Here is a 70,799-nt window from a genome sequence, read left to right as displayed (position 1 = left end):
CTCTATCTAAAACATGTGAGGAGCTAATGAGACAAGGTGCAGCCGGACAGAATCAGGTGATTTACTGATGAGGAAGAAGTTACTGCACAAGTTGGAAAAGATCCGAACATGAACTTGTAGCTTTGTGATTTTTTTCTTTTCACTTTCCGGCACATTTTGGGGACAATTTGTGCAATTTGGTGCAGATCCCCCACAAAAAAATCTTGTGAATTTAAATGTGGTTTCAAGGAGAACGTCTATAGCCAGTGACTTACGGTAAAATCTATAATAATGAGGCATCACACACACACACACACACACACACACACACACACACACACACACACACACACTGCATGATAATGATAATGATAATCTCTCCTCATTGGACTGTGCAGCTCTTTCTACACCTCCCATCCTTCCCCTGGTCACTGACTGCTACTGTGTGGTCATAAATATTTAACACAACTCTGCTGCAGTCACAGGTTTAAACTCTCGGACTTTTACACACACACACACACACACACACACACACACACACACACACACACACACACACACACACACACACACACTCACACACACTCACACACTCTCACACACACAGAGAGAGAGAGACAATGAACAAGAAGCAGCAACTGCTCCGGCCTCTATGTAAAACCTGTAAGGAGCTTATGAGTGACAGGAGTAGCATATTCTATATAAATCTTTCTACATAGTTAATATATCAGTGCATGTGCAGATATTATGACCCTATATTACGTGGGCCATTGTTGTGTAGATGCATTTTCCTCCTGAGACAATACAAATCAACCTGGTAATTAAAAACATGTTGCTGCTGACAAACTGGATTCACGATCTAAAATAAATACATAACAGAGTAAACGGCTCTTTTTCTCCTGTTGTCTGCACACTTCTCCTCTCCCATTTTATCGTTGAGCCAGAAGCACCAAACCAAAACCAAGCTGCCTTATCGCCAGCGCCGGTGGCAGCAGGCTCCTCTTGCTCCACAAGGTTAATTCACTGTAGGGAAGAATTCAGGACACGTGGAGCAGCTTAAACCGAAGGGAAAGGGCAGCGGCTCTTATTTAAAGGCTCGTGTTTGAGGCCATTTTCCTCATTAAGTCAAGATAAACTCATGTTATCCTTCCTGTCGACCGATAAATAGACGTTTTTCCCTTTGCAGCAACACAGGACATGGTTCTTCTCGGGTGTAATTTGAGCTTGTTTCCTGGATGTAAAGTGGAGCAGGATGCACACGTCGTATCACAGAAAGTGTGTCTCTCTCATTAGCAGCTTGGTGTGGGACTAGTAAAGCATCTGAGACTCTGGCTTTAGGCTTGTCGTAAAAAACAAGTGAGGAATCCTTTCTACGCCTGCATCAAGAGGAAAGAGGGAAAGTGTAGACAACAGGATATGCAATCGATTTCCATAAAGACACCACCCGGAGTTATAGATGATCAAATAATACGATGCCAAACCTCTCTTCCTCTGCCAGAGGGTTTCCTGACCAGGACATGTGCTGCATGATAATCTCTTCTCAATGGACTGTGCAGCTCTTTCTACACTTCCCATCCTTCCCCTGGTCACTGACTGCCACTGTGTGGTCATAAATATTTAACACAACTCTGCTGCAGTCACAGGATTAAAACTCTTGGACTTCATAAGCATTAAGAAAATGTGATGATTATTTTGAAGCTTATATTTATATTATAAACGGTAGGAGCAACTTAAAGATAGAGTGGGAAACGTGGGAAAAGAACAGGTTTCTTTCTACCTCTGAAAAACTAATCTTTTCTCATGGGTTATAAAAAAAAATGTAATCTGCGCTTGCAAAAACAATTGTGTTCTACCAACACTCCAGCCTCCGACATCCATCATCATTAAAGAGAAGAGAAGGGGGTGGAGAAAGCAACTCCTGGTATTGAACTGCCGGTGTTTCTGAGCCCATTCTGTTTTTGTGATGCACTTTCTTCTATTCACGTCAGGTCACTTCAGGACGGCTCGGCTGACACAACATCAGCCTGTGACATTTAGAGTGCGGCTAAAGTGACGTGTTTAATCTTTTCTAAAACAACAACAGAGAATGTCTGGATGTTGGCGTTTTTCTTGCACATCCAAAGAAATCGAGGTATGAAGATTTCTGTTAGATTTGTCACATGCAATCTGCACCAATAGTGGCCTCAGAAGACAGATGTGAATAACAGAGTGCAGGTTGTACAAAAAGTTCAGTATCTGTATTCAAATGGTCACAATGCAGCGGTGGATTAAAAGTAACTGAACACTTAAATGTGTTTTATGAGCTGCCAACTAAATTATTTGACAGTTTTTTAATGAGACACATTATTGCTGTTTTTAATTTCACATTTATTCCCACATTTACAAAACCATGTCATACATAGATGGCTCACAACGCCCCCCAGTGTTTACAAACCATATCAGACCTTGCAGGCATTACACATAGAAAGCTCTACATCATGACATCTATATTTTAAAGATGGAAGTCCCTCGGCACCAGCGTCCGTTCCAGACACATCTCATTTTCAAATTAAATTAAATCTGAACAGAAACTAAAGGCCTAAACCAACATTGTCTTCCAGTCAGAGACGTCCCCCAAGACCACAACCAATACCTCGGACATTGCTTTAACCTTGGCAGCCCCAAACGGTTCAATGAAACTCTGGAGGTGAGTAACTTTTTTATGACATTTCTTTTGCAAAAGCGTGTTTGCTGCAGCTGGAGTCGTCTTTCGTAGCCGGTCAAACTCTGGCGAGATGACAGGAGGAAGGTCTGCGTCCCAGCTCTGAGTTCTAAAGACATTTTCTTGTATTTCCAGTGAGAGAAACTTTTAGGGATGAAGTTGCACTTAAGCACAAAGTCCAGTGTTTGGAGCAGTAAGTAAACAAGTATTAAGTCAGGTGAAATATTTCAGTCATACATGTCCCGGTGAGGTGACACCGGCAGCACACTTCGCCGGTACGTCAACCCGTGGACGGGGCTCAAACCCGCGTGGCGGAGGCTCTCCACTTTGCCAAACTGCCGCAGATGGAAGAGGACGGTGAGCTTTCGGGTCATGGTCCTGAGCGCCAGGAAGGAGGCCAGGATCTGGGCGAGGAGGAAGAGGAGGTACAGGGAGTGGACGGCTCTCTCCAGGGGCAGGATGAGAATCCCTTCATCGGTCAGGAAGAACAGCAGCACGGGCAGCTGGAACATGAAAGACAGGAGCCAGAAGGCGGCCAACTCTGGCACCTGATGACAGGCGGGGGGGGGGGGAGAGAACTCGGGTTGGTGGACGGAGGCGATACAGAGATAAAGCAGTGGAGGGCTTGAGTTGTATCAACATGAAAAAACACACACACTCACAGAGAGAAACTCAATAGAATAAGGTGGTTGTAGCCTCGAGCTGATTGTTTGCTCACACAGGAGGAAAACTCAAGCAGCCACTTGCTCAGCTGTGTCATCCAGGAGTCGATTTCACAGAAGAGCTCTGTGTTGTGTGTCTGTGTTGTGTGTCAGGGAGCATGTCGGCTGTTTGAATTACCTTTTCTTTAAGGTTGCCGATGTAGCCCAGATAAAGTCGCACCACTTCGATGACTGTGAGGAGGATCATGCCGGTGATGAGCAGAGCCTGGTAGTATCCCGGCAGATGGTAGAACTGCAAATGAAGCAAAGCTGTTATGTCAATAAGTTGAATTTAAAAATAAAAAGCTGCGTACCCCATTAAAAAACACATATAAAAGTGTAATTCTTTAGGAAATCTCAAATACAACTTTCAGAATGTGGATTTGATAAAGTCTGATGATCTAACACGGTGAGTTTTAATGTTTTACATGACATGCCTTTATGTTAATCGTTGGGTTTAATGTCAATGACCCTATGTGCCATCTTTGATATTTAAAAAGTGATGAAAATGAGTGTAATCTTATTCATGGTGCTTTACAGAATGGGTTTGGTATTCTGTTCTGTTTATCAATTTAAATATTCACATTTCCACTTGCATCCATATTTCTGTTCTGTTCTTTTTCCCCTTTCCCCACCAGCTGAGATCAGACCTGTACAGCTGTTACTGCTTTTAATTCCCTTCTTCAAACGTGTTTTTAAAGCTTTTCATCTCTGTTTGAATTTAATTAACTTGTTATTTAATATAATTGTTTTTTATTTGATTTCATTTGTTTTGTTTTATTGTTGTTTTGTCCTTCTGTGAAGCACTTTTTGACCTTGTTAAGAAAAGTGCAACGCAAACAAAGATTATTATAATATTATTGTTTATATTATATTTGTTGTAATACATTTATTATTTATTAATCTCAGTGTTTCTTGATGCGACCAATGGATGGCGCCAAAGTCACAAGTTTTCCAATTTGACATATATTGAATTTAAGTGGATTTAAATTCTACTGAATGAGTCATCGTATTCATCTCCTCTTTCCCTTATAGTTAAAGCTTTTTCCTCAGTTGATTAACTTTTATAAGTAATCTAAGTTTATTCTAATTTGGATTTGTGTCGTGAAAAATCTTCAACCAACCTTCACCTCCAGCATGAACACAGCCGAGAACCACCAGCAAGGAAAATAAAACATGTTGAAGTACAGCAGCATCTGCAGAGGGAGGTGAGAGACCAGCTCGTTCACCACTGCAACACAATATACATCACATTACATAAGGTTGTTGCTGATGCCAAATATGTAAGCTTCTGAAATCAGAAATTTGGACTTTTCAAAGCTTCAAAAGATAACATATTATATATGTCAAGAGAAAGAGCTCTAAAAGTGCATATACAGAAACCTCAATAAGATTAAATAATCCTGTATTAGTCCTAGATATCAGCAAGTAATAAAATACTTGCAATACTTAAGTGTCAGGGATATAAAAAAAATCATTCGTCAAATGTATAGAAAAATAATAATGTAATTAAACTAAGTATAAAGTGTAAAGACAGGAAATATATGGGATTGTGTGCAGTGAATGGATTAGACATGAACCTTTGATATTGCACAGTTGAGACTTAAAGTGTGGTTGAAGATAGAGTTAAGTTATAAGTTTCCATGTAGTATCCACAAAGATGACAAAGTATTTACCTCAATTATGAGATCAGAAGTAATGTCAGTTACTCATAAACACATATTTTCAAATATTTCATCCTAATATATTCTAAAATGGTATTTTACTTTGGACAACTACTACACTACACCACAGTTGTAGTTCTGTGGGACAAGCTACCGACCCAATGCGTCCTCCTGCTCCCTGGTGAAGTCGCTGTCTGCCGTCCGGTTGTTGGTGAACACCGAGCCGCCCATGTAGGCCAGACCCATCTGCAGGTTCTCGGGCACAGGTGAGTAAAACACAGGCATCGTGAGAAGAGCTGCTCACCATAACCGAGCCAGAAGAGTCAGGAAATTTCCCTGTCTGGATACTGTGTTTGTGTTTTCAGTGACTACTGCTAATCCCTGTTGTGTTAAGTTGCTCAGAAACACAAATGGACACACACACGCAGACGCAGGCTGGCAGACACTGGTGCTAATCAGATTAAAGTGAGGGAGGCGGTCTGAGGATTAGGGTGAAACAGCATCCTGGCAGTTTGTTAGTCACTCAGCGGCTTTTTATGGTGCTCAATAAGAATTGTTTGTCTAATTAGAGAATCCAAGATCTACAGAAATAAAATATGGAGGAAAATAAGATGCATTTTCATTAAATAAAGTATAATTTAACCCTCCCTTGCAAATAAAACTCACATTTTAATTCAGTTTACGGTATGTAAGCATTTAAATGTCTTTTATTTATGCAATTGCTCTATATTATGATTATAGTGAAGAAAACAGACCCACGTGAATACACTGACACGTTCAAACATGTTTGTGTTGTTTCCATACATATTTCTTTTATTATTTAGATTCAGCTCACTAACAGAAGGACACATCCACGTCTATCCCCTGCTCCCAGCACCCGGCCAGCAAGTCCTCAGCGTGGAGCCTGGCTCCTCGTTTTCTGGCCTTTGGGCCCCACACGTCATTAAAGCGGCCGGAGTGCAGCTGCAGGGTTTGTCCACTAGATGTCGTCACAGCTCGTCCCTCGGGGCGCGCAGGGGGAAGTGCTGGAACTCCTCTGGCACCTCTTCCCCTTTCTGGGCCCTCTTGTAGAAACCCAGTGAGTCCAACAGGCTGCTGATCTCATCTGCCTTCATTTTCTTCACAGGAACAGTCTGACGTGTCGGGGAAACACACAAAGGATCACACACATGAGTACACACACGCAGTCATATGGACATAAGGCTGAAAAGGCTGTCATGTTGTGTGAAGTAGATGGATTCAGAGAAGATGGTATTTAGCTGACATATGGTTTTGTTGTGTTTCGTCTTTAAAACTGTTAATTTCACAGAAACTGGATTTTTTATTAAAACTTCCGCCTGCAGATTTATTTTCATTTATCCGCTCAGTAATTTAGTCTCTGAAATGATTCTTCATTCGAATTCAAATCACAGTCTCAAAGGGCGACCGCCCACATTATGAAGCAATAAATGAAAACAAAAAACACGGGACCTTGAAACAGACGCGTATGTATGAGAGCAGTTCACTTTTCAGTCACAGCAGGGGCTCTTTGTGCATTTAGAAGAAAATTTGTTAATGTTGGTTTCACTGGGAGAGTTTTATTGTCCCTTGGTTCAGGGGCTTTTCCACACTGATAAAAAAAAGTCTGTGGGAAACGTTGAAAATTTGAAATTTAAGGGCTCACATTTATATCAACATTCATGCCAAGTATCATGTCTCCATATAAAAATATCACTCAGCTGTCAGAAACTCTGATTTATATACTTTCTCAGCCTCCTACTTTCTTGCCATCCATTTCTTTCTCCCCGTGTGTCTCACTCTTTCAAACGCACTCTGTCTCCGTGACTCGGTATCTGACAGACGATCTCATATCAGATGCAGGAGCTTTAAAAACTTCCCCACATGAATCCGTCTCGACACTCTGCTGCTCCCCTGGAAAAAAACTGCATCACAAGGCCGGATTCAAAAGATCCCTGAACTCACGTCTCACCTTTACAACCTCGTCCGTCTCGTCGTAGAATATCAGACGGGGATTCTTCTCCTCCGATGAGTCATACTCCAGGTTGTGGCTACACGGAGAAAAAGAAGGGATCAAGGGAAACAACAGGTACACAATAGGGTTTATGATGTGTAAAGTCTATTGTCTATTTTTGGACCCTGCATGATTTGGACTTGCAAGAGTTTTTTTGGAAAGCTCCCAGAGCTTGCTGGCACGGGACCGGGCTATTTGCTGGGACCATTGTTTTGTCTGTGAGGGAGAGGTCACGGGAGGACCGGCTGCTGTGTGTGTGTGTGTGTGTGTGTGTGTGTGTGTGTGTGTGTGTTTATGTGTGTGTGTGTGTGTGTTGGGGAAAAAGGTCACGTCTCGACAAGAGGCCGCAGGAGAACGGGAAGAGCAACAAGGATACTAGAGAGCCCATCGCTCCAGGAGGAAGTGATGGAGCTCGGGCATCTTCTTTATGCCTCATCCCACCACGCTGGGAGCCTGTGAGGACGACAGCAGACGGTTGTTAAAGCAGCGTGACAAACAACCTCGTGCTCGCTTTGTTCTGCTCAAAGCTGCCAGCTGTCAAAACTCTCCACACTGACATGACAGCACACTGCGCAACCCTGATGTCAGATGTAGGATAAGAAGATATTTGATTTCAAACTTTTAAAGTAAAGCATTTAACTTAACTTAAAACTTCCTCTGTGAGTTGTTCATCATCAGGTGCGTGTACTCACCATCAGTTTCCCTCTGGCCACCACCGGCTCCTCTGTGCCGTTTTCTGACGCCCTCACACCGAGGCTAAGGGCCAGCACCAATAAAAACCACATTTTACCAAACACTGGTTTCTTCCAGTGCTGTTGCCAAAGTTTTTACCAACAATATCAAACCCTGTCACACACTTGGACACTTTCTCAGGCTGGACGGGACCATGACGTGTTCCCACAGGGGAGCAGCGTCCACCTGGGTTCGGTTCTTCCCACTGTTTCTTTGTTTCTTTCACGTGTTTCTCTGTTAAAATGCTTTTTAAACTCAGCACTTAAAGAAAAACTGTCCCACACACGCTTGATTCTTCTTCTGTTGTTATTCAAGGTGTTTGTTGAGATTTCTAAAGTCACACAGAGGCCCCCAGCTTTTACGGTTTATGGTTTCTTCCACATCAGATGTCATCAGCAAACATCTGGACTCTTATCACTTATTCCCATAGAATGAACTCACAGGTCGTTGATGGCCTATGAGAGCGAGTCCGACCCTCGCAGCTGCTGACAGACGAAACTCAGCTGAACCTGATCTGTCCACTTTCTTTAAGAAACATATCTAACCTGCGTGTGAACTAAAAACAAGTTTGATTCTCAGTAGAGTTTGTGATTGGAGAAAAATCTGTGTTATGTATGTAAACGCATGCATTTCTACTTTATTGATTTCAAACGCATGCATTTGTGATTGATAAGAAGAGAAAACAGATCAAATCAACATTTAATATCACAAATAAGTTTAGGAGTCTTGCAGGAAAATGTCATATTGACAAATGTGGAACAACGACACCAATAGACTCTCAATTTATCCTGTTTTGTTTTGGTCTCCACAAACTCTTACAGACATATTGATTACAGCTGCGAATTCAAGTGCATTTTGCTCCCAGTTTTTTATACTAAGCACAGATATGAGTTAATGATCTTCACTTGTGAAGAAAGAAAATGAGCATCCATCCTTTATCTGTTCTTTGATGGTTGGGGGCCAATCAACCTTAGCTGCATGTATTTGAACGGTGGGAAGAAGCCGGAGTACCTGGAGTACCTGGAGAAAAACACACAGATATGAGGAAAACATGCAAAAGTTCTTGCTGATTTCATAAAGAACGTTTACTCTGAACTTGTACATTTTTGAAAGCCAGAAATAAAATCTTTCGTGTCTGTTGTTTTCCATCTTTACTCCGTCCAAAAACTTCCATACTGAGACTGACACCTCTGCATAAATCTCACATATGTTTTAGATACAAATATTTCCCATATAGACCCTGTAGTTGCAGAGATATTTTCTATTTTTCTATTCATATCAGGGAGGTCATTTTAGAATGTGAGGATGCAAATCATGAAGTCTGAAGGGCTTTGGACTTTCTTCTGAAAACAACAGATTCACGGCGAGAGAGTTGGCAAGTTTCTAGCGAGCGACTGAAGCCAAAATATGTATAATACAAATATGTCAGGATGACAAAGAGGCGTCAAACTCGTCAGATGTCAACTTGGAAAGACAAGACGCAGAGAATGAATTCTGTTGGTAAATCTTGAAAATACCTCTCCTCCTTTTAAGTGTTCATCATTCAATTCTGAACAGACCAAAAAAAACTGCTTTGTTCAGATATCAATCAAACTAGTGCCTCTCTCTCTCTCCCTCTTTCTCTCTCTCTCTCTCTCTCTCTCTCTCTCTCTCTCTCTCTCTCTCATTGCTGTTGTTGCACAAGTCGAACACTTGAATTCCCTCATGTGCTCTGGTATGAAATCAGACCTTATGAGAGAGAACGCAGCACATTTGCACCGCGTTAACACACTTGAAGAGGAAAACATCTCTCCGTCTGTCCGAGTTCACCCGACTCCCTCTCTCCTGTGAGGAGGCAGACGCATAAGGTCGCCACACGAGGGCGGCGACACCCACACGCACACTTCCTGCCCGTTTGGCGGGTAAAACGTGGGCTCACACCGCTCTCGCTCTACTGTTTGAGATTATGTGTCAAACGGCTGTAAAACAGTCCCCCTGCTTTAACAGGGTTTCCTCCCCTTGGCAGCCGTCGTAAAAAAAAACAAAAACCCCGAGGGCCTTTACACTCGTCCTGCTGGAGTTTCACGCTTTGCATCTTCAAGTTTGTAACGTTCCTCTCCAGCTCCTCGCGATCTGTGTTGGACTCGGTAAAAAGGAAAAAGAAGTTAAATCTCCGAGTTGGAGAAAGGGAGAGTTGATGAGCTGAGGAGGAATCGTAACGAGCGGTGGGGGTGGGGCGGCTGTGCCTCGGCCTGTACGTGTGGATGTAAACCATATGTGTTCACCATCAGCATGTTTCAGCTTACATCACATGGTGCCGGCCCAAAAAAAAGGGGGGGGGGGTGTTGTTATTATTCTGCTGACAAAGGGGAAAAGGCTTTCATTTAGAACCCGAAGAGAGAAGCAGACGATGAAAATGTTCCAAGCAACTTTTCTTCTATTAGGAGTCTCTCTCTTTTTTATTTATTTTTTTTATCAAATTGGAACACTTGCGTTTGGCAGCAGATCAAACGCTGAAACACCTCGCTGTGATCCTGCCTCCTTCAGAGGGCTCGCTAAAAAGACACACACACTTCCTGTCGCAGCTAAACACCGGATGCTGCCCACCAGCCAGCAGGACATTAGTGTGTGTGTGTGTGTGTGTGTGTGTGTGTGTGTGTGTGTGTGTGTGTGTGTGTGTGTGAGTGTGTGTGTGTGTGCTCTCTTATGATGTGCACATTTGCAGGAGAGAAAACTTGGCTCTAATGTCGACGTCAGCTGTCACGTACACTGAACAGTTGCTTCTGCTTTAAAGGAGGAGCAGGGGGGGCGAATACAAAATGTAAAGCTTTAGTTTGAACAGTTACCTTGTGTGTGTGTGTGTGTGTGTGTGAGTGTGTGTGTGTGTGTGTGTGTGTGTGTGTGTGTATGTGTGTGTGTGTGTGTGTGTGTGTGTGTGTGTATGTGTGTGTGTTTGTGTGTGTGTGTGTTTGTGTGTGTGTGTGTGTGTGTTTATCTGTCTGGAGCCTCGGGGAACCTGGGGGGAAGCCGGCTGCCTGTCTGCCTGCTGCGCTGCAGTCTGCTCATAAAGAGAAGCAGCACTGAAGGCTTCATGCTTCATTCATTAACAATGCAATGCTAATGAGGGGGCTCCACTGTATGATGTGCAGTGTGCAGACATAACCCTCATGGAGGCTGAGGTTCAAGGTGCAAATATATATTTCCTCGACTCGGCACAAAACACAGAGAAGCTTCACATTAACGAAAGAACAAGTTTTTGTATTATTCTCACGATTAATCCTTAAACGTGGATTTATTTGTGTTGATGCAACGTCTGTCATTAAAATATCTCCAGAATCTGTTAATTATGCATTACAGAATGTGTAGTGAAATGATGCTACGTGACAGTGACTCTGAACAAATTTATAGCTCAGGCAGTAAATGACAGCGTCACTGATTTTGATTTAGCTCGTGGTTAACGTGAACCTTTGACCCACAATTAGCTCAAATCATCCCAACACTGGGGACGGGGGGGACGGGGACGGGGACGCTGACGATGACAAGCTTTTTGTTGGAGAAGGTTTATCTATTCAGATTTATGGGACAGTATTTGTGTAAGTTATGTAAAGTAACTTAAATTTCCAATGTATACCGCTGATGTATGACTTTTATTTACCTGCGCCTTGTATATTTCAGTTTTATAATATAACCTGCTACAATACTCATGAGTACTTAAAGGAAGAAGAATGTAATGCAGTATAGATAGTTTTTATTCTGTTGTACTTCTCTTACCTGAAGCAACAGTTTGACATATATTTATTGTTGATAGTTTAATGAGAAGATCAACATGAGAGAAATATGTAGATACTGTTTCAAACAAAACATGGCTGTTCTCTGGAGGGACTTTCATTTTGCGTTGCCTCATTTACCAACAGATAAACTACAGAGCATCAGTTGATGACTTCATGAAAAGATTCAGGTTGTAATTGTACTTTCTTCAGTGCTGTGGCCCTTTAATATGAACTCCCATTCGACTGTCAGCTGACTCTCATATGACCTCAACAGAGAGAATCACACAGGCGTCTTCACATCAATAACTATTAACATTAAATCTGAAATTTCTTACAAATCAATGCGTCCTCACACTTTCTGCTCGGCAGCTGACCTCTGACCTGCCTCGAGGAGGAAGGAACCAGAAGAGCCATTTCCCGTGGCGGTCACTTGGTAAGTTTTGTACGACTGATGCAACAACAGAAACCACACAACCCCAGACACACAACTGTGTTTACAGCTCAGCAGCAAAGCAGTGCAATACGTCCAGAGCAATTGATTTCAATGACGAAGATTTCCCTGTTTATATGAGGTACTGGATCAGGTGATGGGCCCGGTAGTGACGTCATGGTTGAGAGATTTTGGCGTGGAGGTGAGAAGAGTGACGGGGAGTGTATGTGTGTGTGTGTGTGTGTGTGTGGGGGGGATTTGGACCGATGGTTGTCCAGTTGCTGGCCACATCAGAGGAGCCGGGGGGGGGGGGGGGCGAGCAGACAGTAACCGCTGCTCCCCTCCCTCTAATCTGAGTCTGGGTAATCAGAAACACATGGCTCCCCATAATGACTCCAGTGTTGTCCTGCAAAGTAGAGCAGGGCTGCGAGGGTCATGTACACACCAGCACACAGCCACAGTGACGGGGGGGGGGGACACGGCCGACACTTCCCTTCACACGCCGCTGCACCGCACCCACGGACACTAAATAAGTCCTGGCATCCGAGCACGAGTAAATAACCACTTCTCTGCCCTTTTTACGTCCGGCTGTTATCGGTGTGTCTAAATAAATAAGCCCCAGATAAGAAAGGGTGCGAAGGGTCCTGACCCCCGACCTCTGAGTCACGGACATGTGATAGAAGCATGTCTGATTCAGGCTGATGGTGAAACGTTCCCACAAGCGGAAGGTGAGTAACTCTGCATCGACATGTGTTTCTGTAACTGGAAAAAAAAACAGAAGAGAGAGAAGAGAGAAGTTTACATCTCCAGCAACACGAGCTGCTGTGAGATTCAGGACTGATCTCCGGGTCCAGTGCACAGAAACATAACCCGACTGATTATTTTTCCCTGGGTTTGCCCGGACACACTCGAGTCTTGTGATCATTTTTCCGTCCCAAATTCTGGAGCAATGCAGCAGCTCTGCTTCTCTTTCTCTCCCTCTCTCTCCCCCCTTTCTCTTTCCCTCTGCTCCAGAATGGAGTGAGTGAGAAGCAGAAAGAAAAAGAAAAAACTTTCGGTTGGGTCAGCTTGTGCAATTACGTGAAAGCTGAAACCTCAGGCCGCATTATGAAGCCTGAAGTCCCACTTTACCGCACAAGATAGCGGATGGATGGGTGTGTGAGGGATGAAAGGAGGGAGGGGGGAGAGGAAGGAGGAAACTAGGCTGTGGAGGAAAAAACACAAAAGAAGGAGAGAAAGGGTTTAAAAGAACGAGAGAAACAGAAAAAGAGAGAGAAAAGGGGAAGAAAAAGAGCATCTGACTGATCTGCTTCCTATTAGCCGTCCAAATCTTCTCCCCCTAATACGCTCGTTCTGCAGAATTATGCTGACAAAGGGGGAAAATCTCAGGGCAATTTGAAGTCCCAGACAACGGTTTGCACACCCTGAAAGACACGGAGGAAAAATAAACTCTCCATCTGGAGAGAGAGAGAGAGAGAGAGAGAGAGAGAGAGAGAGAGAGAGAGAGAGAGAGAGAGAGCGATGTGGCTTCACTTCTCACTATTTGTGCTTATTTATCTCCACATTTACAGAGCGAGTGCAAATAACAACTGTGTGTGTGTGTTTGTCTTTGCAGAAGCTTAATGTCCCGACGCTGCCAGAATATTAATAACACGTCAGATGTAGCAGACTAAAGTAAATTGTACTTTTAAAATCTCTTACAATGAAGTCCATCGATCCCAAACAGCAATGTCAGGTCTGTGTTGTTGCTCTCCTATAACTTGTGCATCGAGAGCAAACTATTTTAGGTCAGTGCCTCTGCATGGGAGTTTCGTTTCTGTTATAATGACAGTCTTAAATCGCACAGCGAGTAGATGTCGCTGGGAATCTATAAACACACGTCTGATGCTGGCGTTTCTCCTCCTCTTCTGGTTGCGCGCTGACCTCAGTTCTCCGCGGTTTTGGCTCCACAGGAGCACCAGCAATCCATTTCCAGTAAATGTAATTTCATAAGTTTCCTGAATTTCCACGGGGCCGAGGAGCAACATCGAACGCGCAAGGAGGAGCGCAATTAGCCAGGGTTTTCTTGACAGGGAGAACAGATGAAAACAGCACTTTTCAAATCTCCCTTGGCTGCGTCTGATGCAACGAATCCGCCGGGGAAATTACAGCTTTTTCAGGAAATCGGGGACGAAGCCGACGCACATGTTTGTCAGACAGCAACACAGACGATGAGTGGAAAACTAGAACAAAAACCCAGAACCTCTGTGTTACAGGGAGATTTTTCAAGAATAAACGTACACTAACAACAGGCTGTCAGAACAAATCAAGAGATCTGCGGAGATGACGTGAAATCTTAAATCTGCAGCCTATATTCTTGCAGAATATCTTTGTCTGCATGAGAAGTTGCTTTACAGCTGAGAAGCAGTTGCATTAATCCCAGATCCTGAACTAACATGGGCATCGGAAAACTGCTCCCGAGTCGGTCCCCGGCAGAATTAATATTCTCGACCTCTTTTTAAGTGTAACGTGACTCCACTTTCTTTCTGCTTTGCATCGCAGAAAATATTTGTCTTCTTTCCCCCCTCACTCATAAATTTCTTTCTTCCTCTCCTCGCAGGGACTGAAATGGCTACCAGATGTGGTTCCAATCTGTTTCCGTTGCCACGGAAACGCGGGGACTGGAATAGGTTTGCAGAGTCCAGGGCTTTTTGGCTGACTCATAGGGCCTCAGTTTTTAAAAGCCTCGCTGTTGCTGTCGATTTGGCTCGACGAGGGCGCCCCGGCTCCAAGTCGTGTTTGGACTGGCAGCCGACATGTCACTGAACCCCCCCTTCCCAAACTCCTCACCCTGACTTTTTGACCGTGCCTCATGTTATTCGGTATAGTCGCTCCTTTGTGTTTCACACGTCCACCTTCAATACCAAGTGAATGAAACGAGCAAAATATTATTCTCAGCTAACTGCAGAGGGGATATGACGAGGCCAAGTTCCATAATCATACACAGACTTTGCACGTTTAAGTCCATTCAAAGGCTGCCGGCGCAGAAATCCCTCACAGGAGATGATGCACACCATCAATCACCTCAGTTTATCCTGAACACGCAGGGCGCTGGTGACACGCAAGGCTCCTTCATAAGCTGTGACTTTCCCACAACATGTCAGGGATGAAACGCCAGAGAGCATGTGTTGGTACGACTCAGCTGAGAATCTCCTCCATCTGCGGTCTGAGAGGACGAGCAGATGGAGGCAGTTGTGTCAACGTTCCTCTGGATCCTGGCAGTGAATCAGACTTCAGGACGTTGTCACATTGGACGTGCGATGACTGGAGGGGAGTGTTCAGACTCTGGTGTTGGTTTGGTTGAATATCTGGATGGCAATTAAGAGGAAGATTGATTGAACTATTAAAGTCCAACTAAGAAGTCTAGCAGCTCATGATGATGTTCTACACAGATCCCTGAAGTAAAAGCCAACATCAACACACTCCCACAGTATTACAATACCGCAATGTAAGGCGCCATCTTATGGCCTGCAAACTTCTCCTCTGCATTTGGGCCTTTTGTCGACAGAGCAAATGGCGTTTTAAGTAACTAAATTTGATTATAAATGCAAAAACTCTGGTGTCTGTTTATCTGTATGTAAAGCAGAACATCTGTGAAACAATAACATCACAGCTTAAGTCATCAATGCCAGCAGCTGCTTTGTGTGATGAGTATTGTCTCGAAACGACGACAACAATGGCAGCTACATATCGGTTAGCACTGCTAAGGTCTGACCACAAGTTTTTAGCTAAATTTTGCATCATTGCACCATATTAACAATATTCACAGGATTGTTGATGTAGACTTTATCGCCACCTACAGGCCTGTTATGCCAGTGGTCGTCCTCCAACCTGAAGGTCGGCAGGTCGATCCCCAGTCTGACCCATCTGCATTCCGAAGTGTCCTTGGATGCTGAACCCTGAATTGCCCCCCATAGAATAACAAAGTGCTGCAAATAGATGCACTGTATGAATGTGTGTGTGAATGTAAAACTGTACTGTAAAGAGCTTTGAGTGGTCATCAAGACTAGAAAAACGCTATATAGATACAAAACCATTTACCATTTATGCTCGTTTTAGTATTTGTAGTCATTTTTGTCTGGATGAAGATATTTTGTGAAACAGGGCATATGGGATATATTTAACAAAATATCCATAGAAGTGTAGACAAGGCCTTAGTATTTTGTGTTAGCTATAATTTTGTGGTCAACACTTATTAAAGTCTACATCAAAGTAGGTATGAGACTACGCTGATCAAAGTGAATCCCAATCCAGACTCAACACGTATAAAACTTTCATGCATTCATTAAACACATGTAGGACACCGGGTAGAAACGAATCCAAAACAAAGCCTCTCTCTTCTGTTTCCAATTACCCATCACATGACCCATCCTGCCATCCTTACATCAACCCATTCATCCTCCTCCACTGCCTTGTGGCCCAGTCCTGGCTGGATCCCTCTTCTCCCCGCCAAAAGAGGACACATATGCAGCGCGTGATTAGCTCCTTAGCACAGAGTTTCCAATGTTATTTTTTTTCACCAATGAAAGGAGCTCTTGTCCCTCCTCTATCCTGAAGGAGCCAAATCAACAGTCCCCTGGTTTCCTCGGGCCCTTTGAAGAGCCGCTGTGACTGAACGACTCTGTAGGACCCCTGCTTCGTCCCGGGACGCGGCTGCGGCCCAGTAGCCCGGAGTCGTCGGAGGAAAGGGTCAAATATCAATCAGCAACTGAATGAATCTCTTCAGAGAATACAACAGGCGATTTGTGTGCTGTATTACTTCATAGATCCCATTTCACCTTATTGTTGTTCCTAGCTGGAATCCGACACCAGGAGAAGAAGCCAACAAGAGGCCGTGACCCCTAGAGTACGAAGCAGGTATAACTTTATCATGGCTGTCGCTGTGAATCAATAAAATGAGATGTGATTTTTAAGTTCAGCTTTGACTAGAGCTACATGTATTGCTTTTTTTTTATTCCAAAGAAGTAAATGAGTAAACACCATGAATTTAATGACCATACACAAATGGAAATCAAAGATGCTTAAAAAAACAAATCCACAAAAGATAAAATATATCTTACAGTTGGTAACGAGTTTGCAGCTTTTCAGGCCCATCTTTAAAAAAAAATGCACTGTAAGCCTATAAAAACAGGCACGGGCCAGTCAGATTAACAAATTGCCACTTACTTCATTATTACACAATGTTAAGGTTTTAACTATATGCAATTGTTTCAACAGTGGTATCATAGTAGTATTGTACAATCCTTTCTGTATGTTTTTTTTATGTGAGGCAATAATAACGACTGAAACAAGAAACAGGACAAGAAGATAACGATTTCCTGTGCAGCTATTAATGCCATATAATTACACTCTGCGTCATGCAGTTAAGTGTTAAACAAACAATAACATCAACAGAGAACAATTACAAAGCCAATGTAAACTTTACAGGAGGGAAGTACTGATACTGTAGGTTTGATTCAGAGCCAAAAATAAGTGACATAGGAATGAAAAGCAAATGAAGCATGAAAGCCAGTTCATCGACACCAAGGAAAACAGAAGAACAAAAAAAAAGAAGTCATATAAGCACAGCTTACAAGGATAATAAAAAAGTACACAATGTATACAAGTAGAAAACATTGAAAAAATAACCAAAGAAATGTGTTTGTTGTACCTTGATAAAAACACATAAAACCAAGACATTTTCTCAAATTCGCTGTGAATGTAAAATATTCCTCAGCCCAACACATACCAACACATACTGTCTTCACCCACTGCTCATAGCTCGTGTTTTAAGTGCTACTTTTAAAAAAGCTGTCCACCAGTAACTGAAAAAAGAAGCATTGTCCTCTTGAACGAGTCCAGTTTAAATGTTCCACCCAACCACCTTGTTTGCTCGACTTATTCTGGGATAAACACTCGAAATAAAAGTTGGCACACGTTTGGCTGACATCGCTCGGACCGATCCACAGTTGAGGCACATTTTAACACTCAAGGCACAGTACCATGTGGTCTTATAGTCTTACCCTTTGAACAATCAAATGAAAGCACTATGTTATTTTCAGCATGGATCTTCTAGCTTAAAATAATATGATCCTTAAGGGACAAACATCAAGTTTTATTGTTTATACACAATGCCCCGATGGCATAAACAGATTCATGTGAGAAAATAAGTAGCTCAAACTGTGATACTGACCGAGTTACTTGACTGAAAGAGCAAATACAGATGGCAGGAGCCTCTTGACCTGTAGAGGACACTTCCAACTTTAACAAAACAATCTTTTGTGTGTGGGTTTTCTAAAATCCAGCGAAGGGAAACTGCAGATGTTATAAACCGAGTGATTTATAAGCATGACATAAAGCAAGGGGCATAGGGCAGCTCGGGTTTCATTTTTGGTTTAGTGGTTTAGCTGACTGAGTAAAACTTACAGTAAGAGCACATTCTGGTGATTTGGTGTTAGCACAAGTATGAAAGAGGTTTCAAAAAGCCCCTTCTTTGCAGAAAGATCAAAAAGCTTGTTTGGGCTTCAAAATACCAGTCGTTACAGAGTTGAACAAAAGACAGCAACTCTTTGAAATCATCCCAAGATACTGCATTTCTGAAGAGAAGAGCCATGAGAACAATATTGAATATATCATAACATGTAACTAGTTTTTGGGGTTCAAATTTTGTTCATTAATGAAAGAAATTCTCATACCACAAGGTAGACATCTGGAAAACAGATAGCAACGAGGAAAATCTGCTAAACCACAAAGTTAAGGAGAGTGTCATCTGCGAAGAATAGCCTTGACGTAAAAATAAGGATTGTAACTAACTGTGTTTGCGCATGTTGGTCCATTCAAATGACAAAATAAAAAAACAATAGCTTGCAATCCTTAGAGGATCCAAATCTTCTCGTTATTTTTAGTACCTTTAGTACCTGTGGAGAACGTACATAGAAATAGCTAGTTTTTCTGACACCTCCATGACATATTACAATTATGCAACCTCAGAAGCAATCCATGTATAAATATAGTGGTGGACATACTGCAGAGATGAATGACCTTTGGATTTACGTCACTTTCCGGCCGAGCCACAGGCTGCTTTGTGAGATATACACAGTTGTTACAAAAAGAAAAAGACTTCAAATGTAATACAAAGGGTGTATAGAGGTCATTATAATACAACTCACCAATATGCCCTTGATTTAAAAGCATTTCTCACTCTTGACTGGTCCTGAAGTCACAGCACACTCACACAGGGAAATGTTTATTCCTCGATTGAAAAACGACACGGTTCTCCTCCCGACAAATCCATTTGAGTTCTCCTTCGACAAAAATCCATCACAAACTTTATGCCATTTGTCTTTAAAAAAAAACACTTATTTCACTACCTGTGGTGGCATGATGGCGGTCTTATGCTGGGGTGTTTTACTTTCAGGTGTATCCAAAGTACCTTCCTTGCCTTTCTTCCTGGGTGGCTTTTTTATTGGAGTTTTCTTTGGTGTAGGATCCAGCGCTGGGTCCCCTGACCTTGAGCCGTTCAAGTCCTGCTTCTCCGGGCTCTTGACTTCAGGGGTCCCGAGGTCGGTGGCGACGGGCGCCACCATCTTCTGGAGGCTGTTTGAAGTGGGCAGCAGGGGCTTGTTGGAGCCCTGCTGGCACAATCCACCGGAGGGGTTCCTCTTGGCTTTCTGTGGAGGTGTGGGCTTCTCTCGGTTTCCCTTGGGCGTGGAGAGGCCGTTGGTTTTCGTCAGGCCTGTCCCCTCATTCCTGTTGATGCTTTGGGTTTTCTCCTTGAGCTGAGCAGCCAGCAGTGTGGCAGCCTCCGAGTTCATATGAGGATGGATGACCTTAGGGCTCTTGGGTGGCTCCTTGGGGGTCTCCTTTGGACTGTCAGGGCTCTTCTTCTCAGACGTGGAGCTATGGAAGCTACTGATCTTCTTCAGGGCATTCTGAACGACACCATTAATGTGTTCCATGTGACTGGGACTGCTGGGCTCGTCCCCAGACTTCTTACCTCGCAGAGGTTTGTGTTTACTGGGCGAACCGTTGGTGTCTGCCTCCTTCCCCTCCTGTTTCTTCTGCTGCTCACGGTTTCTCTCCTTCATCTTCTGATGCTCCTCACTCTTGGCTGAGCCATCACTCGAGCTCCTCTTTTTCTCCTTTGGAACCGCCAGCACCTTGATCCCCCCCTGGCCCTGCTGCTCTGGCTGGGGAGTCCCTGTGGCATTACCGTGTATCCACGATATCTTGGGCTTAGTCGATGGATCCGGTGGGCGTGGTTTGGGCTTGCCAGGTGAAGGTGGTGGTTTTCCGTTGCGCTTGAAGTCCGGTGTAGGAGCGCCTTCCCCATCCCTGCCGCTACCATCATCCTCTTTGGACTTGGAGAGGCGGGCGATGCGGGCGTACAGAGCCGCAGTTGTGGACTCTGAACCGCTGGTGGACCCCTCACTATCAGAAGACTTGATCAGGGGCTGCTCGCCGCCTTCTGCTTTTGTGATGCTGGTGTCTTTCAGGGAGGTGTACTCCCCGGCATCATCATCATTAGGGACAGCGTCTGGGCTGGGGCTGCACTTCTCTTTGCTTTCATTCACCGACTCTGTGGATCAATGGCAGATCACAGATTATGTATTAAAGTGTTTGAAATGATCTTAATGGAAGAAGTGATGCATTCATCTTCAAATAAATATGAGGTTCAGTTCATGAGCAGCACAAACAAACTGTGGCTTTATTCAATACACTCGTTTGGTATAAACCTTAGTTTATAGTGACTAATGCTGTTAAATGACTCAATTTCTCTCTCGGTGTGGAACCATTACCTCATGTTCAATGTTACACCATAACTACCACTGGACAATGGCTATTGTTTATCAATATAATGCTCAAATTTGTGTATTATTATTATTCATGCAACATAATTTCCTCCCCCACCAGAGAAGCCCTCCTCCCTGTTATTCAAGAGCGATGTCTGTTCATCTGTTAATTTGTGTACACACATACTTGAGAACTGGAGCGGATCCAGTGCTAAAGATCCTATCTTTGCAAATCTAATTCAAAGCCCTTTCATGATGTTTACAGTAATGATTCTGTGCCGGCTGTGTTCTGCTTGCAATCAATTGTTTTCAAAGCCCTTGAACCGTTCATGAGGAAAATGAGAACTCAATCAAAGCACGAAACAAACATCCTTCAAACACACATTAAAAAAATACCTGACTTACACTGTCAGACTTCCAGAATAGAAACTGATGGAATGGGTGTTTCCCACCAAACTTCCAGAGGTTTGTCACTGTTTGGATTTGCGCCATATGCTGACTTGACTATTCCATTTCCTGTTTATACTCCCTCTGTTCTCTAAGCAAAACCTAGACCTCGATGGCCCATGATAAAGAGCCAGGCTATCTCTGTGATGACTTTAGGAGCAATGGGGACGTCACAGCCCTGTGGAGTGTGAATGCTCCTTCATGCCAAAGGCCAATTATCCTTTTATGTGCATCATTCCAGATAATTAAACTGTTTATTTACTCTAACGGTGACTCACCTTCGTGGGGCACACAGTAGACCGGCCCCTCGTCTCCGCTCTCAAAGGAAGAGAAGGACTCCTGGGATGACCAGGACGAGGGGGAGGGCTGCTCAGCCACCGAGGGGGGCTCGATGAAGCTGCAGTTGAAGGTGTTCTCTTGGTCATGGTGGGCTACTGAGAACAGAAAACAAACGCAGAAGCCAAAAGGTCAGCCAGAGGGTATTGTACCAAGTTACAAGAACAACAGTCTGTTCTCACTCACTCTCACAACTGCAGCAGAGTCGTAGAAATGTTGGTTTAAGTGAGTCTGCGGAAAAATTGGGTTTTTATTGGTTTTGCATGTGAGTTAATTGACACAGCAACGTTATTGGGTTTTTCGAGAGCAAGAGAAGCAAACGCCTTCATAGAAGCTGTGGAGTATTTTCATATTCTGATGCCAAAGAGCTGAAGTCATGCAGAGTTTGTTTTTTTTAAACAGCATCCTGACCATTATACAAGACAGAAATTCTCAACTAACCCAAGACAGCATTGATTTGGGAGGTCTTGTGACCCAGACTACCGGGGAACAAAGAGTCCGACTGTTTGTCCTTTATAAAAATGCCACATAAAGCTGCTGAGGTATAAATAGCCGTTTGCTGATTCGTTATTTACCTCCGCAAAGAGGGTTGTGTTTTGACTCCTGTCGGTTTTGTTTGTCGGCTGCATGACGCAAAAACTACTGAATGGAAATTCAACGAAATCAAGATTCAAATCCAGTAATATGACATTAAAGTGGAAGCAAAGAGGGCTTAAAAATATATGATTTCTACATGTGATGGTTCAGCATTTCTTTGTGAGAGTTAGATTACAATGAAGCTAATAAGGACACGCTCATCTCATCCCTCATTGTGTTCTTCTCCAGTATTTAAATAACAAGCACAATGGGCCGTAACTGGATTCTTTCATCATCTTCCACGCAATCCTCTCCTGCTCCGATATGTAGGTCAAGTCATGTTTCTCTCTCTCCCTGTTTCCTTCTTGCTCTTTTCCATCCTCCTTCCTCCCCTTCAGACACAGCAGGATTCTGCTGACCCTTCAGTCTCGGGACAGCTGCGGTCTGTGACGGATACTCGCGGTTTTTTATCTTCCCATCTGGCACGCACACTTTTGGCCTGAGCTGCATTGGGCGTCAACTCGAATTGACCGACCACATCAGACGCCGCTCTGTGCCCGAGGTCACGTGGGTCTGTCCGTTTGTTTGGACCTCAGATAAACCCTCCATGTGAGGAATCCCCGACTGTACCTGCGGCCAGGAACAAACTCAAACTCCTCAGCTGTTGTTGTTTGACTGTAACGGAAAAGACGACCTACTTTAAGAAAATGTCTGCAGGGTTTTTTCACAGACCTGGTGACTTGCAGAACCGCTGATAATACTCTGTGATACCAGTATAAACGAAGCCTGTGTCACTGAGATTTCACACAGCTCGATACAGATGAATTCTGAAGTGCTACAACACAAGAAGGTCTTGATCTCAACACCATTCAGAAACATACAACACAAGCACATGATCGGTTTAGAGGCTCTTCTCAACATTAAGCGTAAACTGAGCACATCTGGTTTATTTTTCATCGTAAATCTGTGTGATGTTTTTCTCACTCTTGAATTCCTGTGTCCATTTTTCTGCCTCACACCATATGACAGCAAACAGATTTAGTCATGGTCAAATCAGAAGTGGGTTGTAAAGGGTGTGTGTGTGTGTTTCTGTGTGTGTGTGTGTGTGTGTGTGTGCGTTTTCAAAGACCTTGCTTTGTAGTTTTCCCTTGACGCTGCTGAGTTTTATCTAGTTCTCCAGATTTGAGCTCTTAAAACCTCAGATAGAATATCTATTGTGTTGCTGAGAACTGAGAAATTGGGTTAAACTGTATTGCTACACTGATAAAACTGTTATATATAACTGAAATATTTTCTTACAAGTAATCTAAACCTCTGGACTACATATTTACGTCTGAGAGTCTCATGTCTTTGTGAGACTTGTCGGGTGGATAATGTCAACACAGGTGCAACATGTCTATGAAAAGCATGTGCAGATGTTTAGAAGAGAAAACATCGACCAAAGTAACATGGGCTTTGGATACGTGTCGAGGGTATTTCTATCCAAGGGCACACGTCTGTGGGCTTATTTAAAGATATCCTCTTCCTGCTCTCTCTACATAAGTAAACACTTAGCCACAACATGAATTTTCCATATTGCTACTACTCATGGGATTAACTGTACGTAACAAACCAGCTTTGTGTGGATGTAGATAATTCCAGATATCCGTCTGTCTGTCTGTATGTGGAACTCATATCTTGAGAACTCTTCATCGTATCAGCTTCAACCCAGACGCTGATAACGACAATGACGTCAGCAGAGACAACTGATTCTCCAGTTCAGGTTCTGCGTACTGAGTCGAGCTTCACTGGACTTTGAGTAAACCGGTGAACGTCTCTTTGTGCAGAAGAGGGGGTGAAGCTTCAGGGTTCTGTGGACTGAGCCCTGCAGCCGGTCTTCACTTGAACAGCACAGGCCAAACAAAGAGCCCATTCCAACCAGCATATGGACACTGACTCTCACTTAGTCTCTACCTATCTGCCTGCTGCTGTCGGCTGCTCTCAGGGACTGAGGAATGTGGAGCATCTGACCTATGTTAAGACTCCTGTTAAGTTAGTCAACAGGCTAACACATGGGCATTTTGCAACATTACTTGTACACGCTGGTGAACAACTGCTGCCCTTGAAAGCGACTCCCTCCAGACTGAGGGTCTAGTGGAGCAGATTGCTCTGCAGACTGGATGCCACTGGGATCCCTCCCCTCTACTGGGAGGCCCGACACACAACAGGGCCTTATTGACGTGTCCCAGCTGCAGGGCTCTACCACCACAGTTGCTCAGTGGGGGGACGCGTCTGCAGACCTGGGGCTTTTGGAAGTGTGGAGGTTAGAGAGCTGGGCTGGAATAAGAAGGCTGCCGGTTCGAATGTCTGATCCAGCTGTGGAAATCTGGACACTGAATCAGAACGTTATCTGCCAATAATAACAAGAATCTACATGTTTGAGCCTGAAATAGCCTGGGACAGAGTTACTGGACTGCATTGTCTAAACAAGTCTTAACAGTTTAAACAGATTCACTAATCATTATTTACACATTTACATAGCTGTAGCATTAGTTCACCCTATTAAAACTACGGCCAAATTTTTATTTGGTTCATCCAAATGACTTTATAGTGTGAGAAAGCTTATTTTTTCACCCACTTTTATTGGGCAGAACTGGATGAAAGTGAATCGGAGTTGCTGCAAACACTTTTTGCAAAACCCGGCCAAGTTTTTGCAGGATAAATAAAGATGAATAAAGCAGGTGGTGCTGCTCTCGGCTCTCGCCCATGGGGAAGCTAAGAGGATGCAAGGAATGCCGAACAGACGTGGATGTGTCAGGCGTGGAGGCAACAGAAAGCCAAACTTACACGCAAACACTTTTGCTTTTGCCAAAAGGGGAATATAGGTGACAGTGTGTTCATGTAGTTCTTTCTCTGAGGCTGTAACTATGCCAACAAAGATTTGAAAGTTGACGTCCTTCTTGCTTCCCCCTTTTTTCATTTTTTTTTCATATTCTCTTGCCACATCTGTTGCCAGTGACCCTGGTGTGGATAAATCACAGTTCTGACACGGGCTGTGGTAAATTTGACCACTTCCTGTTTCCAGCCCCATCGGGCCCCCTCTGGAATGTGTGTGTGTGTGTGTGTGTGTGTGTGTGTGTGTGTGTGCAGGACTGTGCAGCTTCCAGTCAGATTTAGACTCTCTTAACGTTGGCAGACCACGCTTCTGTGGGCAGGCGGACAGAAAGCAGAGGAGCAGAGGTTTACACAGGACAAACCAGGGGAGAGAAGACAGACAGGCATCAGTTGTTATAAGTGACTGGGAATTGATGTCTGCTCTTGAATCTGATTGGTACGTGGATGTTGTCTTTTGTCAATCCTGGCTAAAAGCTAAAATCTCCGCAAACACGTAAAAATAGATTTTCTTTTTGTGAAGGCCTTTAACTGGATGACGTCATGCCTCTGGCACATGGTCTTCACATGGTCCGGCTCTTGTCAGATACATTAATGTCCCACTCTGTCATCGTGACAAAGGCAACTCTGTCTGAGTGTTGTATTTAGAGCTAAGATACATAACGGTGGCAGACTCCAGCTTAAGTAATCAACTGGATAACCGAGGAGGCACGTGCTTCTCACACAAGGAAAAGGAAACCAGGGCACCATGTTGTTAACTCCCTCCACGTCTTGGTCACTTCAAAATGACAATGTGTTGATGTTCTAATCTACAGGAAGCTCTGGAAAATACAAGAGTCCCAAGTTGATGTCTTCAAAATGTATGAGCAACAATCCAAAGATGTTATGTTTACAATCATACAAATCAGACAGAAAGCAGTAAATCATCAGATTTGGGAATTCAAAACAACAGAAGGTGTTTTACAGCAAAGTCATTTTAAGAACATATTCGAGATTTAGTTTTGGTCAACTGCTGTAATTACCTAATTGTTTTAAATATCATCCCAAACATCTGTCAAGGTTAAATAAACTTTGAAAAACTTGCATGTACCTGGAGTTCTGCAGCAGCCGTGGCTTCCTTGCTCTTTGACCCTTTCACACTGAGGTCTGTCCTATCCAATAACAACTGACTGCCCAGAACATATCTTTGAAAAATATGTATTGGTATAAAATGGTTAATTTATGTGCACAGCGAGAATAGTGTTTCCCTGTGTTCAAAAATGTAACCAAAGAATATAACAGTTGCTGTACATTTACCCTGCGACTGCAGTGTCACAAGAAAGAATAATAATTTATACTGTCCAGCATCATAAGAGATGAAGCGTCTGTTAGGAGCAAGGCAACAGATGGACCCTGAAGAAAACCAGCCGTAAGTTAAACTGTGTGTGATGGGGTGTAAAGGATCAGCATATCTCCTGTGTCTGCTGTATAAACGACTGGGGTCACAGACAGATCTGTCACACACCACGAGTCGTCCACATGGCGCAGCAGCCTCCACCCAAACACTGCTGCCTTTGATAGAGCGTCACTCAGCACCACCCGGGCCCCTCTGACAACCACTGGCCTTCTTTTAATAACACGGCCTCCTCCTCCTCCTCCTCAGCCCCAGAAAAAGATGATGGAAACGAGCAAAGAAAATGGGAAGGAAAAAAAAAAAGCCCCAGTTTTTAGGGTTGTAATAATATGAACACATGGCATTTGAGGGTGCCAAGAATAACAAGGGGCTCTAAAACCAGTGCATTCCTTTCAAATGAAACCCCACACTCGCCTGGCAGCCACCATACACTTTTCAACCCTATTCATCATCCACGAGCCAGACGAAGGTAGCACCAGAGTGAAGCGCTCACCCTGATTGGCCAGTCCTCCCTGTCATTGTCTCTACTGCGTTTGCCTGAAGACATTTAAAAGCCTCCGAAATCGTGTTTTTTAAACATCCTCAGATCTTCTCCATCGTTATGTAACAACTGTGTTAATTATGCATGGGGTGTGAACAAAGCTGAGCATCATGCAAACTGTCTGAGCCTCACTCAGTGCTCTGCCGTCAGCCGACCTTGTCTTTCAGGAGAAGAGAAAGATTACACGAGTGGAAGCAGCTTCCGGCAGCCGTGTGGTGGGATGTTTAAAAAAAGACTTCAGGGGCTTACCGACTACTTTGGGCAGTTTCTGTCGCCTCAGTGGAATACGGGGGAGTTTAGTGCTGATTCGGCTGAATCGTCCACACAGGATCCGCTTGGCTTTTTTGCTGTTGGTAGAGTTGTCTTGGTTAGGACTGAAAAAGGGATGATGCCATGGAAATCCAAATGAATCATGCAAGAGAGCCATATTAGACCTGGCCCGGCGCCTCTTTCGAGGGCTCGCAGGCTGCTCGCATTGCTACTAACCGGCAACGTCAATATAGAAAAGGACTTAAAATTCCACTTTTTTATGTATTTATTCATTTAACAACTTCATAGCTGTGAGAAAAAGCAAAAAAAGGTAGCGTCTAGCTTTGACACATTATTCAAATCTCTTGGAACCGGAGCCGGCGTTGTGGACCTCGTGCGGAGAGGATATCTGTCACTCACTTGTGGTCGTCTTTGTGTCGACACAGGCAGCAGCAGCACAGCAGCGAGAGCAGGACAATCAGCAAGAAGGAGACCAGGGTTCCAGCCGCGATCACACCCATCCGCTGGTTGGGCTCTGAAAGACGAGATGTGGAGAATTCAGGGTGTGCCACTCTGGCGTAGGGAAGCTCTGCATGCCAGGTTCAACAAATCTCCTCCTCTGTCATCGCTACAAAAACCTTGGCGTGTAGTAGATTATAATGATTTACTCGAAAACTCCACTCGGATGACTTGAGTACACGGGGCTGGGCTCGCTGTGTGTAATTGTTATTAATGCGTTAGTTTGCGTGGCTAATAAAGACGGAGCACGGCGTTGCGTTGGTAATTGATTCGCGGCGGCGGCTGCTTTTGACGTGAAGCTTCTCTGAGGAAACAAGGTTTTCAACAGGCTGGAATTCACCACACGGATAATCCACGATTAATCTTATCTCCCCCCAAGACACGAGAGCACTTACCCTCTCAATGCCGATTTCCTGCGAGCAACTTCCTCCTCCCCTTGCCCCCTCATTACCGCAAACCCCCCCCCCCTCGCCATCGCTCGGATGATTGATGAGCTCCCCTCCTTCAACCCCGAGTGAGATGCACCCCGAAGATAAGTGCTGCGGTGCATGTGCGGACAACATAAGAAGACAGGAACCATCAGTTAACGGGTAAGCAGCAGCAGACTGGGGATCTCTGCACTGTCACATGAGGCTGAGATGGATTGTTGGGCAGTGTGGGTTTGTTGTGTTGTTATTGCTGGTTTGTGGGGGGGGGGGGGGGCCACAATCGCTGCTACCTTTGCACAATCATACTCATCATCTCTTTCCAAACCATCCACTGCTTTTCCTCTACTCTCTGTCTCCCTTCCAACTCCCTCGTTTTCTCTTCCCTTACGCCATCCCCCTCTCTTTTCTTCTTCCTTCCTTCCTCTCCCTCTCCTTCTCTCTCTCTCTCTCTAGCTGCACAGGAACTGGGCCAACAAACACAGCCATAAAAAGGACACCGGTCTGAGTCTGGAAACACTATCAAGGCCCTGCTACGTAAAGTCTCCTGCTACACACACTGACCTGAATAGACGTGTTTGTTGCCGCCAGCTATTGGACATTTAATACACAGGCGGCACTGGAGGGATCCGGCTTTTTTGGGACAAACACTTTTAAAAAGGGTTTGTCCTGCTGTTTTGTACGCGCAGCAAGGAATATTTGTTGTCTCGAAAAAGGGGATTTACCTAGAAAAACACTAGTTTCTGCTGTTCGTAAAAACATCTTAACCACAGAGCAAAACAAATGAGGGTTTCCTTACGTAGATAGCAGGCTCCAGACACAGGATCACAGTCCTTGTTGTGGCAGGAGCAGGTCTGGTTGCAGTTCACTCCGTACTGGCCCGGTTGACAGGTCATATTGCAGCTTGAATACAGAGAAGAGACAAGAAAAACAACATCTGTTTAATGTCCAGTCCAAGTGACAGATGTGCAAAATACGACACAGGCGGAAAGAGAGAGGAAAAGGTGATCGATAGGATCCGGTGCTTTGTTCTTTTTTATTCTATGATGGAAGTTTGCAGGAATTTAACTTTTGTATTCCAAGAGTGCACTTTATCAGTAACTGTAAAAACATGCCTCAGGACCCGGGCTCCCTCCCTCCATTCCCAGGACGTAAACGTGTGTGACAAATGTATTATGAAAGGCATCAATCCTTTTCACTGAGCACTGTGCGCCGCCAAGGGCAAAGAAATTGAGTTTTTTTGGATATGAGGTGTCTCATGACTTACTAGGTGCCATAAAACCCCGGGTCACACAGGCACTCTCCGGTGACAACATGACAGATGCCGTTAAAACAGTGGCTGCAGTTGTTCTCGCAGTTCTCCCCATATGTGCCGTTGGGGCAGCGCACCTCGCACCTATGACAAATAACAATGTCGTAAATAGTCATTTCCAAAAAATTACAAGTATGAGTCATGGAGATTATTACAGTGACAAAAAGGGTGGAACAGTGGCTACTGGTTAAAGGCTACTGCCATTGTGCTTTTAACATTTCAAAATGATAAAGCTCCACACATTTACTAAGTTGCGGGGTGTGTTTTTCTTACCTGTCCCCAATCCAGCCGGGGTTACAGTGTGAGCACTTGCCAAGAATGGGGTCGCAGTGGTGTCCGTCCTTGCAGGTGGGACACACCTCCAGGCAGCTTTCACCGAAGAAGCCCTTGGAGCAGAGCTGGTCGCACCGCGTCCCGTTCCAGCCGCGGTCGCAGGTCACGCAGCGTCCCTCCGTCACTTTGCAAGGCTGCTGGCCCTTGCAGTGCCCGCACCTGTGGGCGGCCGAAGGAAACAGCGGTTAACTCAAGATAAGAAACACCCCTATCTCGTCCGACTGTAATGAAACTGTGATGAGAGACATGTGTATTTGCCTGGTTCAAATGGTTTCACTAGTGAGAGAGAGAGAGAGAGAGAGTAACAACACTGAACTCTCACTGTGTTCTCTTCGGTTCATAGCAGCTGTGTAGTGTGGAGACCATGGAAGGTAAAGCACTTAACCTGAATTGCTTTTATATGTTGGCTGGTGATTATGGGATAATGTGAATACCAACTCCCAAATCTCACTTTATACTTGCTCCATTAAGTAGCGTGTCCAGATATTTCAGAGGTTATCAGCCGCAGCACATATCAAATCTTATTTCCTATCAAGACCACAAAACCGCACCGTAACATGCCTCAGACAAGGGACCTGAACATTAGGCATCTGTAAAACTAAAGGTTTCCTGTGTTTTCTGAAATGGTGCATTCGCTCTCGGCCAAGTTTTCTTCCCCCCCACCTGTTCCTGCAGTTTTGACCGTAGAATCCAGCGGGACACGGCTCCCTGCAGAACTTCCCGCGGTATCCTGGCGTGCAGGTACACGAGCCGTCGGCCTGGTTGCACTTGCCGTGGATGCACTGGCAGTACCGTTCGCACCGCGGGCCCCACAGCCTGTCGCGGCACTGGCAGCGTCCCGTGAACTGGTCACATGGTGAATTGTTACAGTTACACTGGCTGGCACAGTTCCTCCCCGTCCAGCCCGGGCTGCACTGGCAGCGGCCGGTCATGGCGTCACAGATGGAGTTGATGCTGCAGTAGCAGTTGTTGTTGCACTGTGGACCCCAGACGCCGGGGTGGCATGTGCATTTGCCCGTGTCCTGATCACATTTGCCCTTTTGGCACATGCACACATTCTCGCAGTTTGGTCCCCAACGGTTGTGGTTGCAGGTACAAGCGCCGGTCAAGTCATCGCACTGGCCATTGGGGAAGCAGTTACATTTCCCCTTGCAGTCAGGGCCCCAGAACTGGGTCGGGCACTCTGTGGAGAAGACAGTGGTGTAATCAGGATACAGTTGAACATTTGTATATGTTCTGTCATTAACTTAGGAATTATACAAATAAAGACTTCGGCCTGATGCTGGCATGATATTAAAAAGGGATCAGTAACATTATCTGCTGGTGAACGACATGTCCCCACTATCCAGGTAATGAAGCCCAAATACCTGGCACACGATTGCTGCCACTTGATGCATTTTGAGCCCAAATCTACCATGTAGTGATGGAGCAGCGGTAGTGTAGTCTCGCCGACACACACTCTACTAATCACAAGTTTGTTTTCAGTGTTTTTACAGCATCAAATAACCAACTTAAACCAAACTTACCAGAAAATAACTACTTGGTTCATAGCCCTTCTGCTAACATGGAGGAGACAGGATTTAAGACTTTATGAGCCAGTGACCAGAAGGCGATTGAGGTGATTTGGCTTCACTTTGTCGTTCATTGTTATAAAAATAGACACAGCCTAAATGCTACTTACCCTGTAGTTCAAGACCTATAAATTAGTGTTTAGTAGAGATTCTGTTATAACTTGAACTTTTAACACCATATTCAAGAGGCAAAGAATAGAAATGTGGATTTAAAAAAACGTAAAAACAAAACAATCCCTTACTCGTGTCACAGCTAGCTCCGAAGTAACCATGACGACAGCGGCATTCATTCGGCCGGACACACACCTCGTTCTCCTTGCAGGTGAAGTTGCCTTCACAGAGCGCTGGGGTGAACAAGAAGAGGCCACGTTAGACGACTGATCTGCACATTGAGCGGTCATGATAAACGTTTGCTCCCTGTGTGGCACATACGTGTCAGGCATTCATCCGCCAGCTGCGCCCATCCACTGCAGCACGCCACTCCTGACGACCTGGGGAGAAGAGAGATTCAAAATGAGAGAGGGAAGATAAAGCACCGAACTGAGAAACAGTAAAACAAACACATGAGCGTGTCTCCATCCACAGCCGGCTCAAGTTTCCTTGATCTCTGTTGATGTGGCTCCGGCTAGATTCTGCAGACCTGTGTGTTTTGCACATGACGCATATGCTCAACACATGCTTGCATCATTTTCCCGATGCTGAGCCGCAGCCTTTGGGGGCAAGAGAGGCTCATGAATATTCATAGACAGTATTTTGCAGCCACGTTTTCGACCTGTCAGGGAAAGAAGGATTCTTCTTTCCTTCCTCCCTGGCCCGTGACCTCTGTGGGGGGGCCCTGCAACGCCTCAGCCCCCCCTGGAGTGTTTGAGGACGGCTGGCGGCTTTCGGCCAACGAGCAGGGGAGCGAGGCTGTTCTCTAAAGGAGGCGCGTGGTGGAGATCACAGGCCTTATCTCTGCATGCTTTCCCTTCCTATGAGGGAATCAATTTGACTTTCTCCACTTTATCTATATAACATGACACTGGATTTAGCTTTAAACGGCTCAGCTGCTGCAAATTTTGACGAACTCCAGGTGAAATGTAAGGAGTTGACCCTTGTTGACCCTTTGACACGCAGCCAATCCGTGACAGCAGCACCCAAGGACAAAGATTACATTCACTGTTCGGTGGAGCTATTTTAAAAGCTGCGCCCCTGTTTGCCATTTATTATTGAATGTACCATGTTTTCAAAGGATTCTACTGATTCAAAAACAGATTTCTCTGCATCGCAGCTCAAAACATCACATGGCGAACAGCTTTAGTGTTCACAGTAATTTTTTTAAGGAGCTGGAAAACAATCAGTGTTGAAGGAATCATCGAGTCGTTTTATTGCCGTTCCAGCTGGATTCAGCAGCTGATTTTGTAATGTGACGGCACACTGGAAACGCTGAGTAGTGACGATAAATGCTGAACTACTTCCTTCTATTCATTCGATTCAAGTGAGAAAATAGGACGTAATGGGCATAATGTGAAAAACAAGTGAGGGGAGAGTGGAGAGTTCACCGCGATGGATGTGAAACACTGGAAGGAGGGCAAGATGTCAAACTTGTAGAACAGTGCAAGTGAAAGTACTATAAATACCACACTGAAAACTTCATGAAGAACAAATATAGGAAGTATCTTTTCTGGTAAACTACTATTTGTAACCAAGCAGAGTACTGAAAAAACGCCTGATGACTTTGCATTTGATTGTGACGCTAAATATAACGTGTTGCTTTTCAGATAAGCTATTTTTCCATTTCCCTCAAACAATTGTGGCTGCACAGGAAATACTATTATCTTTTTTTATTTTATTTTTCTCTCCCATCTGCCCTAAAGTCTGTGAAAGAGGTTAAGATCCAGGAAACAAGGGCTACTTCAATGTGCACATGGTTACCTATCACACATCTGTTATAGCATAAGGGAGAATAAGGTCTGGACAGTATTTGCTGCTTCTTGCTGAGCACACTCTCACAATTTATGGCCGTCTGTGCAACAAACTTGGAGCCTGCAGTCGGTAATTGTGGACTTGGATGTTTTCTTCTTTTGCACGAGGAACCAGAGGCTCAGTTTTATTCCTAGAGGTTGTCAAGAAATCCGTTTTGGATGCATCACCCTTCGAGGGGAGTCTGTCCAGATACATAGATTCCTAGTGTAATCAATTACTTTTCACATATTTGATATTTATGCTGAAATATCAACTGTTAACCAAAATCCATTATCCGTTATTCCCTTAAAGTGCCATATCTTTTACAGCAGAGTCCTGAGACAGCTGACGTACAAACTTACATCATATTAAAATACAACATATACAATCTGCAAAAGATCAACACATCTCTTCACCACATTCTCTATGAGGCCCTTATTCTTTCAAAGAATATGAAAATATGTCAAATTTTGATTTTTTTCTTGTCCAAATTGAAGAATTATGTTCCTCAAAACATTTCTTTAAAACTTCCCTAAAACCTCATCTTGTCATCTAATGGTGCCACGAATACTGTGAAGCTCGAGAAGAGCGCCCCCTACAGAGCAATAAAACACCCCTCGTTCCAGATGCACACATCTGTATAGCTGCTTTCTTCAGTGGACTCCTCCTCCTCCTGCACGCTACACAATGAACATGTTATAGAGGAACAAATAGGTCAAAGTAAAAAATCTGTGTAACTAACACTTACTTAAAGTGTTAGTTTATAACATGTGGTTATAGAATAAAGTCTGAAATTGATTACACAACAAGTTACTGACTCTACAGTGAGAACCGTTATTCGTGCATGTGGCCAACACTGCAGTATGAAAACACTTTATCTTCAACTAAATGAGAAAAGTGGAAGGAATGAGATGATTCTATTTATTTTAAATGTGACTCCAACTCTGAGTTGATGTCTTTAATGAAGTTTTATCCTGAGATAAGGGAAAATAAGAAGGAAAACTTTTAAACACATTTACAACAACAGGGAAATACAAGAATACATCTTCTCCCGTAGTGAAGCGATTCTTACCCCGGTGCTTTGCAAACATTCCTGCCTTTGGGGTTGAGCTCTTGGCTGAAACTGGAGCAAAAGAAGAGACAAACCAGCGCAACCACAGCAGCAAAACACTTCTTCACTTCCATTGTACACGCAGCAGCAGCATCCTTCTAGACGCCGTCGTTACTCCTCCGAATAAACTCGAGATGGTGGTGGAGTTTGTTTCACTGTATTTCAAACACGTCCACGCACATGATCCAGATGTTGGGAACGCGAAATCCGTTTTTCTTTTTCCTCGAGGTGTTTCAGAAAAGTCTCGACCGCGACCCCTACGCCATCGAGAAACTCAGCAGCAGCAGCTCAGTGTCTGGAAACACGGGGAAAAAAACAAAAAGCAAAAGTCACGAAAGGAAAAGTGGAAAATCTTCTTTCTTCATCCTGCAGCGCGCAAAGTATTCCACCAAAGTTTCTAAAAGCAGCCAGCGCGCAAAGCGGATGGATCCAGACGCGTAAAGGCACAGAAATCACTCTTCTCCAGGAAATGTAATGTCCAGAAAGGAAGAAATATCCGGAAACGTGTGAACTGGTGATGATAGTATGAACCAAAAGAAAGTAAAATCTGAGAACTAGCTGCCTGTGGTTAGTCTCCTCTCCCGATGAGAAGTCCTCTGGTGCGCTCTCAGGAGTGGCAGGAGGGAAATTCCTGATTTGTTACTCTATCTTTGGCTTTGTGCGCCATGTGTGCGCCACCAAATCTACATGCGCATGTGTGCAACAGGGTCTGCGTCAATGGCCTTGGATATAAAAATCAAAAAAACACTCTTTAACACTGAATAGAGGCACTTAAGTTGGAAAAAAACGGTTTTGTTGTAAGAAAATGATTCTTATTCTAACTTTTATATTGAATTTTTTAAGTTTTTATGTGTTTCATCATTCAGAAGTTTAAATTAAAGTAATTAAAAATGTATTCCGGGACACTAATCTATTAAAAACTACATGGATTTAAAGTAGGTTAAATGAATAAAGTAGAAAAGTGCGTGTGCTGTGGAGTATGGGTGTTGGGGGGGGGCAGGAGTGTTCCAGCATGTGAAACAATGGCTCCCCCATCTGTTAAGAGGAACAAAGTGGTGCTGCCACATGACACCTCCTGGATCCTCTCCTGCAGAAAGCCTCCTCCAGGTCCCTCTGCCTCTGAGTGGAGAGAAATATCCTGTATTGATTGTATTAGATTAATGACGAGTCGGTCCAATACTTGTGTTGCATTCCACATCTGTCCAGCTGTTGTTCATGGATCTCCAGGGATCTGTGAGAGGAGACAGGCCCAAAGTCAAGTTACTCAAAATGTTTTGACATGTTTGTAATTTAAATCCACTTAACATCATTTGTGATCCATATGTCAACACACGCGGTGCCAAGATTCAATACAGACGAATGCTCACACCCGTGTTTGACCGTTTCTTTATTAATAACTTAATAAACAAGCGATGAATAATATGTTCTGAATGTTCAAGACGTTTTGTTTTTTCCTTAGTTGTGTGGTTAATGGGCGATGCAGGATAAAAACGTCCCAGTCGTGAACTGAGAGTCCTCAGAAAACACCGGATGTTACTCAAGCATGAGATGATTTGCAATAAGAATTCTGCTGAAAGGTAAAGTGCTCAGAGTGGTTTGTTACCCAGGCAGCCTCCACGTGAGGCCACACACTGAACTGGTTTGTGTTCAAAAGTGTATGAACCAGTTTGTCTCCTATTCAGGGGAGGGGACTTGTTTGTCTTAAACAAGAGAAGAGAACATGAAGGGACTCATACACACACACACACACACACACACACACACACACACACACACACACACACACACACACACACACACACATATGAGTAAAAGCTAGCAGAAATAATAGGCTAGTCGAAATGGTGTGTATTTCCTCACTCATAATGTGACTCAGTGTGTGTGTTGCCCCTGTGGGCTGGTATGTGCTCCTGTAAGTGTCTGAACTTGCTCCTGATGAGCCAGCGGATGGTGTCCTGGGGGATCTCGACCCAGATCTGGATCAGGGATCAGGATGCTCCTGGACAGTCTGTGGAGGAACCTGCTGGCGTCAGATACATAACGTCCCATAGGTGCTCCATTGGATTTAGGTCAGGGGAACATAAGGGCCAGTCAATGCCATTGGTTAGCTCTATAGTGGGTTAGTTAGCTAGTTAGTTAACTAGTTTATTAGCTATTTACGACTGCTTTAGCTCAGTCTATCTGAATCATAACAAAGTGGGTCCCATAGATAGCTAGCTATTTAGTTAGTAGTTAGTTAGTAGCTCAGTCTACCTTAGCCCTGAGAAAATGAGTTAATTCGTTAATTGGTTAGCTAGCTAGTCAGCTGGTTAGTTAGTTATTTAGTTACTTCCAGCTGTTGCAGCTCAGTCTACCTGAGCCTGAGAAAGTGGGCGTGTCCCCTTGCAGGTTGTTGGCCTGTGATTGGCTGATGAAAGTTTTATGTCACGGACTCTCCACCAACCACAGTGTTACCTCAGTGTGTGTGTCTGTGTGTTGACATGTTGTGAACCTGCACCACCTCACTCCCTGTGTGACTTCACCTCACGTCTTCCTCCTCTTCCTCCTCCTCCTCCTCCTCTGAGCCCATGTTCTGTGTCAGAGCTCCGGTCCTCCTGTCCCGGACCCCCGGGCCGGACTCCCCCGGCAGATGGCTGCTCTCCAGCCGGATCAGCCTCCGCCTCTCCAGCGCCCAGAGGACCGAGCAGCACCGGGACGAGGCGAGCAGCCGCGGCCGAGCACAGCGGGCCTCAGCCCCGCAGAGTCCCGGAGGACGTGCCGGCTCCACCTCCACCTCCAGCAGCTCCAGGACCAGGGCCGCTAATGAGATCTCCGTGGACTTCGACCTGACCCGGGAGGCTTATAAGAGCAAAGACTCATTAGAGCTGCTCAGAAGTTTGGTGGTGTTCAAGCTCTGCTCCTATGACATCCTGGTGGAGAAGAACACGGAGGTAATGAGCTGGTCCCGAAGCCAGGAGCCTGAGGACGGTTTGTCACAGGCTGGTTCACTTCATCACAACATTATATAGAAAAAAGGTTAAAGGAACTCGGTGACATTTCCACAGAGAGGGAGAGAGAGGGCTCAACACTAAAGCAGGTGTTAGCACTGAAGGTGAAACACTCCATTAGACTCACTTATATATCACTAACACTGCTAACCCAGTGTTTATACAGAGATAGGCTTGTTTTCTGAGATATACTTAAAGTTGTATTCAAGGTGAACAAACCCACCCACCCACACACAGACACACACACTGTAAACACTTTGAAACCTACACATCTAACTGTTGGTGCCTGAGGCTCAAGTGCACAACACCCACCTCTCAAATTACAAATGTGCAAATAGACACGCTTCCACTGAAGGTTGTTGTCGTTCAGCCCGGACGGGATGCTGGATTCTCTCTGCACAGATCACATCAGCAGCTAATGGTGACACATCCAGAGCAAAGCACTAATCTGATCTGGTATTAATCTGCTTTTCATTGCAGCTACAGTCTGTGATTCTTTGTCCCTGTTTACAGTCTCACATGCACACATGTGGTTCACAGCCTGGGGCGAAGAACATGCTTTGAATTCCTCCGGTTGGGAAAGAACAACTTGCTGCTTTTTTCCTCTTGTCCCCAAAGAATTGTCAGATTAACTTGTTGCTTCAAAACATACTTTTTTATCTGGGACCTTATGATTCACATAGATAAACTATATGTGTTTTTAAGTAGTTATAAGCGTGTCTATAATGTCCTCCTCTCTGATCAGATAATGGACCTGGGAAAGAAGATACTGGGCCAGAGAGCCTTCAACCAGTTCATGAAGATGACGTTTTACGGCCAGTTTGTGGCCGGCGAGGACCACAAGTCGATCCGGCCTCTGATCCAGAAGAACCAGGCCTTCGGCGTCGGCTCGGTCCTGGACTACAGCGTCGAGGAGGACATCAGCCAGGAGGAGGCGGAGTACGAAAGTTTCACTATTGTCACAGATTCCACTAAACGCTAAAAGATGCTTTGTGCTAACAGTGTCTCAAGTGAATCTAACAGCACCAGGAAGGAAAGTAAAACCTTCTCTTCAAATATAACAAAACTAATATCAAATTACAAATATCAAGAGTATAAATACGCCTGTTTGATGAGCAAAAATAGATTCACCAGTAAGTAAACAGTCGTTACATCACGATTTGTTGGCTCCCCTTACTGGACTGGAGAGAATTTCTCACATGGCATGGCAGGAATCCTGTCACATGGGGGGAGCAAAAGGCAGAGCAACTCTGTCCTGTGAGCTGATGTAAACTTGGATAACAGTACAGACCTAAAGCGAGCGGCCTCTCTGGGCAGCAGCAGCAGTAATGTTGCTTCAGTTTGGCCGTGGGCATTCATGCATTCTGAGTAATTGGGACATCACATCGTCCAAAATAAAAGTTGGACGTTCTGGCCCCATTTAGGAGATGCCCCACAGTCAAATAAGGCAGTAAAAGTTCCCCAGTGAATCTATCTGATGTTCATTTCATTAATGTGAAAAAGACGAGTGCACTTGTCAGATTTACTTGGCTCCAACGTAAGAGTCAGCCGGAAAAGTTTGACCTTTTGTATCTTACACAACGGCTCCATTTATATAAAGGCTAAAAGAGACTAAGAGCTGTGAGGCGTTAGTTAAAGAAACCCTGTGCAACCTTTCCAGCTTAAAATATCAGTTTCTAACTGAGGGAAGAGGGAGAATTGTTCCTCCTTTGTTCCCACTCCTCACCCCGAACCTGTTCTTGGTCTATCTAACTGGGGAGTGGGTATGATCTCCTGTGAGAAGTGTGGAACTGCAGCTTCAGAATCAGGTCCAGAGAGTTGAAGGGTGAAGCTGATTTGTAGATCAGTTAAAAAAGACTTAGAAGTTATTAAAAACCTGGAGTTTATCTCCAATATTCAGCAGGAAACTTTTAAAACAGGAAGAATTCTACACAGAGTTTGATGGGTTTGGTTCAACTTGAAAACCACCTCATTGCTCAGACACCCAACCAACAGGATGGGTCAGCACCCTTGGCTGCAGGTGGCGCTGTTGCTCAGTAATAGTTACCTAGTGTTGACTGTAATGTCGCTCTGCACCAGACAGAACATCCTCTATCATCATTTCATTGTGTAATCAGGTCCTGTAAGGTGGCAGAGCTTCCAGGAAAAGCCTGTTGCTGTGACTTCCTCGGCCCTTCTTGTACTTTCTCTTACGGGTAACAAGATATCACCTCTCAGCTTTACGTCGTCTCGGGCATGCCTGCTCGGGAAAACATCAGAAGAGGCATCAGACCTCGGGCTAGAAAGGATTTTGTTTGGCGAATATATACAACTCGGAACCTGGAGGACGGAGGACATTAAGACAGCTTGATCTCCGGCAGCGGCGAGGCTTGACAGGCAATGATCTGTCAGGACAGCAACAACAACACGAGTCGGTTTCTGGTAACAGAAGGAAGATGTAAGGAAGTGAGGCAGGTCCCGGTTTGATGTTGAGAATAAACACACTCACAATGCCAGCCCTCAGATTCAGAGGCCTTATATATAGACTTAAAATACATACTTTTGGATTCAGTTTGGATTTGATTTAATCAGGCGTGTGAAGACTGGTTCTGACGTTTTTGGTAACAAAGCTGCCAATAACCAATATTTTGTGCCAGGCTTTCGGTTGATTTAATTATTGGCAGAGTTGCAAAGAATTGCTTTAATAAAATCCACATTTGTCACTGGACACAAACGCTTCAACCAGAACTAACACGTTTATTAACTCTTGCTGTTCAATGCTACTAAAAACTCTTGAGATTGGTTTCTGTTTTTATGATTTTACCTTTAAGTTATTCATTAAGTCTTAACTGGGCCAGAAAACAGTGAAATGTGACCATCACAAATTCCCACAGCCCAATGGCTTCTTTTACTTCTCTTCTATTTTTCTGACCAAACAGTAAAAAACAAATGATGTTTAGTTTACAGTTTACCAAGCAGAGAAAATCCATTTTGCTTGATAAAATGACTTCATGGGACGTTTTGTTTTAGTTGCCGTTAAATTGCATCATCATATCTATGAAAAAGACAGTGAGCAACTCCCATGAGCCCACATTTCTTCAAACATCATCAAATAAGGTCTTTTACTATTGTTTTGATTGAGACCCCCCTTGCGGCTGTAGTTACTTTCTTTATTTGAAAGTTCTGATCATCTGAATCTTTCATTGATAGATTCCCATTCTAGGGTTTTAAATTAAAACATTAAATCATCCAAAGTGCACGACAAGGGTGTATAAAATGTGTTTTAGACAGTAAAATGTCAGTCGGTGTTAAATATTCTCCAGTTTCATCCACATTTCTGCAGTAGAAGCCACATGATATACAGAAAGAAAAGAACTCCCTTTAGTATTTCTGTCTTTGAAAGCCGCTGACGTCTCTGATGTCCTGGGCGCTCACTGCTCAGTCATCTGCGTAGTTTCACAAGCTCCCCGGTGGCTTATGACGGGGGGGGGCGAATAGGTCAAGTGTTGGAGTGACGCCACAGCCGCCCTCGCTGTACAGTCCCCCAGTTCAGCACACACCCATCAGTTTGTTTTTCATGTTGTGGCTGATGTGTTTATTGAGGTTCACCAAACACAACGTCAGCCTCTGGCACGCCGCTGCCACAAGGTCCAACGTGTCCACAGGAAGCATCCCAGCTCCCCCACTGACCTCTGAAACGCTCGGCTGCAATAATGATGCAACTTTCTAATATCGCCCAAAACACAAACGCGCGCTAACCGATTTAATCCTGTTCTATTCCTTCGTCTAATGTAGCTCGTGAATCCGCTGCAGAGAAAGAGAGCATAGGTAAGCTGCCTCGTTTTCTTGTTCTCATTGGCGGACACAGCACATGATGTAATTAGAAGAAATCGGCATGCAAATTTGTTTTCACCTTCAGGCGAGCGCCACGGAGAGGAGAAACAGAACGAGCAGCATCAGTCGGAGGAGGAGCGGCGTCGGGGGGGAGTGACGGCAGCTCGCACGCACTCCGACAGCGCTGAGGCCAAATGTGACCGGCATATGGAAACCTTCATCAAATGCATCAAAGCATCTGGTATGTAAATGGAGAGTGAAACCACACACAGCTTTACAGTGTGCGTCTGTTTATGCACATTGTGTTAAGTTGTAAATCTATACTGGCTCATATTCTTCCCACCATTAACTTGGAAGTATTGCCCTCCTCCACCAACGCGCACGTGCTCTGCGTTTTACTACATGCAGCGCAGCACTTCATCTTGTGTTTACCGTCATGTTGATATTTCTATTTGAACGACCGCAGGTGGGAATTCGATGGACGGCTTTTCGGCCATCAAGATGACGGCTCTGGGACGACCTCAGTTCCTGGTGGGTGTTGAGGGTCGATTCAAGGGTCAATGCAGCACCCCGTGCTCTTGTTATAGGGGTGGGATGGACTGACTTCCATTTCTTTTTTAATAAAGACTTTCATTTTTTAATCTAAAAGCTCCAACTCTCAGAGGTCCTGGTGAAATGGCAGCGTTTTTTCAGCTTCCTGGCGTCGCAGCAGGGGAAAGACGGCGAGGAAGCTTTAAATCAAAGGCTGGAGCTCGACCAGCTGCAGGTGCAGTTTTCTTTTCCTCTTAACCTGGTGATGAATGAATAACTATTACATGCAATGCTATAAACTGCTTTGCACTTACCGTTTGTAAAAATGCTGCACTTTGTATCTTTAGGAATCTTTGACCAAACTAGGTGCAAAAGGTGATTTCCGTGGTTGGTTTACTGACGGGAAAGAAGAAACCTCAGGGTGAGCAGGATCACAGGATCACATATCTGTAAAATAACAAATATTTAAAGTATAACCTCACAGGATCATCACTGACCTGTAACTATATGAATTGACATTTATCATCATCAGTAAAAATGTATAGGTGACCAAAAAATGTTTTTCTTTCTTTTTGTTTGTTTCGTTTCGTTTTATGTATGTATGTTCATTGTATCTTTGTTTCTTTAAAAATAAATTATAAAAAAAATAAAAAAATAAAAAAAATAAATAAAGTATAAATTCGGGTTAATATCATATAATGTAAGGATGTGGTTGAAATTATACATATCACCGAATAATCGCCTTTCATTCATGTCCATGCATAGAAAATACATGTTTTTATCATGTTGATTCATTGTTATGGTTAGTTTTACAGTGCATGTTTCAGACTTGTTTTTAGAGACAAAAAAACCCTGACTCAAAATATATCATATTAACACTGGATATTTTTAGCTGAATTCAAATTTAGTAAAGATCAGTAAAGATGGATTTTCCCTCATCACCTCCGTTTGTTTTCAGACCTTGAAAAAGTAAGACAATTAGAATTTGAATACAGGTCTTTTTTAGTCCATATTCAAGGACAAGTGTTGCTGCAGAGTAACTGGGGAATTTCTTTTAACGAGATACTGCTAATGTTTTTATCTCTCACTGGAGCCTTGATATCGTTCTGTGCTCCACTCTGACAGAACCATTGACGTGCTGGACTGGAACAGCCTCATAGATGACAGGACAAAGACATCGGACCTGCTAGTTGTCCCGAATGTTCAGGTCAGTAGATTAAACTCCTGAAGTCAAGTGGTTATAATTTAACACAGTTTAGAGTAGATGTGAAGTGTGAGCAGCACCAGGATGATGGAGAGCAGTGATGCTGAGAGGATATTGTGTTAATTGCCATGTCAATAAACTCTGGACAGGTCACCCTCAAGCTATCTGCTGACGTTCTAATGCAGGAAGCTGAAGGGTGGATTTAGTGAGACGCACTAATAGGTGTAATATTTAGTTAATTTGCATTTCACTGTGGTTTGTTCACTCAGCGAGGAGAGCTGGAATCCCTGCTGGAGAAGTTTGGCACAGAGGAGGAGGAGCAGATGAAGAGGATGCTGCAGCGTATGGACATTTTAGCAAAGGTAATCAATAAGAATAGAAAGCATCTCTTGTTATTTGCAAGAATCAAGTAGGTAGAGTGGAAACAACAGTGACATGTTAATATGTATAACTTTGTTTAAGTCAGAACAAATATTTACTATATAAAAACCTGTAATATATAAGAGAGGTATTTTTAATAGGACCACGACTACTACAGTGCTGCATTGTGTTATTTGTATTGTACAAGAAAATGTTCCAATGTGTATGGACAGAACCACTTTTGTTTTTTAAGTTTTTTAACAGAACACGTGATTCATCCCACGAGATATTTGCCATATTCAAGTTAATTATCTTGTTCGCACCAGATATAAAAATATCACCTGAGCCTTTCAGAGTTATGTACAATCAAACAACCTGCTATGAAAACATACACTTCATGTTAGAGGGAAAACATTTAAGCACTCTCAGAGGTTTTATCACCAAATCACTGAGATCTCTCACGTCCCAGCACGCCCTGGAGAACGGCGTTCGCCTGATGGTGGACGCAGAGCAGACGTATCTGCAGCCAGCCATCAGCAGGGTGACATTAGAGATGCAGAGGATCTACAACAGAGACAAGCCTGTCATCTTCAACACGTACCAGTGCTACCTGAAGGTAAGAAGCCAGCAGCTGGCGGCAGATGTTCCGATCTGTCAGTGTTTAACACGCAGACACAACAACTGGAAGTGTTGTGATGCTGTGACATGTCGCTCATAATCAGATGAGCATGAGTCAGCAGAGTTAGGGAGGAAACTGCAACGAGAACATGATCATGTTGGGTGGAAATTGGGTTAATTTACATTGCAAATGAAAAGCTGTTTAAGTAACAGTAGAGTTTCCTTCATGTTTGATAAACAGTTTTCACAACTTGATCATATTCTTTTCAAAATGACTGGAAACACACCTGTTGTGAAGTAAATAGAATGTATTATAATGATGGAATAACACAGATGGGGCTTTGACAACACTGCTGCTTTGCTTGACAACAATCTATGGTTCATTCTCCCCCTGAGAATCAATTATGTAGAAACACAACCACAAATATTCTTCTCGCACATTTGACTGTTGAAGTCATAATGAAAGTTGTTTTTTTTCAATAATCCCTCTGACATTGTCGCTCCTTCATTTTTCCTCGGTCGGTAATTCTTAATCGAAGTCAGGTTGAACACGTAGCCTGAGACATGATGTAAACAGGATGTAACTGCATTGTGTTTGTGAGGGTCCACCATTGGTTTGCCGAATACCAGGTGATGTGACGTAGTCGGCCGAGCTTTGGATGTTTCTCTATTGGCTATTGCACATTTGTTGCTATATTTACCAATTTATTCAGACCCTTTTAGAGATCTTTTTCAAAATAACCCTAAGCGGCAAACTCTAGTGAGTTTAAGGACAAATCCAATCTCCTCTCTGTAGAAGACGGTCACCTGTGTTGCCTGTGAGTGAGAGAAACAACTCAATTTGCATCTATTCTGTTAAGAGAGCGACAGAGAGGTGGAGCAGACGTTTGTCACCCAGATGGAGACGGAAGCAGCTCAAACAAATGCACCACAACCCTGAACTTCTGCAGATGTGATTTAGTAGAGGTGATTGTGTGAAAGCAAACCGCTGAAACAGTTAAACAGCAAATTAAATTGACAGAAAATCTGTCTAACCTCCGATTGAGCCGATGTGCGACTACAATACAATGACGTCGTCCTCAATTTGACCCATTGACCTTTTGACCGCGTCTTGTTTGATCCGCAGGACGCCTATGACAACGTGAGCATGGACGTGGAACTCTCCCGACGGGAGGGCTGGTGTTTTGCTGCCAAGCTCGTGCGAGGGGCCTACATGTACCAGGAGAGAGAGAGGGCCGAAGAGTTTGGCTACGAGGATCCCATCCACCCTGACTATGAGTCTACCAACAGAATGTACCACAGGTGAGAGCCAGGACTCGTTCTCTGTCTGTTAAGTACTGACGACCGTCCAGATCTGCGGCTACTTACAGAGCCTGAAAACATCTTCCTCCCACTCGTGCCACTCCAAGTTTCCCATTGGCCACCTCACAGGCACGAATCTGCCGAAATGCTCAGCACGGGGATTTCATTTCAGGGAAGTGGTCCTTCAATTGGAGCTTGTGGGTCTATCGTCCTGTGTCAGCAATCTTGGAGTCGTCCTTGTGCAAATTGCAGAAACCCTCCAGCTGTAGGGGGTGCTGTGTTGTAACAATTTCCTGATGCTCCCGCATTAATTCGAGATCAAAGCCGTCACCCTGTGGAGATCAAGATGTTTCCCTCACAAAAAAGAGGAGCGACCAACCCCCCCGAGCGTTCCATTTGAGTTTTTTAGTAAACACCAGCATAGGACAGACACAGGGTTTTTGGGCTGATACGGCTCAGCATGAGGTGCGACTCGATGTTTTGCAGATGGATGTGAAGTGCATGAATATTAACGAAGGCAGGCGTCCTTCCTGAATTGATTGGTTCCAATTCCTGAGAAATATATTCACTGTTTGAATATACTTTGCTGTTTCGTTGCGTGAAAGGTAAATCGAACTTCCTAATGAGAAAGATACGCACGGAAGAGTCATGCAAATAGTCTAAGTCATAATATGCACACAATGTCCTATGATATATTTAGATGTTACACTCTGTAGTAGGAAATAACTCACTTCACAGACACCGGTTCTTATTGGTGTCTCCTCTGTGTGTCTGTGATCGTGTGAGGTGTCTGGATCACGTGCTGGACGAGATCGCAATCAACCGAAACGCCAACGTAATGGTGGCTTCCCATAATGAAGACACAGTGAAACACACCATTCACAGGTACAGTTTCAATTCTTACCAAGGACACTGTCCAAAACACTATCGATCTCCTTCATGCAGCTTTGGATCCGTAGAAAGCAAAGTGTATTTGTATCTCTCTCTCTCTCTCTCTCTCTGCCGCACTCAGAATGAACGAGCTGGGTCTCGTCCCCACGGAGAACAAGGTGTACTTCGGGCAGCTCCTGGGAATGTGTGACCAGATCAGCTTCCCATTGGGTGAGAAACCTCCACATCAACACACAACAACACACGGCAACACACGCTGATCTCTGTTGCTTTGACAGATTCGACGTAAAAACTCCGCGTTGCACAGGTCGCCCCCTGGAGGCCACGAGGAGTGTGTGAAGTGCACGTGTAGAAGTCAGCCCGCTGCCCACAGCGTGACGTGTGAGCCGAGACACCTCGGTATCGACAAGCTGTCGTAACGAGGCGCTGCTGTCGGCTCTCGACTCTTTGTTTGTCAGTCAAAGGCCGACGCGGCAGCGGCAGTCGGTTATCTGTCAATCTGAAGCTCGTGTTAAAACCACCTTGACCAGTATTGATGTAAACGGACACGTGTTTTCTTTGTGGTTTCCTCGAGGGTCAGAGCAGACGGTGCTGTGTCTTAACATTTACCGAAACCATACAAAACACGTATATTATGTGTTTTTCAGTTTTTTGTCCATTGCCAGTGTTTTGAAAGGTCTTATTCAGTTTTCAGTAATTGAGGATAAGCTAAAAAAAGAGACGGAGTAAAGGAGTATAGACCTTTGCCAAAGCGCAGTGTGTGAGCCTGACTGGCAGACAACAGCAGCTCCTCTAATTCAAATACAGCGAGCCGGGGGGGGGGGGTCTGTAAACCGGCCTGATTAGAGGGATTGAAGCAAACACTCGGTGAGGGAAGCCAATCAAAGGGACGTCCAGTTGTGATGTGCTCTCAGGAGTTTGTCCAAAGACAATCTGCAGAAAAAATATATTGTTCATGAAACTGTGGTTTGTGAAGTTAGTTAATTAAATATCAAATTTTAACATCATTAATGGAAATGTCTTTGGTATCTGCAGACGTAGATGTAGAAACATAATTTTTTCAAGCAAAAGACTTGACAGTCAGAGAAATAGTGCAAATTAAGGGGATTAATTCTTTAACTTATCTCGACACAAAGAACAAGCATAGAACAAGGTGAATGTGTCTAATTACATGAAATCAGTAAAACAAAAACTAGGCCTGATTTACTTATAAAGATCTAACAGCTTCCTCATCTAAAGAGAAACTTACACAAAACAATACGAATGTGACACTAACACATTAAAGTCGTTTTCAGCCCAGCTCGTTCAGAAGCATAAGGAGAAGACAGAGCCACACATGAACAATAGTTCATCAAAGACAATATAACACGTGCAAACTGTAAAACGAGACGTCAATAAATATAATATTTGTATTCATTCTGTTGCTAGAAACCTAATCAACACGCCCACTTACTCGCTGGTAAATTCTTCGGACGTGTGCCACACTCTAAAAGTTGTTTTCCGACAGGCACGAAAACATTAATTGAAGAATCTTGTGAGCTTCTGTGAGATTTCAAGTCTCTCGTAGTGTTAAATTGTTCCTGACAAACGGAAAGTGTCTGGTCTGACGTCTGTGTTGTGATGCCTCAGAAGTTCGTCCCAGACAACAACAACATAGAAATATGTTTTCCTGAAATTAAACATAAGTTAATCAAATATAACATGCTGAAGAAAACTCTCTGCAGAAGGATAGAAAAGTATTTTGTGGTGTTTCTGTTCCTCATCCATGCCATTGTTTTTTTCTTTTCTCCTCTTCCATCCCATGCACTTCATTCCCAGGCCAGGCAGGCTTCCCCGTCTATAAGTACGTCCCCTATGGCCCGGTGAGTGAGGTGATGCCCTACCTGTCTCGCAGAGCCCAGGAGAACAGAGGCTTCATGAAGGGCGTCCAGAAGGAGAGAGGGCTGCTGTGGAAGGAGCTGAGGCGCAGACTCTCCTCTGGGGAGCTTCTCTACAGACCCACGTACTGAAAAAACGCAGGAGAACAGACAGAGAGGAGAGAGAGAGAGGGGGGAGAAAGGAGAGACAGAGAGGAGAGAGAGTGCTAACGTGTTGGATTTTTTTTTCTTCTTCATCTTCTCTGGTTGACAGCTGCTGCTGTGGCTGTCGGTTCTGTCTCTCCCTCGCTGCAGTTCTCCCTGGACGTGTAGCTCCCGTTCAAACCCATTCTGGAGTTTCCTCATTGATGGACTGTTTCTGCACGTCACTCCCTTTTTCTCTCACACACCCACCCCCCCCTGTCTTCTCCTCGCTGATGCTGCCCACCTTCACCCCCTTCCTTCCTCTTACTTACATGTACTGTCCATGTTCTGTACTTCTTTCCCTGTCTGCCTCTGCATCCACAAGCGTTCCTCACCTCCCTTTGTCTAGAGAACGGTGGGATCCATCCAGCTGCTTCTTCACTGCTCCAGAAGGACTCTCTAACATGTCAACACAACCCTTTTTATCACCCTATTTATCTTGGAGTGGGACAACAATAATAAGAATAACGGGTTTGATTTAAATGGCAGTAAAGGAAACATCAATATCCCCACTCCTATATGATGTTTTTTTTCCCCTCCACTCTTGGACAGCCACACCACCCTGAAGAGGTTTCTCTCTGTGTTGTATTGCGTCTGAGTTTGTATTGCCGGTTTGAAAATGATGCCTCTCTATGAATCAATGAGAAAGTGTAAATGCCTCCTCGCGGCACATCGCTCTTCTTCTTCTTCTTCTTCCTCTTCTTCTGAGAGTGCCATGCTGTTGTTATTGTATTTACTGGAGGAGGCTATATTCTCGGCCACTGAGGTGTTGAGAGGGAACACGCCGTGCCGAGCATTCAGAGAGTGAAGCTCCCTCTTTAATACAGATGCCTGCGAGTCTGGCAGGTTGTTTTATTTTTAATGACATGGATAATACACAAAGGGGGGGGGGGGGGGGTGTTTAAGTCAGGGGGCTGCCTTATTGCATTTTGATGTACGAGCACCTTGCAAGTTTTATCTTTTATAATGTAAATATGTTTAAAGCCGGCAATTCTATTTGTTGGTTTTTCATGTCTCACTTTATGGACCCTGTGAAATTGCTCATAAATAAAAGAAGAAGACGGACGGGGGGGTTATTGACTGCAGCTCTGTAGCTGGGAGCTATTTGTACTGCTTAGGTTGTTTTGGATTTTTTAATTCTGTGACACATTCCGCCTGATTATTGATACGTAATTAGTATTTGAGTCAGAGGGTAACCGAGCTTCATGATAATTATGGCCTTGTCATTTTATGAGAGCAGTCAGTGCTCTGCAGACCATCATTTAATTACCCATGATGCTCCGCTCAGTACAGATCACAGAAATTGGATGCATTAATCATTACTCTGAAGAAACTTTAGTGGCTGTTAAGTTTCACTGAGGCAAAGCAGCCACAGCTGAGCCCGGTTTAATTAAGAAGGAAGTCGACTTCTGATGCGAGATGTGCCTTCGAGTCCACGTCTGCCATCAAATCCCTTCGTGCACGGTGCTGCAGCGGCAAATATGATTTAGAGGACACATTGTGGGGCAGAAGAATTCTACACAAGTTCCACTAGTCAGTCAAAAGCAGCAGGGGCTCAGCATATCCCCCCCCACCCCTCCCTCTGACATTAAAGCACACAGCATGTAATAGTCAGCCGAGGCAAATTTACTTTATGGAATGAATGTTGACATTTTATTAGGCGAGATGTGAAGGATGGCATACATAACGGGATTTCTCTGGGCCCCACGTAGTCTCACGTCTCGGGTTGTTTGTTCGCCCGTGACCTTGGCGTCGCGGCTCCAGCCGAGCGGCGGTCCAGTGCTTTTCAAACACTGCCACACGTGCTGCGCTGAGCATTGTTTTGTTTTTTTTTCCGATTTTCCCAAATTTGAAAAGATTGGTTTTCACTGAAGCACATTGAACGGATTGGCTGGCCGCTGCATTCCAGCAGCCATTTAATCTGGCAGCAGCGTTTGAGTGCCAGCAGAGACAATCTGACAATAAGGAGTGCGGCGGCTTGGAGCCAGCCAGGAGGGTTGTGTGTATTTTTATCTTATGATAGCAAATTGAGAGATTAGTTGCCCGTGGTGTAAAAAAAAAAGAAGGAAAAATAGGCCTGGGTACTTGTAAATGAATGATGGGAATCATAACCACAATATGAGATGATGCTAAAATTATATTTCACTCCAGGAGAGCTGGGAAAGGTAAGAAAAATAATGTTGCAATGTACAGTAGAGGACCAATTCAGAAGATTTCACATGCTTTCTATGTTGCCACTCGTCCATCAGTACTTCTACAAGCCTCTTCACCCCGACAGCGAAATACACTTATTTATTTATATCCATCATTAGAAGGTGTTTTCTGCAGTGATGTGGGTTTAAATCACTTGTTTCATGTGTAAAAACAACTTGAAATCATTGTAGAACGGCTGAAAATGCAGAAAAGACAACAATAGACAGTCGACTGCGTTTCCCGATGTTGCAGCATCTTCTCCACACGGCCAGTCGACGTGACAAGCACAGTTTAAGTCATATTAGCGTCATCGGAAAAGAAAGACCTGTCAATATTTCCTAACATCTGAGGCTCACTGGGCTCTGATGTCTAATCGGGAGAGAGGGTTGTGAACTCTGTGCAAGACACTGACATCTCTTCAGTAAACTAATTGGCAACACTTGACAAGAGTCCAGGATTATATTTTGGTTCTCTGATCACTTACACCACTTAGTTAATGTTTGTTTTTAATGGGTTGATACACAAATGTCTGTGGTTGAAACAAGGTCAACAAATGTTATCGTCTTAGTCTACGAAATACAATATAATAACCACCCTCATTTAATTATTGATTTTCTGTTAGGACCAAGTATGTATGTCTGCTGCAGGAGAGGAAGCAGGAACATTCAGTCCAATAATTAAAATCTGTTCATTAGCGTCTACATGTGTCTGATATTCTTTGTTCATGTAGACTCGAGCGTCTAATTTATCTGTAGCCTGAAGCTGAAGAAGTTTCCGCTGCATGTTTTTGCACATGAAGAACCTGAAATCTGACGATAGTGTTCAGGTTATTTTCAGGTTGCACACTTTGTTTTTGCTTGGGAAGTTTATCTCTCATGGCGAAATACAGGAATATGAAAAACTGTGTGAGTAACAGAAGCTTCCTCTGACCCAGAATCAGCACAAGCTGGTACAGAAACACAGATGCATGGATGGATGGAGAAATCATCAATAATATTCCCGAATGTATATTTGCAAATTACCTCTCTGGCAATACATTAAAAACCCCAGAGTGGACAACTTTGCATTTCAGCAGTTTGACTTGTCTGTGAATGTCTCCAGCTGTGTCTGCACAGCTCATCTCCATAATGTGATAACGTCGAGCTGAATCCATGTGTGCAGCTACTTCCCTGCACTCGGCAAACAGAAGCAAACTTGTTAGTCCTGCTGAACGTGTCACATGTGGAGAACAAGCCAACCACGCGTGACCCGACAGCTTTGTCCAAACATGCGCTCTGTCTGCGACTCTCCTGCAGGCGCTGTCATATGGCTTCTTTCCATTCATTACAGGGACAGATAAAGGGAATCTGTGTGCTTCATCATCGTCCACTTAGTGAGAGAGGAAATGAACGCTTTAGCTAAGATGACCTCGGAGCCCGGACGCAGCCCAGCACTGAAGGAACCCTCTCCCAGCTGCGATGTGAACCACTGAGTAAACAAATGAGTCGTAAACACAACAGATGGGACGAGCGATGACTAATCTCATCTGTCCTAATAGTGTCGCCTGAAAGAAGCACAAATAGTGGAAAGGCAGAGGGAGGGTGAGATTTTAAAGTTTGTGTTTTTTTTCCCGTTCTGCTAATTGTCAAGTGAGCAGGACAGAACACACGTTTAATGAGGGCAGCAGAGTGTGACATGATGGCGCTTCTATAGGTGTCATTAGATTAAGATTAAGATACATTAAGATTAAGATACATTTATTTGTCCCAAACACATGCACAGACATGCACAAGCACACTCATGCAAGGAGGGAAATTTAACCTCTGCTTTTAACCCATCTGGTGCAGGACACACAGAGCAGTGGGCAGCCATGTACGGCGCCCGGGGAGCAGATGTTGGGGGAGTAAGGTGCCTTGCTCAGGGGCACTAGACAGGGTAGGGAGAATCCTCTTGGATTTTTGGACAGATCAATCCAGGTTGGTCTTTTTGTTGTTTCTCCGTGGAGTCGAACCAGAGACAAACCAGAGAACTTTTCTGCCCATAGTCCAAGTTTCTGCCACTAGTCCACCGCCTCTCCCATCCCCACTCTATCAAACACAAATCACCAAAATCATCTGCCAACGCTCTTGAGTGGACGTCACTTATCACAGGTTGTGTGACAGGCTGAGAAAGATTGACACAACATATCACACGTGTCGCACGTGTGATGAAATTATGTTTTCCTCCCTGAGGACGTCCTGTCGTCACTAACTGGTTTGTGTCTTTAACCGTCTCATCTGAAGCTGTCCAAGGAAGAATTAACAGCACAAAGCCCAGCGGCCTACCAGTCCTCTCCCTCACAGGAACCAGTGGAGGTGGACGACTGGATTCCTCGCAGTCTGCTGTTCCCTCCAACACGCAAGCCTTTTGTTCTGTGCCTGTGAATGGCAGCCATGTATTATAGATCGTGAAACCGCTTTCATCTCGTCTCTTTGAGATTCATTCTGTTTTCCCTTTGAAAGCGATAAGCGCGGCGCAGCACAAATGTGCCACGACTGGAGAGGAAGACAAAAAAGAAAGAAGAGACGAGAGGTTCCTCTGTGTGTGTGTGTGTGTGTGTGTGTATGTGTGTATGTGTGTGTTTTTGTGTGTGTGTGTGTGTGTGTGTGTGTGTGTGTGTGTGTGTGTGTGTGTATGTGTATGTGTGTGTGTGTGTTGAAGAGGAAACTGCTTAGAGAACGGCCACAAGAAAGTAGCAGAGCAAGCGATTCGTCATATCTCCTGGCTTAACAATCTTGTTGTGATACTCACCCTGACGGCTTATATCCCCCACCTTTGCCTGCACACACACACACACACACACACACACACACACACACACACACACACACACACACACACACACACACACACACACACACACACACACACTAAAACAATCACATGTAGGCACATGCATAACCACAAATGCAAATAAACAGACGTTAGATGAGGAGACCTGTATGCACAGTCAAACTTTCACAACAATAACACACCCTGTCAGACACACACACAGACACACAATCGTCCTCCCATCACTTCCCATATCTATCAGTCTGGGGTGAGAGATGATTTGAAGCGGCTCAATGTTTTGATCATTAGTTTGGACTCATGGAGTGCAGCAGCAGCAGCAGCAGCAGCAGCAGCAGCAGTGAGGAATGAGACTGCTATCTCACGGCCACCTGTTCTTTTAATAAGAAAAAGAACAATTCCCCATCACAGGATGGATTGGCTACTTGATGCCGGAGGAAGAAAACCATGTTATTGTGTGCACACTTGGCTGAGTGTTTATTTTGGTTCCCCCCCTGCATAGGTATATACTGAATTCAATTCTGCCTTCATATGTTTGTGGATATATTGTACATGCACATTGAAGCCAGGATCAGGGTAAGAGATAAATCTTATTGCAAGACAAAGATCAGGTGGAGGAGGGCCGGCTTCTGCTTCTGTGTGATGCATCCTCCAGATTTGTCTCAGATGAAAAGACACTGTCGCCACATGGTGAGGTTTCTTTTTTATAGCTACATATTAAGTTGAGAGCACAATCTCAGAACATAATCATAATAGTAATAACAGTTCATCAGACTTTTTAATCTTCAAGTAAATCAGACATTTATTTGGTTGAAGTAGACAAGACGAGAAATTTTAAAGACAGAGGATTGAGGATGAAGAATGAGCACGAAAAGCAATTATAATACAATATAAATGTGTTTATGGATTTAAACAATGTAAAGAGCTAATGCAGGAAGCACAGTGAAGAACGGAGAGTTGTGGGATGAGCTGAGTTGGCTTTTCATTTGCGTTTGTTTATTTGTCTGTTTGCAGGATTAGGGGGAAAAAAGTACTGGACGGATTACCACCAAAAAAATTAATACAAAATGATGTGTTTGTTCAATTCCAAATTAAAAACCTGATCTTGTGAATGTAAATGTGGTTTCATAAAGGGACTGTTATGCCCCTCTAGTTTTATTTTATTAACCGTACTTTAACAGAAGCTCATTTGTAATTACCCATGCATTTATCTGACCTCAGAAAGAATATTGGAATTGAACATGATCATTCAGGGTTTTGAAGAATTTACATTATTCCTATTCCTCGGTGCAGCCAATGATATTGAATGTGAGCACAGATTTTACACATTTTATCATAGTCCTGTTAGTTGAGGATATTACATGTTGGTCAGGACCTCCCCCTGAAGCAAACACTCATTACGACAAGTGTAATTTGTCAAATCAAATACAAATTTGAAATAAATTACATGAGTTGCCTATAAAACACAAGCAGTGTGTGAGCATTTGTTTATTTAGTGATGCCAGCATGTGCTCCCCGTGGCGTCTGTCCAGCTCCTTGCATGTGTTATCGGATATGTCTTGTGCAAGTGTATAAAAAGTAGCCTGCGAGCAGCATGGTGCTCCTCGGCTTATGGATCTAATTGTCATGCCGGAACAGTAGGAGGAACATCTACCCAACCAGTGATGCTGAGATGAAAGCAGAGCAGCCACGCTGAAGCTCTCTCTCTCCGCTGCTGCTCTGCGGCGAGCGGGCGAGCAATGATCGACCAGACTGGTGTTTGGGTTTTGCTGCAGGTGAAGCTCAGGTACCGTTTCGGGAGAAGGAAACGGAGACAAACCACAGGAAACCATGTTAAACTGAACGTAATTGGTCGGCCTCACTTCCATGCTTCACCCTTTCATCCCTTTCCCGATCTCGTCGGGATTTATCGGAGCTTCCTGCAGCATCGGCGTCTTCAAAGCGTCGGTTCACTGATATCACGGAGAAGACGAAATCAAATATCTGACAACCTCACAGATATATCGTGCACATGGTTTTTGTTTTATTCCTCCTGCTTTTCAGACCAATAGAGAGAGATGCCTTCCTCCATTCCCGTGTTCTTTCAAACGCGGCGAGAGAAAAGGGTCAAAACCTGAGCAAAGACAATAACTAGGTTTATGTACCACCAATATTTGTCAATGTCTACATACAAAACAATATCAAAACTTTTCACATGCAGAAATCTGAAACTCAAATAACCAATCTCTGAGTAATTAACCTCTGGGGGGGGGGGGGGGGGGGACAGACAACCTTTTGGTTCTTCCAGTGTGGACAGTTGATATCCACACAAAGAACAAGTCTGACTAGTTTCTTTCATCACAACAGACGAATGATGCTCCACTCAAATCACAAACACGGAAAAGGGAAACCGGAAACCTGCTGTTACAGTTCTTTTTCTTTTGCTGAAAACAGCAGCTGTGGCAGAAGATTACGCAACGAGAGAACAACAAGAACATTAAAGTTGTGTGACATGAAAAACCAGAACCTAGAACAGCTCGTCTGCAAAAGCAAAGTCTCAAATAATAGTGAGCCAGAGGCTGTGATTCTCCGGTTTGGTGCAATTAAACAGTTACAGAGGAACATGGGGCAACGAGATGATGAAAGAGAACGAGTCAAACGGTGAAATACAATGTTGAAGAAACAGATGCAAACGTGGCGTCTCGCACAGAGAAGCTTTGGTAAATTAAGACAAATTGATTGCTGCTGCTGTTTTTAAATTAGCTTGAAATCATTAACAAAACACATTGATTGCACATCACAAATAAATAAAGCAAATATTTCAGTCATTAGCTCCTTTCTTCCCCACATTTTTCCTCATTTCCTCCAAACATGAATATTTAATTGGATTCGTGTACGATTGAGTTTTAAAAAAAAAAAGCAGTAATTCAGTTTTATACAAAGGATCGAGCTGCAGAACACGATGAATGAGAAGATGAATCAAATGGGTTCATGGAATCCTGGACTGACTGTTGTCTTAGACGATATATCACAGACTCGCGGGTTGAAGAGCAACTGGAGGTGAGCTGTGTCAGCGGTATATGAACTTATTGGATCCCCCCCCCCCCCTCCTGAACAGGATATGAATAAATGCTGGTTTTATTTGGGGATGATGAGTCAGAGAACGCCTCCCTGTTCTTACACAACCTCGGGCTGAACGTGCAGCAGCAGCAGCACAGCTCTTCTTCTGGATGAGGGAGCTTATACGTCTTCACTTATTTCTCCCCCCCCCCACCCTCCACCACCCCACACACCCTCTCCCTTGTGTTTGTGTAGGCCTGGACTTTTTAAAGGGCTACAGAAAAGAGGGCGTTAGAAAAGTTAGGTGGGGGGGGGGGGGGGGGCACGGACACCTCATCCGTTCTCGGACTCCCACACCCTCAGTGAAGCCGTGAGCACGATGCCTATCTGAGGAAACTGAACCCACATGTTCCTGCCTCTCCAAAAGCTCTGGAGCTGCGTGTGTATGGATGGAGGATGGAGAAAAGAAAAATAGGTTGTTCCAGTGGCAAACACCAGGGGGCAGTGTTAGTCTTTATGGCCCTTCTATGAACCTCAACCCAGTTATGTATGTATGTGTGTATGTGTGAGTGTGTGTGTGTGTGTGTGTGTGTGTGTGTGTGTGTGTGTGTGTGCGTGTGTGTGTGTGTGTGTGTGTGTGTGTGTGTGTGTGTGTGTGTGTGTGTGTGTGTGTGTGTGTGTGTGTGTGTGTGTGTGTGTGTGTGAGATCCTCAGCAGCATCTTCTCCTCCACAATCCTCAGTCCCTAAAAAGCCCCTTTTAAAAGCCTGTATGAAAATTCATCGCGCTTTCAACCCGACCTATTTTGGGAGATTGGTCGCTTCAGCTTCTCCCCAATTTTTTTTCCCCCCTCTTTTCTTTCCTATATACTCTGTCTCCCCCCCCCCCCCCCCCCCCCCAAGAAAAATCCTCATCACTATAAGACAGAGGGAATATTGGCATGTTGCTGGGGCAGCTTTAAACACACGGAGACACACGGGCAACCAGTCGAGACCGTCGGGCGCTAAAAATAGAACCGTAATACCCGAAATGTCTCTTTATTTTCCATAAATTACCTAAAGAACATATGGCAGGGCTCACACCCACACGCTGCCAGCATGCACACACACACAGACACACACTCTCTGCCTCTGTTCTCTCTCTCCTGTCGTCTCACAGAGCTTCTTGAAGTCCCAACATGCCTCCGTCACTGGGTGAGAGCTCTCCGTTCCCACAGACGTGCTCCGTAGTAAACACAGTAATCCCCTCCTTCATGTTTTAAGGATTAATATCATCTTTATTCATAAGCGTATTGCAGGAAGACACACTCCGGTTGCACACACACACACAAACACACAAACACACACACACACTGACATGCATGCTTCAAATAACCATTAAGGGTCATGCGGGCCGTGCAGCTCCAACACACGTGTCCTTCCCGTGATGACATGATCTGTGGGTGGCAGATTGTTTCTACTCTCTCTCTCTCTCTCTCTCTATCGCTGGACCACATCAATCAGATCAGAAAGGGATAGGAAAGTCGAGAGAGAGGGAATATAAGCAAGAGGAGGGTGGGTGGGTGGGCGGCGTGGGATATGTGGGCTGGGGTAGGGTGGGATGGCGTTGGCGTTGAGGGTGGGGGGGGGGGGGGTGTTGAGAAAGGAAGAGAGAGCTTTTCCACTTTGACTTGATGGATTTAACTCCCATTCAAAGGGACGGACTTATGACACATGGGAGAGAGAGATTCGCTTTGCCTTCATTTCATCTGCGGAAGTAACGACTGTGTCTCTTCTAAACACACACACACACACAGACACACACACACACACACACACACTTGCTTGGTAACTGTGGGGGTTGAATTAGCGAGGTCCTTGTTCCGCGGCACCCCCATCACCTCCAGGATGTTCCCGGGGTCCCAGAGCACGACTATCTACCTGATCGTGTGTGTGATAAAAGTATAAAGCTGTTCCGAAAGGGAAGAGGAGGCAGAGGGGGGGGGGGGGGGGGGGATCATCATAACAGCCACTGAGGGGCCACAAATCCGACTCCCGGGGCCAAGATGGTGTGCCTCTGATTTCCCTGCACGCCTGCTACCTGGACTGATAAGACAGAGGCAGAGTGTGTGTGTGTGTGTGTGTGGGGGGGGTATCTCGGGTATCTCGGTGACATTTGGCTGCATGTGCAAGGAAGTGAATTTGTTGGTTTTGCTCGTGGTCCCAGGCGAGGATTACCTTCGCCCTCATTACCACTCACGGTGAAGATCACGGTTATTGCCTCGCCTGCCCGGCCCCCCCCACCTCCCTCCACTAACTCACTGCTAATACCCACAATGCTCGGAGGCACACTGCGGGCTGCAGCAGGAGCCCAACAGGGACGGTTCGCTTCCTTCAGGCAGAACACAGGATTCTGCTCCACATCAGCAGCGAGTTGAACCCGTTCATCCAGAGAAACCACGTGTCGCTCTAACGCGGGTTATGGTAAACGCCACTGCTGGTTTTGTTCCTGTCTTATTGAAAAGCTGCTTACGAGCTGCTCCAGCCATTTGCAAATCTGTTTGGAAAAAACAATTTCACTTTCACAGACCTCCCTGGCAACCATTGTTCTCCGTCTCCTGCTCGTCCCGGGTGGGCTCTGCAGCCGGATCACCCCTCGATCTCACCTTCTGCACTGAGAGCATTGTTCCTACATGGAAACTGGATAGAGGATCCATCGCTCTGTGGTGAAAATGTGATGTTTGGTGGATGTACTGTACTGTTGTACGAATATTAGTAATGTTGGTGCTGTGAGGATTTCAAATTTTTAACTATAGTCTGTGTCTGACTGAACTCTAAACAAATGAAGATAAAAGTAGTTTTAGCTAGATATAAGGCCTTGGAACAAATTATTTTATAATAACCTTTTCCTCTCCTAATGTTTAATCTACAAATTATAAATGTGTGTGCGTCACAACGATGGCCAGTCTCACAGCTGTCTGATAAAGTTCTGGAGGTCAGACAGAGTGACGTTGTTGACTTAATGTTGTATGTTGCTTTGGTTTCGAGGATCCGAATGTTTGCAGTCAGGATTGTTTTGCTATAGCAGAAAACATAATTTTCTCCAATTGATAATATTCTTTTGCCCGTAATGGCATCTGCTGAGTGAAGGCCTTTCATGAAGTAAACAGGTTGCCGAGCAACTATAGCGTCATTGGGAGTGTCTCCCTGTTTACTTCCGTATTCCAAAAGTCAGGAGGATGGATTACGCCTAGGCACTTCCGAGGAGGAGGAACGAAGAACTACTGCTATAAAATAGACAGGCGCCGGATGTTCGTGGCGCTCTGATACAACTAGTGTACTGGAAGCCCATTGCTTTTGCTGTAACCTGTTCATTGCTCTCCTAAATAAATACTTTGATTGACTAAACTGAGTTTGGCTCATCTTCTCTTATCACTTTTAGCTGTCCTCTGGAAACACTTCCATTGTCTTTTTCTGTATTGCTGCACGTTTCTGTATTATGTTGTGTAGTGTTGTGTTGTGAAATTGATGAAGATGTTTTCCACTTGCATGTGTTTTGTCCACTTGCATGTGTTTTCTTAAGTTGCTGTGCATTGAGCTCTCAGGGCCACCGTAGTTCCCAATGTGAACAGAGTGGAAAGAGTTAAACGAAACCAGGAAGTGGAGCAGAGCAGCAGGGGAGGGGCCATCACCAGCGTCATCATGCTGAAATGAAACTCAACGAGGAAAGTGACAGTTTGCTCGTCACTTCAAGCTGCTGCTTCTAAAACTCGCAAACTTCACAGGTAAATTTAAACCTTCCATTAAATCTAACAGATTATTCAGCACAGATATGAGTTATAACTGCCTCTCATGTTTTTGTCCAGATATGGCTTCAGCCAGCTGTGTGCTGTCAGAGGAGAGGTTACTGTGTTCCATCTGTCTGGACGTGTTCACAGACCCAGTCTCGATGTCGTGTGGACACAACTTCTGCAGCTCATGTATCCACACGTACTGGGACAGCAGGGACACTTGCCAGTGTCCCATGTGCAAACGGAAATTCTCCACAAGACCTGAACTTCAAGTCAACACTTTCATCTCAGAGTTAGCTGTTGAGTTTAAGAAGTTGGTTCAAGTCAAAGCCTCGACTCCAGGCCCACAGCTTCTGGAGGTTGACGTTCTTTGTGACTTCTGCTCTGAGATAAAAGAAAAGGCCGTTTAATCTTGCAGGACGTGTCTGACTTCTTTCTGTGAGTCACACCTGGAGCCGCATCGGAGAGTTGCTGTGCTCAAAGGTCACACATTATTAGAGCCTGTGAAGAATCTCGACGACAGGATGTGCAAGACACACAACAAGATGACCGAGCTGTACTGCTTCACTGTAAAAAAAGAAAAGTTGACACAACTTAAAAAAGTAAAGCAACCAGCTGCAACGCTTTTTTGAGTTGACCTAACTTAAGGGCTTGTGAGTTGTGTCAACTTAAATAATTAAGTTCACTCAAAATGTTATATAGAGTAGCTCTGAATGGTGATGTTCTGTTAGACTAACTTAACATCTCCATTCAGAGCTACTCAAATCTACAAGTTAGGAATACTAGATTATATGCATGCTAATGATTTGAAAACATACATCAACAGAACTGGATCGTTTCAGTCGAGAGAACTTAAACTTAAACTTGAAATGCTTAGTTAACTCAACTTTGCTGCCCATCAGTTGAGCTAACTCAAGTTTACTCTATTCATACTGTTGTGGAAATTCAATAATAACACCAAAATTCTATAAAGAATCTGTTTATTAAGAACACAGGGGTTAACATTATATAAATCCAATAACTACAAAAAAGGCAACATTGAAATTGCAGCAGCAGGGATGCTTAAGTGAACTTGGTAACATTATACAATTATTTTCAAAGATAGAATATGTAAACACATAACAAAGTGCAGAACCAGCTCTCAATACTTTAGCTATAATATAGAAAACAGTATGATTGACACTATGAATCACAAAACATGTGTTAGTCAGATACTTGAGGAAACCACTGGCCAAACCCAGCAGTGAAGAAAGTGCATCCATAAAAAACATGTAACAAGACACAAACGTGTTCAGTTGCAGAGATAACCAAATCCAGCACTTAGTAAACACTAACTTCCAATGGGAACATGGGATTCGTAGCAACACTACACAAACTTGTGTAGCTACTACTGAACTTGAAAACATATTTTGAGGAATAAAGTGACATGTCTATAGAAAGTGCATCCATAAAAACGTGTAACAAGACACAAACGTGTTTAGTTTCAGAGACAAACAAATCCAGCAGTTAGTAAACACTAACTTCAAATGGGAACATGGGATTTGTGTAGCTACTACTGAACTTAAAAACATATTTTGAGGAATAAAGTGACATGTCAATGTGTGCAAATATGTGCATTGAACACATGTCTATGTGTCATGGTATCGGGCTACTTTAACAAGTTGTTTTTCAGAGCCTGAACACGGGCAGAACACTCTGTGCCAAGGTTCATAAAAATCTTTTGAAGGGCCTCAAAAGTGTACCTCAACCCTTTGGGGTAGTCCAGGTTGAGGTTGTAGATGCATCCAAAGAGAAGTACAATGGCTGTACTGATGTCAGAGATGTCCTCCACAACAACCTTTTCCTCGATGACAAGGGCAATGTTGATTGTTCTGGGCATTGAGTGAGCTCTCCCAACATCATCTTCAACAATGGTGACTATGCCAAGTTGAACACCTGCAACGGACGTTTCCTCCGAGTCTGTATCATAGAGAAAACAAACAGACATTACTTAAATTTTTAATGTTTTCATCACCACATTTATAAATAAATTATATACCCCTGCCCATGAGTAAAGTGACATGCACCTTTATGAGTTAAACTTTGAGTGCAAGTGACCACTGTTCAAAATATGAAGAAATTTCCTAACGACAAATTTAAGATGCATTAAAAAATACAATTTGTAAGGCCACCAGATAAATTTTGACCACCCAGATGTCATCAATTAATCCATGTGAAGGGATAATTTGTGCGAAATCTGGCATTTTTTTTCTAAAGGTGCTCTTAAAATTCAGCTGGTGTGCAGTTTAAAAGGTGTGGGATAATCCTTTGATTCCATAAGTGTTAACAATCCAAAAAGGATGGACAATATCTCACCCTGACAGTGCATATAAAATCGGCCACAATCCAAACACTAAAACTTGCAGCAAAATTTACTGATTTAAGGTTTTTTTTAGGTCAACCCTCATAGATTACCTCTTGATAATGTGTTTTTACTTTTATTGTTAAAGATTTCAGCCTTAATTAGGGATAACTACTTCTATTACATTAAAGGGAATATAAATAAGTGGTTTTATGCATATTCCTATCAAATGAATGCGTTTGCTCCCTAATCAGAGATGTACTGGCCCCTTGTATATTTATATTGGCCCAGCTATTAAAAAAATGGAAGAAAAAAACTTCAATGGTATAAACCGAAGTATTCTTACCAGACATGTCTTCAGGACGTTGCCTGGATTCTCCCTCAAATAGAGAGGTAGACCTCGGAGAGCTGTGGCCTTCCTTTGTGCAAGCACATTGGTTGTCTGAAAGACACAAATAAAGTTAAAAAAAATATACCATGGCCTGAAAATAAAATCACACCACACCTATTCACAATTTATGTTAATGTCTGTTTGCAATGTGAAAATGCACTCTCAGAAAACCTTAATTTATCTCCTACTTGCATTACCTGTTCATCAAGGCTGTCAAATAGGGCCTTTAAGTCCTTTCCTAGTGTCCCGCTACGTGTTCTGTAAAGCTTTATCAGGTTTGAGGCGTGTGCATCCAAAGATGTGAAGAATGTCTTCTTTAGATCCACTTGAGTGATTCAAAAAAACTCAGCATATATCTAAGAGAGGAGAAATAACAGTATTAGTGTTAATACAGACTCCAATTACAGAAGGTGCCCACATTGTACAGTTATAAACTAAAAAGGTTTGCTACATCCGGAAGCTGAGCAGAATGGTGGAATTGGTAGAGCATTTAGGACATTACACATTATATAAAAAAAAAATCTTACCAACAGTAAACAGTAAACAATAAACAGTCACATGCTGCCTCAAATTAGTCCTTAGATGGGCTATGTATTTCTTTGGGGCACAGATGTCTTTAAAGTCACACAATTGACAAAAAAAGGTGACTTCTACTTCAGTTTTTCTGGACTTTGTGTGTACTCTTGAAAGGTGGCATTTTAACCCACCGCTTGTTTTGAAAGTGCAGCAGCAGTCAGTGTACAGGCACGGCAGTGGCCAGAAGCGTCCCCGGTAGTGGCAAAGTCGGTAATGCTTGAGGAGAATATCCTGATTAGGGTGCGAGAACTTGCACTCCTTACACTGCATCCAAATCCTGTGAAACAAGGAAAACACATTTAGTTTATGAGTTTAACACCACCCAAATGAACAAACTCAATTTGGCTGAGGCAGAGGTAGGCAACCTTTACATCAAAAGAACCATTTTGCCCACTCTTCGCCCAAATAAAATTAGTCTGGAGCTGAGAAACATATTTGATAAGAAAGCTTATAAAGTTGCATTTATGAAATTATAGAACAATAAAGAACTGTTGACTTTTATAGCTATTTTTACCTGTTACAAAGGAAAAAACACCAAACTCTTATGAAGAGAAGAAAAATACAGAGGCAAGTGTAGGTGTACTTTGAAATAAATTAAACACAGAACTATGTAGGGCTATTTGAGTTACATTTCCCCATATTTGTGGGAAATGTATGTAATAAGTAGTTATTTTGAAATAAATAACACGTGAACGAGCTCTGTATGAAAGCTTAATTGTTAAATTCACCGTTATGCTAAGATTCAAACAGAAAAGACACCAACAGACGACACATACCCCAGTATACACAAGGAGAAGATCATCAAAATTTACCATTATTTTATTGATAACTCAACTTAACACGTTGGTAGTTTATAAACGTAGCACGGTGGTTTGGGTGGGGTTGGTCTACAGATAACTTAAAGTAAGCAAACACGTGGCTTTCACATGTAGCGGAAAGTTAGCAAACACGTGGCTTTCACGGGTAGCTAACAGGTAGATTTTATGGATAGCTTACACAAGTAGTTTTGTAAACGTTGTGAATCATTGCATTCGAAAGACAACGGGTCGCAGAATAACCAGTAAAATAGCGGCGGGAGTCTTACCTAGTTAGTGCTGGAAGAAAGTGAGGAGGACACGCAGCCGTAGGACATGCGGTCGGAGGACATCAGTCGACAAAACTTGCCGTCGGGCGATATCAGAGGGCGGAACTTGCGATAGAAGGACGTGCATCTGATCAACTACACCCCAACATGTCCAGACAAGCCCACTCTACCTGAGCGCGCTGGGCTGGCGTCTCAAAACACGAGTGCGCAGTGACGCTGACTACGTCATGACGTCGCTTTCCGGACGCGGAAGCCACGCTGAAGCGCCGTGCAGCGCTTGCTCCAACATTAACCAACATTGTCCCATCATTAATCTTTTTTTTCACTGCACTTCTCCACTTCAATTATTAATTTAATGCCATCCATGTTGAAGAAGTTCTCCGCTGTTTGCTCCGTTAAATGTCGGCTGTCGAGGGTAAATTACGTATTCTCCACTCAAGCCTGTGTGGAGAATACGTAGCCCCACTCTCTCTTTTAATCTTTATCACTGCTTGTGTGGCTGCAGTGGATGGGCAGAGGGGGACATTTAATAATGTGGTTGGTAAAAGTGGTAAAATTAAAACTCCAAGACGACAGAAGGTGAATACAAAGTAAGGGGTAAAAAGAAATCTGAACATGCTATATATATATATATATTATATGTGTGTGTAAATGTGTATAATAATAATAAAAGACATAAATATATATGTTCACATATGTATATATGTTTGTTTGTGTGTGTGTGTTTATATATACATATCTAAGTAGATATATTCCATATATAAATGCATTCATATCATTCAATCTGAACTTATATTTGCATCCCGGAGCTGGCTAAGCAATATTTGAAGTTTCCTCAACTTAAAATGTTCAGTTGACTGCACTACTTATTTGTAAACTTGAAACTTTGGGTTTGCTCAACATTTAAAAAAAAAATTTGCTCACTCAACTTTTAAAAATAAGTTAGACCAATGATTTTGAAGTTGGGCTTTTTACAGTGTTGAAGGAGCAGGCCTTCATTTGCGTCCTGTGTTTTTCAGCTGATCACAAGGGTCACAACGCCGTCCCCCTGGAGGAGCAATATGAAAAAGTGGCGGCAACAAAAGACGAGGCACAGGCAAACATGCAGAAGTTGATACAGACACGGATTGAGAAGATAGCGAAGGTTGAAAAATTACTCGATGTCAGCCCGGTAGATTCTGAAAAAGAGGAGCAAGCCGCCGTGCAGGTGTTCACCGAGTTGATCCAGTCCATTCAGGCGAGCCAGGCCGAGCTGGTTGAGGCGATCGAGCAGAGGCACAGTGCAATAAAGCAAAAGGGTGAAGAGTTTCTCAAAGAACTGAGGAGGGAAGTGACTGAGCTCAAGAGCCGAAGCAGTCAGCTGGAACATCTGTCACAGTCACAGGATCACTATCATTTCCTCCAGAGCTTCTCGACCTTGTCCAAACCTCCACACAAGAGGTGTCCCGACACAGATCTCGGCCCTGACCTGTCTTTCCAGGCGACGCGAGGTCACCTGACTCGGCTGAAACAGAGAGTCGATGAAATAATGGAAGAGATTCCTGAGATCAGAATGAAAAGAATGAGAGAGCACGCGGTTGACTTGACCCTTGACCCTGACACTGCATATCACTCACTTGTCATAAGCGAAGACGGAAAACAAGTAACAGTAGAAGACAACATTGAAAAGGACAAAGTTAAAGACAATCCAAAGAGATTTAATGTATTTTGTCAGGTTTTGGCAAAAGAGGGATTCATGACAGGGAAGTTTTACTTTGAGGTGCAGGTGAAAGGAAAGATACGTTGGATCATCGGTGTGGCCAGGGAGTCGGTGGATAGAAAGAACGGGACAAGAGCGTCAGTTAAAAATGGATATTGGTGCATTAGATTGGATGAGGGCAAATATAAAACAACTGCAGACTCAGAACCTATAATATTGAAAGAAGAGCTTCAGAAGTTGGGCGTCTTTGTAGGCTACAACAAAGGTGAGGTGTCTTTTTACAATGCAGACTCTAAATCACGCATCGGTTGTATCACAGGCTGCTGCTTTACAGAGAAACTTTATCCGCACTTCTGCCCTCAGCCGAATGATAATGGAAGAAACTCCGCCCCTCTCATCATTACACCTGTACCTCAAACTCACTAGTCCATCCGTCCCATTCTGGAGAACGTGAAACCCATGAAAGTCAAGTGGGAATTTCTTTAAATTCGGTACAAACATTCACTTGGAATCCAGGATGAACTGTTTAGAATCTGGTAGCCAAAGGTCAAAGGTCATGGTGGCCTCACAGAACAACAAATGAGAAAATGTTGATTAATTATCATTTTGAATCAAAGATCTATTGATGAATTACATTGGTCAAAGGTCACAGGGACCCCATATAAATCTGGAAAAAATGTATGGACACAGTGCATGTTTCTAGTTATTGTTACTGTCTGATCATTTTATATAAGAATGGTAAAGTTTACTGTCATAATGTGGTGTTGGTTTTAATTCAAGTATTTTACCAAGTGTTTCAATCGTTGAAATATTTACATAATAAACTGAATATATACAGATTCTGTTGTGTCATTCTTTCATGTCACAGCTTAGCTGGATTTATATATTGAAGGCTAAAGCAGTTCCTCTACACATCACACTACTCGAAAAATTTGTAAGATGTATTGGACATTTTTGTGTCTCCTATGTTAAAGTATAAACGATCACGCTTTTAACAGTGCTGATTTTAAGGTTCAGTGTGTAGAATTCAGTGACATCAAGGGGTAAAGTGTCATGTTGCAGCTGAACTCCCTCACCTCACCCTCCTCTTACAAACATGATGGAGAACCGGTGGTAGCTTTCATTCCTCATAAAACTCAAAAGGTTAAGTTTGTCCAGTCTGGGCTTCTGTAAAAAACATGGTCGCCTCCATAGAGAGGACCCACTCTGATGTAAATATAAAGTATTTAAAAATAAAGGTTCCAATCTACGGTAAAGAAAGAAACAATTCATACAATTTAGATGAAACACAGGATTATTTTATTTTGAATTTCTGCCAAAAGATAATTTTATCTGAATTTTACACACCGAACCTTTAAACTTTATATTTCTTTGGTCTAAACCCATTTAAAAAATAAATTACATCTGTAATACAAATATTAAAAAAGGTAAAAAGTAAGAGAAACTTGTTTTCAGTGCACAAGTTCATTTAAGTGTGGACACAGCGTTCATTAGGCAACACAACACACATCATCTGCCAGTTGTGATTATGACTAATGCGACTGTCATGATCCGTTTCCTGTTTTTATTTGGACCGCTCTAAGACTTCCCGGCTCAGTCGCTCATTTAAAAACCACCAGATTAAACATCCAGAAGCACTGAAGAGCAAAAAAAAAAGTGTGAAACAAAAACATTCATGCAAATTCACTAGTTGCCAAAAAAAGTCATCTTAAAAAGCTATGAGCCGCCGTCTACTTCTCAAGCTGAAAGTTAAAGTACAGTCTCCAAAAGTTATTATTCATGACTGACATCAAATCACATATCACCTACATTTTAATGTTGACTGAGGAAAAGTGGTGGGTTGTGAATAATGTCGTCTTAAACAGAACTTCTGATATTCTTGCTGGAGGCCGAGAGAATAATAAGACGGAGCAGCCCACACGAGCGAGACGGAGAAATACTACTTCTGCTTTTCATGTCCTCTCAACGTGGCATAATGAGAAGTTGAGCTGTTGAACACACTGCTCTCTTTTTACAGCCTGGCTTGTAGCCGATGAAGTTTTTACACGTCCTCACGCTGCAATGCACCGAAGCTGATGGATGAACTTCAATCAGTCATTCGGAACAGAAGCACAGGCGGGGGGGGGGGGGGATTCTTCTTTTTTGTTCTGCTTGAGAAAGAACCCGTGCTACAAATTTCTCCCGATGCTGCTCCAGCTCCAGACGCTGCTGAGATGCACAGGACTATTTCTTAAATGCAAACACGGGCTTTCACCAGCACTGAATCGCATCCGTCTGCAGATCTGCCTCCGTGTCTCTTCTTTGTTTTCTCTCTCTCTCTCTCTCTCTCTCTCTCTCTCTCTCTCTCTCTCTCTCTCTCTCTCTCTCTTTCTCTCTCTCCCCAAAATATTCACCGACACGCACGTTCACACATAAATTCATCTGCTTCTCTATCCCATCATCCCAATTCACGCTCCCTTTCAGTAGTTTAATCACTGCCGAGGATGGGGGACACAGACAGCAAAAAAACAAAAAACAGAGAGCGGAGCAGACATTGGCTGGCCTCGCAGAATCCAGTCTCGGCTGCACCGACCTCAGCTGACCTTGAGCTGGTGTCAGAGGGAGATACAGAAAGCCGTCTGCCTGTCTGTCTCAGCGAGGATTTCACTCCCTCTCTCTCTGTCTCTCTCTGTCTCTCTCTGTCTCTCTCTGTCTCTCTCTCTCTCTCTCTCTCTCTCTCTCTCTCTCTCTCTCTCTCTCTCTCTCTCTCTCTCTCTCTCTCTCTCTCTCTCTCTCTCTCTCTCTCTCTCTCTCTCTCCTATACTGATGTAACACACACTGGTTTTTCAATTTCCCTCTCTTAACTCTCTCACCTGAAGGAGTACAGTGTCATCTCTAATCACACACACACACACACACATTTCACTAATCTCATCATTTGTAACACCTATAGAGGAAATGAGTCCCTCCCTGCAGTTACCACATAAATGTTGTTTTTATTTTAAATTTACGTTTTTTTTCGCTTCGTGGAAATCAAAGCCACTGACCAGTTTTAAGGAAGTTCACGCTCAGGAGAGATTTCTATATTTTCTTTCTCCACACACCTGTAGCCTGCATTAAAAACAAACCTGTCTCTTGAGTTTGCTCAATAAAATCTGGAACCCACTCAAATCCGGAAACATGAACTGATCTACAACAATGTTTTTCTGGTTTATAGCCAGAAAGATTGATTCACATAACTCAATAAAACCTGCTGAAATAGGCCTTGGCTTCTCGTGAGTCTATCAGGGGAACTGGACGTCCTCCAAGACGGGTCGTATTCCTTCCAATGGAAGCTGCCAACCCGGGGTGCACATGCCAGAAAGAAGTGTTTCTCTCTTGGGTTCGTGTTGTGCGCCCCATGGTGCGTGTGATCCAGTGTCTCTGAGCCCACTGGCTACTCCAACATTTAGATAATATCTCAGTCAGCCTTTTGGTTTATAGGGGAAAATAGGTTCAAAATGTCACAATACAAAGAGGTGGTGATTTTCCTTGTTTTTTGTAGTACCACCTCTTGCCACTACAACAAACTGGTATCAAAGCTGATTTGCTATGTATGCGTCTCTGCCATGTTAACGGATTGGACATGGACAAAGTAAAAAGTTAAAACACAAATATTCTGTTTGTAATTCTGGGCACTGCTTATGTAAGTTATGTGATGCTATTAAAAATAGGTGAAATGTCATTACTGAAAGCTGAGAATTGGTCGATCTTGCGTATTGAACCTTGATACCATGGAAACAAGTTATAGAAACAGAGTGTATAAGCAAGTATTGAACCTTTTGTGGCTCCAGAGGTAGACGAGCAAAGTCTCAAATGATGTCACTGGAGTACCATCAGTTGGTTCTGAAAGCTGCTCATTTCTAATCTGGACATGAGGGGTTAGAAAGACGTAAACTTAATTAATCTCTGCAGTCCAGTCCTCGTCTTAGTCTGAGGCCGGCAGCCTGGGCGACATCTTGCACAACACACCAAGCTCAGCTGAGTTGCATTGTGGGTGATGCAGGTGACAGGCTGTCGAGGGGAAGGAGAACGTGTGACATTGATTTGATCCTTTTGGCTGTTTACAGAAGCAACAGACTATGAGCTCTGCCTCTCCAGAGACTGAAACTTTGTGTGCAGGGAAGTCAAAATGCATCAGTGTTGGACTCATGGTTTATAAATAGTATAAATAAATATATGTTGATGTCATTATTCTTGTACGTAGCTGCCATAATACTACTCTACTGCTACTTTAATACATATTTTTTATCTGATATGAAGATTTATTGATTTAAATTGCAGTTTGACTTTTTGTTGAAGTATTTCATTTTAGAAATCCCACACACGTGCATTCAAGTCACACTCTCGTTCACTTGATACTTTCATGCCGTTTATTAGTCATCTGCAGTACATAAAAGCATATTGATTTTTGCATGATGTGTGTATCAACAACATTCTACTCAGTGTCTGTGTATTTCCAGAATGTTTATGCTTCATTTATTTCCCTCAGTGTCAGCCGGGCATTTTGCTCTTCATTCTTTCCAGAGGAGAACGCTCATTTTTCTTAGATGTTATATTAAAAATAACTATATTTAAATAGCACATTTCCAACCTAGCATCACAAAAAAAAGAAAAACATCATAGACAAGAAGCAAATAAATCAATGTCATTTAAAGTCAAACACAGCAAATGAGATAATACATCATCATTTAAAAGTAATGACAACAGA

The 70,799-nt window shown here is 43.7% G+C and overlaps 4 protein-coding genes, 2 long non-coding RNA genes and 1 pseudogene across 6 annotated transcripts; 2 read left to right on the top strand and 5 right to left on the bottom strand.

Moving 5' to 3' along the window:
* Positions 1-2,907: 2,907 nt before the first annotated feature.
* Positions 2,908-5,330, bottom strand: zgc:112294 (transmembrane protein 17A). Its single transcript, XM_061071945.1, has 4 exons — positions 5,204-5,330; positions 4,506-4,612; positions 3,521-3,634; positions 2,908-3,228 (listed from the first exon to the last, which is right to left on the bottom strand). Exons 1-4 carry the CDS (start codon positions 5,328-5,330, stop codon positions 2,908-2,910), a joined length of 669 nt encoding a protein of 222 aa, XP_060927928.1.
* Positions 5,331-5,880: 550 nt separating this feature from the next.
* selenoe (selenoprotein e) lies at positions 5,881-7,874 on the bottom strand. Its single transcript, XM_061072290.1, has 4 exons — positions 7,749-7,874; positions 7,433-7,509; positions 7,015-7,093; positions 5,881-6,178 (listed from the first exon to the last, which is right to left on the bottom strand). Exons 1-4 carry the CDS (start codon positions 7,839-7,841, stop codon positions 6,035-6,037), a joined length of 393 nt encoding a protein of 130 aa, XP_060928273.1. The 5' UTR covers positions 7,842-7,874; the 3' UTR covers positions 5,881-6,034.
* A 9,134-nt stretch (positions 7,875-17,008) lies between these two features.
* On the bottom strand, positions 17,009-34,533 carry scarf2 (scavenger receptor class F, member 2). Its single transcript, XM_061071741.1, has 11 exons — positions 34,367-34,533; positions 31,783-31,841; positions 31,593-31,694; positions 30,443-30,962; positions 29,720-29,938; positions 29,402-29,530; positions 28,934-29,037; positions 27,611-27,725; positions 27,191-27,288; positions 21,503-21,658; positions 17,009-20,563 (listed from the first exon to the last, which is right to left on the bottom strand). The coding sequence occupies exons 1-11, from the start codon at positions 34,477-34,479 to the stop codon at positions 19,344-19,346; spliced, it is 2,835 nt and encodes a 944-aa protein (XP_060927724.1). The 5' UTR covers positions 34,480-34,533; the 3' UTR covers positions 17,009-19,343.
* Positions 34,534-37,206: 2,673 nt separating this feature from the next.
* On the top strand, positions 37,207-48,120 carry prodhb (proline dehydrogenase (oxidase) 1b). The gene is made up of 13 exons (XM_061072297.1): positions 37,207-37,335; positions 38,138-38,369; positions 41,291-41,446; positions 41,672-41,736; positions 41,855-41,971; positions 42,084-42,157; positions 42,862-42,943; positions 43,210-43,302; positions 43,770-43,916; positions 45,045-45,220; positions 46,007-46,105; positions 46,233-46,321; positions 47,930-48,120. The coding sequence occupies exons 2-13, from the start codon at positions 38,141-38,143 to the stop codon at positions 48,118-48,120; spliced, it is 1,518 nt and encodes a 505-aa protein (XP_060928280.1). The 5' UTR covers positions 37,207-37,335; positions 38,138-38,140.
* An 11,786-nt stretch (positions 48,121-59,906) lies between these two features.
* On the top strand, positions 59,907-66,870 carry LOC133002433 (zinc finger protein RFP-like; annotated as a pseudogene).
* LOC133002434 (uncharacterized) lies at positions 60,980-62,921 on the bottom strand. Its single transcript, XR_009678256.1, has 3 exons — positions 62,909-62,921; positions 62,667-62,762; positions 60,980-61,938 (listed from the first exon to the last, which is right to left on the bottom strand). It is a non-coding gene; the product is annotated as an uncharacterized LOC133002434 (long non-coding RNA).
* LOC133002435 (uncharacterized) lies at positions 62,930-64,461 on the bottom strand. Its single transcript, XR_009678257.1, has 3 exons — positions 64,372-64,461; positions 63,419-63,564; positions 62,930-63,067 (listed from the first exon to the last, which is right to left on the bottom strand). It is a non-coding gene; the product is annotated as an uncharacterized LOC133002435 (long non-coding RNA).
* Positions 66,871-70,799: the final 3,929 nt, after the last annotated feature.

Source organism: Limanda limanda, chromosome 5 (genome assembly GCF_963576545.1).
Source record: "Limanda limanda chromosome 5, fLimLim1.1, whole genome shotgun sequence".
In the NCBI taxonomy this organism is placed as follows: Eukaryota; Metazoa; Chordata; class Actinopteri; order Pleuronectiformes; family Pleuronectidae; genus Limanda; species Limanda limanda.
This window is presented reverse-complemented; position numbering and strand designations above follow the sequence as displayed.

What these genes read in the sequence shown, in the direction of transcription:
- scarf2 (XM_061071741.1), bottom strand. Translation starts at nt 34,479, where the DNA reads ATGGAAGTGAAGAAGTGTTTTGCTGCTGTGGTTGCGCTGGTTTGTCTC. An exon ending in CCCGGCTGGATTGGGGACAG is followed by an intron (nt 29,531 to 29,719) that starts GTAAGAAAAACA and finishes TATTTGTCATAG; the next exon opens with GTGCGAGGTGCGCTGCCCCA. An exon ending in CCGGGGTTTTATGGCACCTA is followed by an intron (nt 29,038 to 29,401) that starts GTAAGTCATGAG and finishes TCTGTATTCAAG; the next exon opens with CTGCAATATGACCTGTCAAC.
- prodhb (XM_061072297.1), top strand. Translation starts at nt 38,141, where the DNA reads ATGGACCTGGGAAAGAAGATACTGGGCCAGAGAGCCTTCAACCAGTTC. An exon ending in TGTCACAGATTCCACTAAAC is followed by an intron (nt 38,370 to 41,290) that starts GCTAAAAGATGC and finishes TTTCACCTTCAG; the next exon opens with GCGAGCGCCACGGAGAGGAG. An exon ending in GTATGGACATTTTAGCAAAG is followed by an intron (nt 43,303 to 43,769) that starts GTAATCAATAAG and finishes CTCACGTCCCAG; the next exon opens with CACGCCCTGGAGAACGGCGT.
- zgc:112294 (XM_061071945.1), bottom strand. Translation starts at nt 5,330, where the DNA reads ATGCCTGTGTTTTACTCACCTGTGCCCGAGAACCTGCAGATGGGTCTG. An exon ending in TGTTCATGCTGGAGGTGAAG is followed by an intron (nt 3,635 to 4,505) that starts GTTGGTTGAAGA and finishes CTTCATTTGCAG; the next exon opens with TTCTACCATCTGCCGGGATA. An exon ending in TCGGCAACCTTAAAGAAAAG is followed by an intron (nt 3,229 to 3,520) that starts GTAATTCAAACA and finishes GCCTGTCATCAG; the next exon opens with GTGCCAGAGTTGGCCGCCTT.